The 71,250-nt window shown below is 43.8% G+C and overlaps 2 protein-coding genes across 4 annotated transcripts in view; one reads left to right on the plus strand and one right to left on the minus strand.

Annotated features, from left to right (window-relative positions):
- Positions 1-28,783: 28,783 nt before the first annotated feature.
- Zc3hc1 (zinc finger C3HC-type containing 1) lies at positions 28,784-55,304 on the minus strand. Its single transcript, XM_090333289.1, has 10 exons — positions 55,111-55,304; positions 52,519-52,630; positions 45,702-45,852; positions 44,984-45,067; positions 42,844-42,971; positions 40,640-40,794; positions 39,242-39,485; positions 38,333-38,545; positions 33,654-33,860; positions 28,784-29,183 (listed from the first exon to the last, which is right to left on the minus strand). The coding sequence occupies exons 1-10, from the start codon at positions 55,254-55,256 to the stop codon at positions 29,115-29,117; spliced, it is 1,509 nt and encodes a 502-aa protein (XP_090189415.1). The 5' UTR covers positions 55,257-55,304; the 3' UTR covers positions 28,784-29,114.
- Positions 55,305-64,457: 9,153 nt separating this feature from the next.
- The window catches only part of Klhdc10 (kelch domain containing 10), a 53,084-nt gene continuing 46,291 nt past the window's right edge, over positions 64,458-71,250 (plus strand). For 2 of the 3 annotated variants that reach the window (XM_090333290.1, XM_090333291.1), the window contains exon 1: positions 64,458-64,738. In XM_090333290.1, the coding sequence (XP_090189416.1) occupies positions 64,573-64,738 (166 nt within the window). In that variant the 5' untranslated portion in view covers positions 64,458-64,572. The remainder of the gene's footprint in view (positions 64,739-71,250) is intronic. The other variant, XM_090333292.1, reaches the window with a different exon arrangement.

Raw genomic sequence — 71,250 nt, forward strand, 5'->3', positions numbered from 1 at the left:
TAGTGTTGAGCAAAAGAAGCTCAGAGACAGTGCCCATGCCCTGAATTCAAGGCCCATGACTGGAAGAAAATAAGTAAATAAATAAAAAGAGAAATGTAGCTTGGCATTATGGCTTATGCCTACAATCCTAACTAGTCAGGAGGCTGAGATCTGAAGATTGTGGCTCTAACAGTGGGAGTAGACTAACATAGAAATCCCTATCTCAGTTAAGCACCAAATGGCCAGAAATAGAGTTGTGTCTCAAGTGATAGAACTCCACCCTTAGGTAAGAAAGCTAAGAGGACAGTGCCAGGCCCTGAGTTTAATCCCCAGTACCAGCACTACCACTACCACCACCACCACAAAAAAAACAAAAAAGGAAGGATGTGGCTAGAAATATGGCTCAGCAGTGCAGTGTTGGCCTAGCAAGTGGAAGGTACTGAATTAAAATACCCAGAACTCCAAAGCCATCTGGTTTTTGGTTTTGTTGTTGTTGTTTGTTTTGTTTTGTTTTGGTACTGGGGATTGAACCCAGGACATTACACTTGCTAGGCAAGTGCTTTGACACTGAACTCTTACAGTTCAGCCCCATCGATTTTAAAGAGGGGAAATGTAAGGCCAATCACAGTGGCTCAAGCCTATTTACTTGGGAGGGAGCCTGGAGGATCACAAATGAGATTAGCTGGGGCTTTAAAGTTCAAGAGAGTATCTGAACCAACGGCTGGGCACAATGGCACATACCTGTCAACCCTAGTGATAGAGGGAAGAACAAACAGGACCAAAACCCAGGCTGAAAATAACTACCCCAAAGAATAGAGTTAGAGGCACGGCTCAAGTGGGAGGTTGCCTGCCTAGTATGTGTGAGTCTCTAAATTCAGTCCATGGCACTGAAATGTGAGCCCAGCTGTGTGGTGGCTTGCACCTAGAATCCCAGTTACTTGGGATTATAGGAAGGGAGACTGGGAAGTTTAAGGTCACCCTGTGCAAAAGTTATCCCCTCTCTCCTTCTCCAGGGCCTCACTATGGAGCCACATCCCAAGTATAGGCCAGCTATTCAACTTTCCAGTTTACATCTCAAACTCAGCCTCTTCCTGGACCTTCAGACTCATGTATTGAACTAATTTCCTTCCTTCCCATATTGTGTTGTGTTAACAGATTCAGTGGGTGGTGAGTTCAGACAGATTCTAGTGGGAATGGCTTGTTTCTGCTACACAATGCCTTGGGACTAAGCCTAAAAATAGCTGTTAATGGACAGCTAGGGGCAGGAATGTGGGCCGAGGCTTTGGCTAAGATGACTTAGGAGTACAACTGTCCACTGGAGTGCCAACACATAACCTCTTCATTTGGTTTCTCTTTGTGCTTCAAGAGTTACCATCAACCATGACATGAGAAAGGGTATCAATGTACGTGAAGTAATGCACCTTGTATCTGGTGAATATAATGTAACCCTTCTATTAATTACAATAAAAATATATGAAAAAAAAGAGTCACCATCAGAAGCTGGGTGGGTACCAATGACTCACACCTTTAATTCTAGTTGCTCGGAGGCTGAGATCCAGAGGATCATGGTTGGAAGCCAGCCTAGAAAGAATAACCACTACCCTTACCTCAAAGAAAATCAGCTGGGAATGTGGCTTAGTGGTAGAGTACTTGCCTCTCCTGCATGAAGCCCTGGGTTCAATTCCTTAGTACCACATAAACAGAATAAGTCGGAGGTGGTGCTATGGCTCAAATCTGCCTACATCTGCCATCCCAGTGACTTAGAAAGCAGAGATCATCTGACACTGGAAAAAGCTGAAGACTGAGTAACTCAGCCGAACAAAAAAATAACTGCAGGTACTGGGGCAGGGTTAAAGATGAAAGAACAGATTGGGAGAGACAGAGATACCAGGAGATTTGGAGGAAAAAAGAAGAGTTTTTTGTTCAGCTTCGGACCTACTTAAGACCCAGTTGGTCTCTCGTGGCTTCTCTTTTAGCAACATTCTTCCTCTTTTCTTCTCTTGAAGGAATCACTCCCTTGAAATCAAAGAGCCTAAGTACATTCAAATGGCTCCTTAGTGAAGTAGGGAGTAATAAACTGTAAGCAGTTTGGTTTCTTTGGCTATATTTTGTTGGGGTAGAAGCAATTGTGTAAAAATTTTGTCTTCCGGGGCCGAGAGTTTGGCCTAGTGGTTAAAGTGCTTGCCTAGCATGCATGAAGACCCGGGTTCGATTCCTCGGTACCACATACATAGAAAAAAGCCAGAAGTGGTGCTGAGGCTCAAGTGGTAGAGCTCTAGCCTTGAGAAAGTCCAAGGACAGTGCTCAGGCCCTGAGCTCAAGCCCAGGACTGGCAAAAAAAAAAAAAAAAAATTTGTCTTCCTAGGCCATCCTTTCCTGATCCTGTAAGCTGGAGAGAGCACGCTTTTCCTGGGACTCGTTTGGACTATGTCCATTTCTTGGTTGCTGGCTTCTCCAGCTCTACCTCTGGGATAAAAGGGGAAAAAGAAAATCCAGGGATCTCAGCATTGGGGCCCTGACCTGGCTCACCTTCTTGCATGGCTCAGTCTTATCGATTGATTGCTGGTCCTGGGATGTCCCGTCCAACGGGACGTCAACTAGGGCCAAGAACCTAGAGGGAGGAATGAAGGACAGGAGACCCGAAGAAGGCAGCAAGACAAGCGTCCTGATCAAGCTGCGAATTTTATTTTCCATACAGGGGTTTATATGCCTCTTCAGGAGAGGCAGGAGAGGGTTGGGGTATAGGAACTGCTGGGGGTAGGGGGTCCAGTAGTAGGATGTTTGCTCGGGGTAGAGGTCAGGTGGTAGGATATTTGCATATCAACGCAAGCAGGCATGTGTTGCTTAGTGACCTAATTACAAGATGCAGGCACATTCTTACACTAAGAATTCAGGGAGGGGGAGAATGTCCCCGACACTGGGGCTTAAACTACTCTTCTTCTTCTTCTTCTTCTTCTTCTTCTTCTTCTTCTTCTTCTTCTTCTTCTTCTTCTTCTTCTTTCTTCTTCTCCTTCTCCTTCTCCTCCTTCTTCTTTTTCTTTCCTCTTTCTTCTTCTTGCCAGTCCTAGGGCTTGAACTCAGAGGCTAGGTGTTGGGGGATGAGTAACACCATGTCTAATAACTTTGCTGAGACAAGGCAAGGCGCAAGAGGCAGGGTGCAAGACTTGATTACGATTGGTTACAGATGTGTTATTGTTTATCACTCTCTGCTGGGACCTAGAGTGAGGGTCTATTAGCTGGAGGGACTTCCTCAGGAGGGGGGTTTTTGGAGAGAGAGATTTTCCTGCCTTGATGAAGCTGCGTGGCGTCTCTGTTCGTGCTCGGGGGGGGGGGGGGGGAAGGCTGAGTGCGGGAGGACAGTGGGTCTCTCCTCTCGCGGCTAGGACTGGTCGGGGTGTGTTTTTCCCCATCCCTCCTACCAGTCGAGAGGGACCGGGGATGAAGGACCCCGACAACTAGGCACTGCCCTTGAGCTTCTTTTGCTCCAGGCTAGCACTCTACCACTAGAGCCACAGTGCCACTTCTGCCTTTTTCTGTGTATGTGGTACTAAGGCATCAAACCCAGGGCTTCGTGCATGCTAGGTAAGCACTCTATCACTAAGACACATTCCCAGCCCCATCCAGCTTCTGATTTTATCTTTGTCATATGTACACGTCCAGGGCTTTAATATACTAACAGGGAATAGGGAAAAGTACGTCTACTCCATCTTCCCAGAAGTGGGTTTTGTTAGGTTTGATTTTGGTTCATTAACACAAGATCTTGCCATATAGCCTGGGCTGACCGCAGACTCTTAATCTTCCTGCTTCTACTTCCCAAGTCCTGGGATTGCTGGCTTGAGCAACTACACACAGCAGAAGCAGTTCTTTTTGGGTGGGGGTGAGGTCAGTCCTAGAGCTTGAACTCAGGCCTTAGTGCTGTCCCTGGGCTATTTTGCTCAAGGCTAGCCCTCTATCACTTTGAGCCACAGTCCCACTTCCAGTTTTTGAGTAATTAATTGGATGAGTCGCACAGAGCCTTTTCAGCCAGAGCTGGCTTCCAATCACAACCCTCAGATCCCAGCCTCAGTAGCTAGGATTACGGAAGACTCCTCCTATGCCTGGCTAGAGGCATTTCTTTAAGGAATAATTGCACATACTGACCTGTGTTATGGTTTGAATGTTTTCTTCCCTCCAAAATTCATGTTGAAACTTCATCTTCCAGGGAAGTATGTTGGACAGAGGGCTTGCTGGGAGGCATTTAGGTCACAAGGGATTCACACTCATAAATGGATTAATGACACAAGGTAAAAAAGGGCTTGTGGAAGAAAGTCAGTTCTCTTTTACTCTTCTTTCTCCATGAGATAATACAGCAGGAAAGCTTTCAGTAGACACCAGAAGTCATCTGACTTCTTGGCCTGGAACAGGAAGTTCATCTGACTTTATCTAGAACAGGTTTGTTTGTTTTTGTGGAGGTCAGAAGCTAGGACCTCACACGTGCAAGCACTCTGTCACTTGAGCCATATCCCCAGTCCTGGCCTCCAGAACAGTAAGAAATAAATTTTGTTACTTACAAAACATTCAGACTATGGTAGTCTAGTTTTTTCTTATAGCAGCAGGAAACAGGCTAAGACAACATCAATGCGACTTGTATTGGGATGAAGAGAAGGCACAGTTGTGAGATCTCGGGTCCCCCTGGTGTCCCCTCCTAGGTACATTAGGTACATCCTTCTCTTCTTCCATCCCATGGGAATGTGTTCTCCACTTTATAGTTTCCTACAGATGCATGGATCTCTAGATAGCATTTGATTGTTTTTTAACTTTAGTGGAGCCATATTGTATTTTTCTGGCTAGTTTCTTTCTTTCTTTCTTTCTTTTTTTTTTTTTCCAGTCCTGTGCTTGAGCTCAGAGCCTGAGCACTGTCCTTGGACTTTCCTCAAGGCTAGTGTTCTACCCTGAGCCACCGCACCACTTCTGGCTTTTTCTATGTATGTGGTACCAAGGAATCGAACCTGGGTCTTTGTGCATGCTAGGCAGGTACTCTACCACTAGGCCAAACTCCCGGCCCCAGTCTGTGAGACTCTTATCTCCAATTAACTACCAGAAAACCGGAAGTGGCGCTGTGGCTCAAGGGGGGGTAGGGTGGTAGTCTTGAGCTGAAGAGCTCAAGGACAGTGCCCAGGCACAGAGTTCAAGACACACGACCAACAGAAAAAAAATATTATTATAAAAGTGATGTAGAGGGGTTACCATTTCATAAGTCAAATAACAGTATATTTCTCTGTGTGTGTGTTTGTGTGTTTGTGTATCTATGTGTCCGTGTCAGTTGTGGGGCTTGAACTTGGCCTGGGCGCTGCCTCTGAGCTCTTCAGCTCAAGGTTAGTGCTCTACCACTTTGAGCCACAGCACCATTTCCAGTTTTCTAGTTGTTAACTGGAGATAAGAGTTCCATGACTTTTGTACTGAGGCTGGCTTTGAATAGTGATCCTCAGATCTCAGCCTCTTAAGTAACTAAGATTACAGGTGTGAGCCACCAGTTCCCAGTTAAGGAATTCTAGTTTTTATGGAATTGGGATCATTGCCAATTCTGTGCTCTGAGAGCAACAGCATCATGACTGATACATACCTAGGACTAGAATTATTGGGCCACAAAATATAAACTCATCTTCCAAAATTTGTTTTTGGCAGTCTCTGTTGTCTACTTATGGTCAACTGTGGTCCAAAATTATTCAACAGACTGGCTCATGCCTGTAATCCTAGCTACTCAGGAGGCTGAGATCTAAAGATCACATTTCAAAGCCAGGCTGGGCAGAAAAGTCAGTGAGACTTTATACCTGTAATAAACTACTCAGAACAAGTTAGAAGTGGTGCTGTGGTTCAAGTGGTAGAGCACTAGCTTTGAGCAAAAGACACTCAGGGACAGCATCCAGGTCCTGAGTTCAAGCCCTAGGACCAGTGCATACATAAAGAAAATTCAACAGAAAATCCCCAAACAATTGATAAGTTTTAAACTGTGTACTGTTAAGAGTTCCGTGATGGAATCATGTTCCATCCTGCTTCCTGCTGCCTGGGGTGAGAACCTTCCCTTTGCCTAGAGTATCCACACTGTATAGGCTACCTAAGTACCGGTCACTTAGGAGACACCTACTCGCTGTGCTTACATTACCTCGTAATTCTTCTGAAGCACAAGAATAGTGGTTTTGACAATTTGGATGCAAAAAGAAGGTATAATGGTGTGCTGGTGGCTCACACGTGTAATTCTAATTACTCAGGAGACTGAGATCTGAGGAGGCAGTGCCCAGCCCAGTCCAGGCAGGAAAGTCTATAAGACTCATCCCCATGGACCACTCAGAAAAGGCTGGAAGTGGGGCTGTGGCTCAAGTGGTAGAGAGAGCACTAGCCTTGAGCAGAAGCTCAGGAACAGTGCCTAGACCCAGAGTTAAAGCCGTAGGTTGGGCAAAGGAAAAAAAAAAGAAGGTGGTATAAAATAATGCCTTTATTGGGCCGGGAGTTTGGCCTAGTGGTTAAAGTGCTTGCCTAGCATGCATGAAGACCTGGGTTCAATTCCTCGGTACCACATATAGAAAAAAGCCAGAAGTGGTGCTGAGGCTCAAGTGGTAGAGCTCTAGCCTTCAGAAAGTTCAAGGACAGTGCTCAGGCCCTGAGCTCAAGCCCAGGACTGGCAAAAAAAAAAATACTCCTTTATAGCAGTATATTATCATAAAAATTATGTGCTGATGGTCTTGCAAGGTACTTTTACCTTCTCTCTTTTTTTTTTTTTTTTTTTTGCCAGTCCTGGGCTTGAGCTCAGGGCCTGAGCACTGTCCTTGTACTTTCTCAAGGCTAGAGCTCTACCACTTGAGCCTCAGCACCATTTCCGGCTTTTTTTCTATGTATGTGGGTACTGAGGAATCGAACCTGAGTCTTCGTGCATGCTAGGTAAGCACTCTACCACTAGGCCAAACTCCCGGCATAAATTATTATTCTTTTTTTTTCTTGCCAGTCCTGGGTTTGAGCTCAGGGTCTGAGCACTGTCCTTGGACTTTCTCAAGGCTAGAGCTGTACCACTTGAGCCTCAGCACCACTTCCAGCTTTTTTCTATGTATGTGGTACCAAGGAATCGAACCCGGGTCTTCATGCATGCTAGGCAAGCACTTTAACCACTAGGCCAAACTCCCGGCCCCTACTTTTACCTTCTCAATAAAGGCATTATTTTTTCTTTCTTTTTTTTTTTTTTTTTTGCCAGTCCTGGGCTTGAGCTCAGGGCCTGAGCACTGTCCTTGGACTTTCTCAAGGCTAGAACTCTACCACTTGAGCCTCAGCACCACTTCCGGCTTTTTCTATATATGTGGTATGAAGGAATCGAACCCGGGTCTTCGTATATGCTAGGCAAGCACTTTAACCACTAGGCCAAACTCCCGGCCCCTAAAGGAGTATTTTTTATTAGTTATTAATCTCTTACTGGGCCTAACTTTTTTTTTTTTTTTTTTGCCAGTCCTGGGGCTTGAACTCGGCCTGAGCACTGTCCTTGGGCTTTTTTTTCAAGGCTAGCACTGCCACTTGAGCCACAGAACCATTTCTGGCTTTTTCTATGCATGTGGTACCGAGGAATCAAATCCGAGTCTTCGTACAAGCACTCTACCACTAGGCCAAACTCCTGACCCCCTTTTGATTTATTTTTTTTAAGAATTTATTAACAAAGGGCTGGGAGTTTGGCCTAGTGGTTAAAGTGCTTGCCTAGCATGCACAAAGACCCGGGTTCGATTCCTTGGTACTACATACATACAAAAAAGCTGGAAGTGGTGCTGAGGCTCAAGTGGTAGAGCTCTAGCCTTGAGAAAGTCCAAGGACAGTGCTCAGGCCCTGAGCTCAAGCCCAGGACTGGCAAAAAAAAAGAATTTATTAACATTGATTTTTACATCATATTTCAAATGACATATTTAACAAACAAGTATTCAAGAAGGGAATCTCTATATAGAAACACTAGCACTTAGATTTTAGAACATAATTAAAATTAGGCTGAGGGTTTGTATGTCATAGATACATATCAATCTATGTAATAAAACATTATGTCTATAGAGTCATAAATTTTTATGTCTATATAGTTGTGTTTATATTTCCAATACCATGTCCATAGCATTGGGCATGCAAATATTGAGTACCCATTCTTGTACTATTTGGATGTAATAGCCACATATTAAAGATACCATGCACCTTTTGTTCCTTTGATCTTTACTTGTCTCGGCCAACATGATTCGCTCTAATTTCATCCACTTCCCTGTGAATGCCATTATTTTATCTTGTCTGTTGGCTATGTAGAAGTCCATTGTGTGTATATATGTGTGTGTGTGTGTGTGTGTGAGTGTGTGTGTGTATCACATTTTCTGTATCCATTCATCTGCAGTAGGGCATCTGGATTGTTTCCATCGCCTGGCTATTGTAAATAGTGCAGAGATGAACATGGCTGAGCAGGCGTCCTTATGATGGGTTATGATGTTCAGGATAGATGCTCAGGAGTGGTATGGCGGGATCGTAGGGAAGGTCTATTTTCAGTTCTTTAAGGAACCTCCACACTGCTTCCCAAAGTGGCCTTTTATCTTTTTGTATGCCAGTTTTGGAGCTGGAATTCAGGACCTCCGTTGTCACTTGGCTTGCTATATCATAGATGGCTCTGTACCAGTAGAGCATTTTGCTGGTTAATTAGAGGTGGAGTTTCCTAGACTTTTATATGTGAGCTGGCTTTGAACCTCAATATTATGGCTTTTGTCCTCCTAGGATTATGGGTATGAGGCACAGGGGCCTGGAGTTCCTCATTTATAAATTCAGTTAAACTTTATCTCAACCTGGAGTAGATCATTAATAAAGCCTTGGCCAACATGTACAAGTTCCTAGGTTTAATTTACAGTACTGCCAAAAAACAAAACCCCAAAGGATGTGCTCGTGCGCGCATACGCGCGCGCGCATACACACACACACACACACACACACACACACACACACACACACACAGGGTCTAGTTGTGTAGCCCAAGCTGCCTTATCCTTGTAGATCCTCCAGCCTCAGCCTCACAAATGCTGGGATTATATATGTGTACTACCATGCCTGGTTTTTGTTTTTGTTTTTGTTTTTTGGCCAGTTTTGGGGTTTGAATTCAAGGACTGGGCATTGTCCCTGAGCTTTTTTTGCTCAAGGCTAGCACTCTACAACTTTAGCCAGTGTCACTTCTGCCTTTTTCTGTTTATGTGGTACAAATTGAACCTATGGCTTCATACATGCTAGGCAAGCACTCTATCACTAAGCCACATTCTATCTTGGATTTTTTTTTTTTTTGCCAGTCGTGGGTTTGGGCTCAGGGCCTGAGCACTGTCCTTGGGTTTTCTCAAGGCTAGAGCTCTACCACTTGAGCCACAGCACCACTTCTGGCTTTTTCCTATGTATGTGGTACCAAGGAATTGAGCCCAGGTCTTTGTGCATGCTAGGCAAGCACTCTACCACCAGGCCAAACTCCTGGTCCCTGGGATTTTTTAATTTGTGCCATGTCCCAGCCCTTTTTGCATTTTAGTTATTTTTCAGATGAGATCTTGTGCTGGTCCTTCTACTCCTATCTCCCAAGTAGTTGGGATTATAGAGTGAGGCACTGCATTTGGCCAGTCTATATTATAAAGATACCAGTTGTATTGGATTAGGCCTACTCTTAAAACTTCATTTTATCTTTATTTTTTGGTAGGCTCTGTATCCAAATATAATTACATCAATGTTGCAGGAGCTAAGACTTAAACATCTGACTATTGAGGAAATACAATGCAGTCTGTAATAGTCAAATGGATGAAAATTACCCTTGGTAGGTGCCAGTGGCACATACCTTATAGTCTTAGCTACTCATAAGGCTGGAATCTAAGGATCAAGCTTTGAACTCAGCTCAGAAAGACAAACCAGAACCATGCCTCCAACTTTTTTCTTTCTTTCTTTCTTTCTCTCTCTCTCTCTTTCTTTCTTTTCCTTCCTCCCTCTTTTCCTCCCTCCCTCCCCTTGCCCTTCTCCCCTCCCCCTCTCCCTTTCTCTCTTTGGTGCCAGCCTAGGATTTGAACTTGGAGCTGCGTACTGCTCCTGAGCTTTTTGTTTGTTTGTTTGTTTTTTGCTCAAGGCTAGGGTTCTGCCACTTGAGCCATAGTTCCATTTCCAGCTTTGTGGTATTTAACTGGAGGTAAGAGTTTCATGGACTCAGCTGTCTTTGCTGGATTCAACATGATCCTCAGATCTCAGACTCCTGAGTAGCTACCAGCTCCTGGTTGTCTGGTCTTCTGGTCTGCCTGCCTTCCTGCCTTCCTTGCTTCCTTGCTTCTCTCTCCCTCCCTTTCTTTCCTTTTCCTTTTCTTTCTTTTTGCTATATAACCCATTATGGCTTCAAACTTGTAATCCACTTACATCAGTTTGATGCTGGAATTACAGGTATGTGCCACCGTGCCCCCAAATTGGGATTTTTCTGTTACTTGTGATTGAGTAGTCCTGGTTCAGCTACTTTGTGAAATGATCTTATTTGCTTACTGATTTAATCACCAGATTATCAGATTGTCCGTGAGGTAAGGACCCAGACTGGCTTGTACCTTGCCCCACCTCAGATGCCTAGTCCTGTGTCTAAGAATAGACACTCCTTATGTAAACAAACAATGCCTAGTCACAGCTCCTGACCCTGTTACACTTGTTAATCCTGCTCATGGTTTGTATTTAAAAACCAGCTGGTGGCTCACACCTGTAACCCCAGCTACTCTGGAGGATGGGATCTGAGGATTGCAGTTCAAAGTCAACCCAGGCAAGAAAGTCCACGAGATTTATCTCCAACTAACCACCAGAAAACTGGAAGTGGTGTTGTGGCTCAAAGTGCTATCCTTGAGCAAAAAAGCTCAGGGAGAGCACCCAGTCCCATGACTAACAAAAAAAATAAAGTAAAAATAAAACCAGACAATTAAGATTTCCTTTAGATCCTTTTGGAGATTTAGTGTCAGCATAGCTGACAATTGTTTTTGCCAATTATTTAAGTCTTAACCCCGTAACTAGGGCCTACTGGAAGTCTGACATGCAAGTATTGTCAGTCGTGGGACTATGAGGAGGGCTAGAAGGTTGGGAGGATTATGACCAATTTTTTTGTGCAGACACAGTGGTGGAGCCAGATTACATATGAAGAGCAAGCCGTCACCTCAGACCTAGGTCTGGACCTTGGACTCCTGCCGTGTGTGTGTGTGTGCGCGCGCGTGTGTGTGTGTGTGTGTGTGTGTGTGTGTAGGGGAGGTGGGGAACTTGAACTCAGGTCCTGGGTGTTGTCCCCTAGCTTTTTTGTTCAAGGCTGGAATTCTATCACTTAAGCCATAGCTTCACATCTGGCTTTTTGGTGATCCGTTGCAGATAAAGATCTTATGGATTTTCCTGCTCTGGTTGGCTTAGAACTGAGTTGCTCAGATCTTAGATATCAGCCTCTGGAGTAGCTATGGTTGAGCAACTGGTTCCCAGTATAGCCTTCTATCCTTTATTTGGATCTCTATGTTTTCTGCTTTTCAGTCAGCTCTGAGGTGACAGGCATGACTTGAGTTGCTGAAAGTTCTGCTAGTGACTTGGAAGTATGTTCAGGACTAGAGATAATCCAACCTATCACAAGGTCTAAAAATAGAACCAAGCCAGGAAGAAGCTAGTTGATTAGAGTTCCCCCACAATGGCAAGGCCTCTGTCCTCAGCTCTGCTCCCTAGTAGCTCCTACATGCAAGCAGCTCCCACCTGACCCCAAAACAAAACATTCAAATAGACAGGCTCAACCAGATTCAACCCTTTGTTGTATTGTGTTAGCTGAGCCTCTATCAACATTGTTGTCAGCTTTGCTAGCTTGCTCTGGCCACCAGGAAGCCTGTCTATTTTAAATCCTGAAAGAACAATCCCAACGGAACAGCTGAAACAAGTACTTAAAATAGAGGGTCCTGTTTCCTGTGTCCACCCCTCTCTTCCCTCATTCTGCTGTCTGCCAAGCAGAATAGTAAGAAGACTCCTCTTCTATTGTGGGGACCAGGAGGAAGAACAGACCCGATCACAGGAAATGTACCCACTAGGAGGGGTGGACAAGGGGCTTTCATCTGTTTGGGCAGATGTGTTTATTGGAACACAAAGCTAGTATGTGTGCATGTGGGCTTGATTCTGGATTTATTTATTCCTACTATTATTTAGTGCATATCACCTGTTTTGAGCTTTCTGCCAGGTACCAAGAAAAACAGAAGTACATCTATGGTCCTTGTTCTCGGAAAACCTTAACTGTAATTGGAAAATTACTAAGTGTTCCTGTGTGCCAGGCTCTGTTCTCCATACTCATGTCCCAATGCACGAATTTGCTTAAGCTGACAGAATGGTTTCCAGAAAGTCATCGTGGCTATTGTTCCTATTTTAGCGACAGAGCTGAATCTAGCCCCCGGCCCCTGAAGGTGGGCTGGTCACTGTGGTACTACACTCACATTCATATGGTGAGCACCCACCGGGGGCTGCAAAGATGCTGCCTGAAGCCCCTTCCTCCTCAGGAAGCTCATCATGAGGAAGGAATGCGATGAAAATAGAGCCATAGGCTCTTAAAAGGAACTGCAGGGTTATGCCACTCTGCTGTGGGTTCTGGAGCCTTCTATCCCAGTCGCTGGAGGGCTGCACTGTGGTGCCAGGGGTATTTAGTGCTGCAATAGCAAACTCCAGGTGCGTGTGTGTGTGTGCATGCGTGCACGTGCACATGCATCAGTACTGGGGCTTGAACTCAGGACTTGCCCACTGTCCCTTAGCTTTTTTGATCAAGGCTAGTACTCTATCACTTGACTCACAAGCTCCACTTCTGACTTTTTTTGGTTAACTGGAGATAAAAGTCTCATGGACTTTTGTTCCTGGGCTGACTTTGAACCTCGATTCTCAGATATTATTAGCCTTTTGCATAGCTAGGATTACGTGTGAGTCACCAACGCCCAGCTCAGAGACTGTTTTTGTGTAAGACAAGAATCAGCCCGCAGAGAGGCTGGCAATTCACTTACTTGCCTACAATGTTATTACCTAGCTTTCTCTCACAATTTGCAAGACTTATTGCCTTTTGGCTATTTCTAGAAGTCAAACCTGAGGTAACCCATTCCTGGCTTTGCCACCTCTGAGGTTACTCCAAGAATGTGCCAGAGGCCCTTGAAATTATTTCAGGAGAAGAGCTATAAAACAAATAAAATCGGGCCGGGAGTTTGGCCTAGTGGTTAAAGTGCTTGCCTAGCATGCATGAAGACCCGGGTTCGATTCCTCGGTACCACATACATAGAAAAAAGCCGGAAGTGGTGCTGAGGCTCAAGTGGTAGAGCTCTAGCCTTGAGAAAACCCAAGGACAGTGCTCAGGCCCTGAGCTCAAGCCGAGGACTGGCAAAAAAAAAAACAAACAAATAAAACCTTCTAAACAAGGGCAGCTTGTGACAGGAGTTGGTCAGGTTATCTCTCTTCCCCTCCCCCAACCCCCATTGTGGTACTGGAGATTCAATTCAGGGACTACTTTCCTAGCAAGTGCTTTACTATCTGTGCTATGCATACAGCCCTAGGTCCCATCTCTTGTGTTATTACTGGGACTAGAACTCAAGGCTTGCTTAGCTTTTTTCAAGGCTCCTACCACTTGAACCACAATACTACTGGGTTTTTGCTGGTTAGAGCTAAGAGTCTCTTGAATTTATCTGGGATCTTCAGATCTCAGCCTTCTAAATAGCTGGAATTACAGGTGTGAACTAACAGTGCCCAGTTTCTTTTCACTTTAGAGCGGAGCATTCCTTTGTATGTTTCGATTCTTTGAGGGTCATCTTTGCCCCACTCTGGAAAGCAGATGTCTGTTCTGCGCATTGTGGTATCTCTAGTATGTAGCACAAGCTTGGCCCAGAGCAGTGCTAATGAAATGCTTTTTAAGCAAACAAGCAGGAACTTTCCTACTTGGGCTGGCTTTGAGCTACAATCCTCTGATCTCAGCCTTCTGAGTAGCTAGGCTTCTGGATATGAGCCATCAGCACCTTGAATCACAATTGTGTATGTGTGTGTGTGTGTGTGTGTGTGTGTGTGTGTGTGTGTGTGTGTGTGTGTGTGAACTGTATCCCAAAACATGTTCTCAATGTCATACAGCAGAATTTCAATTTTTTTTGGGGGGGGGCAGTTCTGGGGCTTGCTGGGTCTGGGTGCTGTCCCTGAGCCCTTCAACTCAAGGCCAGTGCTCTACTACTTTGAGCCACAGTGCCACTTCCAGTTTTCTGGTGGTTTAGAGATAAGAGTCTTTTGGACTTTTGCATCCAGGCTGGCTTTGAATCATGATCCTCAGATCTCAGCCTCCTGAGTAGCTAGGATTATAGGTGTGAGCCACTGGAGCTCAGCTTTAATTCCTTTTAAAGCTTTAAAGTACCTACTATGGTATTTATATACATTTTGATCATTCATTTGTGGATCTCTGGGTTGTTTCTACCTTTGGCTCTTGTAATTGGGGCTGTTTTGTATGTGGGGCATAAAAGCAGTGATCTTCTGGTACTGCAGTGGGGATATGATTCAGATAGAGGGCCACAGGAGGGCATGAAACATGAGAAAGGCATGGGATGAAGGCTCAACTGGAGGCAGCTCGAGGCTCCCACCCTACCCCTGGGCCTGCGCGCTGTCCAGGAGCTCTTCACCTCAAGGTTACCATCCTACCCCTTGAGACTCAGCCCCACTTCCCATTTTCTAGGGGTTAATTGGAGATAACAGTCTCATAGAGACTTTTCTGCCCAGGCTGGCTTTGAACTGTGATCCTCAGATCTCAGCCTCCCAAGTAGTTAGGATTACAGGTGTGAGCCACTGCACCCAGCTGGAGGTGATTTGTTTGGGATATACAGACTCTTTTCAGAAAGGAGAAAAATGAGTGTGATAGTGCACAGCTATAACCCCAATACTCAGGGGCAGGAGGACCTCGAATTCTAGGGCAGCCTGAGCTACCTAATTGGACCTTACAGAAGAGGAGGGAGGGAGAGAAAGGGAGGAGTGAGGTAGAGGAGGAGGAAGGAATTGACTGAAGGACTTGGGGATGGAAGTAGCTTGGTAAAAAGCAGCATTCTGGATGATCCATCTGACAGAACAGGGTGTAGAATGGCTTAGTGGTTCAAGGAGTGAAGGCGGTGCCATCTTGGGCAGCAGTCTGAACAGGAGATGCAGAGGGCCTGGCCGGAGTGGGGCAGCACAAGTGGGGAAGGAAGCCTCCATGCTGGAGACCCTCAGGAGGGATGGAAAACAGGGTCTGGAGTCCCGCGACAGTACTGAAGGAGAGGAGAGATCAAACATCTAAACATCAGGGGCTTCCAGGTGAGTGCTGGGCAACTGACTGAACATCGAGGGAGACCTTTGGTTGAGCTTGAGGTGACAAGAGGACAGACATTTGGATAGAAGCATCCAGAAAGTTGTTAGTGACGCACATGGAGAACTGGGTGACAAGTTGGGGCTAGAGAGAAAAAAATATAAAAGGAAAGGAAGTTTTTAAATGAAGAAAACAAAGAAGAGATTGTTAGAGGGTAGCACCAGAGTTTCACTCCCAGCTCTGGGCCCTCAGCCAGAGAGAAACCCACACACTTGGGCTGCCACTCAGGTAAAGGGCTGGGCGCCTCCCAGCTCCGGTTATGATGCAAAGATAGCCTTTTCATTTTTCTTTCTTCTTCTTTTATTATTATTGTTATTATTATTATTGTGTGTGTGTGTACTGGTCCTGGGGCTTGAACTCAAGGCCTTATGTATGCTCTTGCTTAGATATTTTGCTCTCCTTTTGAGACTTCAGCCATACCTCTACTTCCAGCTTTTTGCTGAATAATTGGAGACTCAAGTCTCATGGACTTTCTAGCTAGAATGGCTTCGTACCTTGATCTTTTCAGATCTTAGCCTCCTGAGTGGCTAATATAGATATGAACCACCAGAGCCAGGCCTCTTTTTCTCTACAGCTTAAAAAGACAAAGTTGAGCCAGGCACTGGTGGCTCATGACTGTAATCCTAACTATTGAGGAGGCTGAGATCTGAGGATCGAAGTTCAAAGCCAGTCTGGGCACGGAAGTCCATGAGACTTTTATCTCCAGTTAACCACCAGAAAACCATGGTTCAAAGTGGTAAAGCACTAGCCTTGAGTTGAAGAACTCAAGGACAGCACTCAGACCTAGAGTTCAAGGCCCTACAACTGACAAAAAAAGTCAGCTTGCTTGTCTGAACTACTTTCCATGCTCCATTCCTCTACCCTCATAACATTATGCTCCATGGAAACTCAGCCTTAAGGGCCAAGAGTTTGGCCTAGTGGTAGAGTACTTGCCTAGCATGCATGAAAACCTGGGTTTGATTCCTCAGTACCACATACATCAAAAAAGCCGCAGCTGGAAGTAGTCCTGTGGCTGAAGGGGTAGGGCAATAGCCTTGAGCTGACGAGCTCAGGGACAATGGCCAGGCCCAGAGTTCAAGCCCCACAAGTGACCCGCCACAGGACTCAAAAAAAAAAAAAAAGACAAAGATTCGAAAAAGCCAGAAGTGGTGCTGTGGCTCAAGTGGTAGAGTGCTACTCTTGAGAAAGCCCCAGAACAGTGCTTAGGCCCTGAGTTCAAGCCCCAGGACAGGCAAAAACAAAAACAGCCTTAAGGGCTGGGAATGTGTTGTAATGGTAGAGTGCATGCATGAAGCCCTGGTTTCAATTCCTTGCAACTACATAAACAGAAAAGGCCAGAGTGGTACTGTAACTCAAGTGGCACTTTTGCTCAAGGCTATCACCCAGGCACTGAGTTCGAGCCCCAGGACTGGTGAGAAGAGGGGCAAGAGGGCCGGGGGGGGGGGGGGGGAGAGAGAGGGGGGGAGGGGGAGGGGGAGGGGGGGAGAGGGAGAGGGACAGGGAGAGGGAGAGGGAGAAGGAGAGGAGAAAGAAAGAAAAAAGAAACTCAACCTTGGGGCTGGGAGTTTGGCCTAGTGGTTAAAGTGCTTGCCTAGCATGCATGAAGACCCGGGTTCGATTCCTTGGGACCACATACGTAGAAAAAAGCTGGAAGTGGTGCTGAGGCTCAAGTGGTAGAGTTCTAGCCTTGAGAAAGTCCAAGGACAGTGCTCAGGCCCTGAGCTCAAGCCCAGGACTGGCAAAAAAAGAAAAAAAAAAGAAAGAAACTCAACCTTAAGACTTTCAGTGAGTCCCAGGGCACAATCAAAATCAGCTTCTCAATGGAATGCTGTTCCCATACCAACTTCTCTTTCCAATACCTGGTACTTTTGTGTGGGAGTGGGGGAAAACACTAAAACTGATCTTGCTTCTTCAGAGATATATGGCATGTGTCCTGTTCCAAGGACTGAGAAGACAGGTGTCCCCTCCTTTTCCTGACCCTCAGTCTCAGTTCCAGCTCCCCAGGTCTGATCACAAACATTTAAAGCTGACTGGACAGTTTGCCAATGGTGGTGGATGGGAATAATGCACTAAAACTTTGAGGCACAATAACAAAGCTCGGCACTGAATGGCTATGTTGATTCCTTCAAGTAACTTAGGGGTAAGAGGCCAGAAAATAGAGTAAAAGCCAGAGACAGAGAAGTTGCTGACACAACCGTGGTGACCTAAAACAGCGGCCAAGAGTAAGGATTTTCCCCATCTGGGTCCCCAGTTCTCTGCTTTCTTTCACCCACAGACAAAATGTGTCTCAGTCTGATTCCTTAGGTCTTTCTTCCCAAGGCCTTGTTTTTTCATGTCTTTTTTTATCTCCCACTATTTTCCTAATTTTGTTTTGGGGGATCAAATTCAGAGCCACTGAAGTACATCCCAGCTTTTTTTTTTTTTTTTTTTTTTTTTAGGTTTTTGTTTTCTGTGGCTCAGGCTAGCCTCAAACTTAGGCTATTCCTGCCTCAGCCTCCTGAGGGCTAGGATTACAGGTGCACCATGCCTGGCTTCTTGCCCTGACTTTGACTCATTTGCTAGTCATGGTTAATTTCTTTGTTAAAGCCGCCCATCTCCAAATCAAGTCCTCATGTAGCCTGTCATACTTCTTGTGGGCTGGGTACGCTTGTGTGATAGTTTCCATCTTTTTATGCAAATTTTAGATATGTTCTGAACATCAGTTAGTTGTTCTGAACATCCTTAGATAGTCATGAGAAACTTTTGGGCAGATAGAGAGAACGAAACACAGACTGTCTTTCTCCACATCACCAGGATGACAGCCAAGGCTGGGCACCAGGACAGCCTGGCAGGCCTCCCCCATACCATGCTATCTTCTGCATACTGACCACCTGACAAATTTTCTAGGACAGTCCTCCTCCCCATACTTTGACACAGAGTCTTACTTTGTGGCTCAGACTGGTCTCAATTTCTTAAATTCAAGGTCATTTTCCTTCATCTTATCTCCCCAATGGCTAGGAATATAGTGTACATCACCACACTCGGCTGGGTAGTCTTATTTTTTTTCTTTTTGGTGCAAGTATTGGGGCATCTTGGAACTTGGAACTTTCTCTCCCTCCCTCCTTCTCTTCTCTCCCTCGCTCCCCCTCCCCCTCTGACAATCCTGGGGCGTGAATTCAGGGCCTGGGCACTATCCTTGAGTTTTCTCAAGGCTAATATTCTACCACTTTTGAGCCACAGCACCACTTCCATTTTTTTTTTTTTCCTGTGTATGTGGTACCCAAGAATCAAGCCCAGGGCTTAATGCATGCTAGGCAAGCACTCTACCACTAGGCCACACACACTCCAGGCCCCCGAGCTTCTTTTGCTGAAAACTAGCACTCTATCATTTAAACTACAATGCCAATTCTGGCTTTTTCTGTTTATGTGGTACTGAGGCATCAAACCCAGGGCTTCATGCATGCTAGGTGAGCACTCTACCAGTAAGCCATATTCTCAGCCCCTCTTGCTTGGCTTTTTTTGTTCAAGGCTGGCACTCTACCACTTGAGCCATATCTCTACTTCTGGCTTTTTGGTGGTTAGAGATGAGTCTAACAGACTTTTCTGCTGGCTTTGACCTTGATCGTCAGATCTCAGCCTCCTAAGTATCTAAGATTACCGGTGTGAGTTACTGGCACTTGACTATAGATAGCCTCATTTTTTTTTTTTTAATTTTATTTTTTTGGTCAGTTGTGGGACTTAAACTCTGGGCCTAAGTACCTAGGATTACAGGTGTGAGTTACTGGCACCTGACAACAGACAGCCTCATTTTGGTTGTATTTATTTATTTTTTGGTCAGTTGTGGAACTTGAACTCTGGGCCTGGGCATTGTCCCTGAGCTCTTCAGCTCAAGGCTACCGCCCTACCCCTGGGGCCACAGCACCACTTCCAGTTTTCTGATGGTTAATTGGAAATTAGAGTCTCACAGACTTTAAGTACTATGGCTGGCTTTGAACTGCAATCCTCAGATGTCAGCCTCATTAGGATTACAGGTGTGAGCCACCGCCCCTGGCTTATTATTTTTGAGACAGAAATTTGCTATATTATCTAGGCTGAGTTTGAACTTGCTATCTATTCCACACTGTCCTAGAACTTTTCATTTTCCTGCTTCAGCCTCTTGAGTGTGGGGATTATAGAAGTACATTATTACCATGTTCAATCAGTCCATTTTTTTTTTTTTTTTGCCAGTTCTGGGGCTTAAACTCAGGGCATGGGCAATGCCTGGGACTCCTTTTGCTCAAGGCTAATGCTCTGCCACTGGAGCCTAAGCACCATTTCTGGCTTTTTTTTTTCTGTGTATGTGGTATGGAGGAATTGAACCCAGGGCTTTGTGCATGTTAGGTGAGCACTCTACCACTAGGCTACACTCCCGGCCCCCATCAGTCCATTTTTAGAGGATTATGTTTTTATGAATTCAGTCTCTGTTTCCTAATTTTTCTCTGAGAATATGTGGTGCTGAAAGTCTTAAGCCACAGGCCCAAGTTCTGTCCTGGGAGTCATATTATGATGTACTGTTTAGCACATGGTGAACGCTGGCGCCACCCTGACTGAAGGCTGATTGCTCCCTTCCTACCAAGTCACAATACCCCAGATGAGGCCATTTTGAAGGCTAGGGTGGGTAGCACCCCAGGTTAGCAGGTTAACCTGAACACTAGTCATTATGATACTGAGGTCATGTTTTAGTCACTAGGCCTCCCTCCGCCCTCCTGCCCCTCCCTTCCCTCAGGCTCACTTCGTGACCAACTAGGTAGCACAAGGGGCTCTGGGTGGCAATGATGAAGGCTGAGGCAGAGGGTGCCACCCACCCCTCCAATGATGTGGTTGGTGTAAGGGAAGATGGGAAGGAAGAAGTACCACAACTCAGGGGAGGCAGACCTGCCTTATGCATCCTCCCTCCCTCCTGCCCTGTTTTTCATATATGGCCTGTGGCCTTCTAATCTCTCTTCCTATGAGCTCATTGCCTTACAACACTGCTTTCTTGCCTCCTGTGGCTCTGTATCACCCACCGGTGTGCCCACTGGAGCCTGGTCAGGTCCTCTGAAATGGGCTCTCTGTGGAAATCCCCTTAGAGAGTAAATGTTTTGCTCCCAGATTCCTCCCCCCCTACCCCCTCCCCCTACCTGCCAAAGCTTCCCTTTGGCCAAGTTCTTGCTTCCTTAACCAGTAAGTCAGAAGCAGCAGGGGATTTTTTTTTTTTTGTCTGTCCTGGGGCTTGAACTCTGGGCCTGGGCGCTGTCCCTGAGCTCTTCAGCTCACTTGGGCCACAGCACCACTTCCAGTTTTCTTTTTTTTTTTTTTTGTCAGTCCTGGGCTTGGGCTCAGGGCTTGAGCACTGTCCTTGGACTTTCTCAAGTCTAGCACTCTACCACTTGAGCCTCAGCACCACTTCTGGCGTTTTTTGCTATGTATGTGGTACCGAGGAAACGAACCCGGGTCTTTGTGCATGCTAGGCAAGCACTTTACCACTAGGCCAAACTCCCAGCCCCCACTTCCAGTTTTCTAGTGGTTAATTGGAGATAAGAGTCTCAAGGTCTTTAGTAGCCGGGCTGACTTTGAACTGGGATCCTCAGACCTCAGCCTCCTGATTAGTTAGGATTACAGGCACTGCACCCCACTAGGGGATTTTTTTTTTTAATACCTTTTCGAGAAAGCCTTTTCTAGGGCTGGGGGTTTGAGATACGGGTTTGATTCCTCAGTACTCATACAATAGAAAAAGATGGAAGTGGTGCTGTGGCTCAAGTGGTAGAACACTAGCCTTGAAAGAACCCAAGGACAGTGCTCAGGCCCAGAGTTCAAGCTCCAGGACTGGCAAAAAAAAAAAAAAAAAAAAAAAAGTAGCAGAAAGTATTTCCTATTATGATTTTTAGAATTTGTGAGAAGTATAGTATCTATTTTCTTCCCTTTATACTCTGGAAAACCCCTGAAGTGAGCTCATGGTAGATGAGTCCAGATCACAGTTGAATGGCAAGTTGGGCTAAGACTTGGCCCTTGAGCCAGGAGTCACCTGAGGTCCAGTAGGATGGAAGGAAGGAAGGATCTGGTGGCATGGAGTTTGCAGAAGTGACGTGAAGCCACTGTTCTGTCCATTCTCTACTTCCCATTTTAAACTTTATAATCTGTAAGGTGATGGTCCAAAGACCTGGAAGCCTTGGCATTCATTCTGCTGAAAGGGCCTTTGGCTGCCATCAGGCCTTGGCCAGACTCTTTGCTCCATTTAGAGCTACATCTGTGGAGCTAAACTGCCTCAACTGGCTGAGGGGAAGGAAAACAGGCAGGAAGTGCAGGCATCTGCCAGGTTTACCATGCAGAAGGCTTCGCAAACTCCCTGCTCTTGGCAGCCTGCTGGTCCAGCTCCAGGCCCAGGTGGCTGCAAGCTCCAGGATAGATGACTCAGGTAAACTGTGCTGGACAAACAAGCTCGTGTTCTCAACCCACCAGAGTGATCCTGTAATTAGCTCTTAGTTCAATACCATCACCCCCTAAGGGTGACCTTACCAGGCCAGGAGCCAGGGCCAGAGGAGACTGGCAGGAATGTGGGTTATCGTGCTGTGTTTTGTTGCCCCAGGTGCTTCCAGATGCTTCTAAAACTGGGCTTGGAGCTGAACTACCAGCACCTGCATGATCTGATAAAGGCATGAAAGCTGTTATACTGAAGGAGTCCTATCTACAGCAAGGACAACCACTGAGGAAGTTATGGGATGTCTTTCCCTTAATTCCAGGCCTATTGTTACAGTAGTTCCTACCACCTGGAAACTGATTGCTGGACAGGGTAGCTGGGTAGCTGGGTGTAGCTTAGGATTGCCAAACAGCTAACGCTGAGCACTATTACATTGTAGAAACTTCTAAACACAACATCTAATCTCCAAACATCCCTAGGATATAGCTATTGGTATTGTCTTCATATTAAAGATGAAGAAGCTGAAGCTCTGAAGCGCATGGCTGACGCACAGTGAAACCAGAACTGAAGCCAGACAAACAAATCTAGTGTGCTAGCTCTTTCTTCTAGGCTTTGATCTCTCATAGACACTGCTTCTTTTCATTACTGTGACTAAGGGGATCTGGAGTATGGAACCTCAGGCTAGGTACACCCACTATGTGATCTTCTGTCCCCTACTCTGGCCTTCAGCTTCCTCATCTCTGAACTCAGAACTCAGGGGAGTTTGGCCATTGCAGTCTTTGCAACTGTGTTTCTATTTCTACCGGTCTACTAGCTTCCAGAAGGCTCTGGGCCCAGGTCCTTCTCTGCCATTGTTCAACCTCACAGGAAACATTTACTCTTCTGATTACCAAGGACAGCTTCCTCAACATTAGGGTGGAATGCTGAAAAACAGCCCCACGTGCTACTGACTAATGGAGCAAAACTGCTTCCCCACTCCAGTCCTCAGTTTCCCCACTTGATCCAGTAAAGATAATGGCATCTTTGTGTTCAAAGGCTGCTGTGAGTCAGGGTTAATTAGCATTAGTCACAGACTTTGGAATCCTCACAAGCAGAGGGGTCGTTGGCTGGGTCTGCACTGCACTGTACCCGGGATGACACGCTGCTCTGGCCTGTGGCCCTGTGAACACGCAATCCAAGCTTCACAATTGGCTTGCCTCACTCTATGTGTTGGCCTTGGGGTGACCTAGCCTGAGTGTTGTGTGGTGGCCAGACATGAAAATGACACCTTGGGATGGCTGCCTCAGCACTGTCCTGCCTGCCCAGTGCTGCCAATGACTTATCTCTCCTGGTTTCCTTTTTCAGCTGCCTTCCTAGTCAGCCAGGCTTTTTTTTTTTTTTTTTTTTTTTTGGGACAGTCCTGGAGTTGAACTCAGGGACTGGACACTATCCTTGGGCTTTCTCAAGGAACTCTACCACTTTTGAGCCACAGCACCACTTCTGGCTTTTTCTCTGTGTGTGGTATCGAGGAATCAAACCCAGGGCTTCCTGCATGCTAGGTGCGCACCTTACCACCCACCCTTCTGCCAGGTTTTTATTTTACCTTTGCAATTTGTACCTCAATCCTAAGATGTCAAGTCTTAGTCTGATCTCTTAGGAAGGTTATTTTCCTTCTCTGGCTCTTTAATAAATATCCATTCTCTCCATTCCTCCCTATTCTGACTCCCTCAATGCTTTTGGTTTCTTTTCCTATAATAGACAGGGCAAACCAGGCAGCTTATGCCTTAAGCAGCTGAATTTAACTTGGGCTAGGAAGCAAGACCCCCCCCCCCCCAAAATAAGGATAAGCAGGGCACAGATAGCTCACATATAGCTCAGGCGGCTGAGATATGAGAATCAAAGTTTAATGAAAGCTTTTTTTTGGTGGGTCATGGAGGGGGGGGGACTTGAACTTGTCTTGAGTGCTGTCTCTGAGCTCTTCAGCTCAAGACTACGTCCCTACCTTTGAGCCAAGCCCCACTTCTCATTTTCTGGAGGTTAAAGAGTTTAAGGTCCTTTTGTGCCTGAGCTGGCTTTGAACCTTGATCCTCATATCTCAGCCTCCTGAGTGGCTAGGATTATAGGCGTGAGCCACTGTGCCCGGCTTTTTTTTTTCTTTCTTTTTTGCCACTCCTGGTTTTGAACTCAGGGCTTGGGCTTGAGTACTGTTGTTGGGCTTTTTCCTCAAGGCTAACACTCTACCACTTGAGTCACAGCACAACTTCCGCTTTTCTATGTATATGGTACAGAGGAATCAAACTGGAGTCTTTGTACATGCTATGCACTCTACCCCTAAGTCAAACTCCCAGCCCACAAATGAGATTCTTATCTTCAATTAACTAGTAAAAGTGAAAGTAGATAACTGGAGGTGAGTAGGTGGACAATCACTTCATTTGGAAGCGGAAGTTCTGTAGGGCCACAGCAGTACTGAAGCTGACACATCTCAAGTTATAAGGTAGCTGGCTGCCTGGATGGTCTGGGATAGAAAATGAAAATTATGCCATTTATTAAATAAATATGTGTGAATCACTTTGAAAAAAAAAAAAGTGAAAGTAGCACTTAGCTCAAGTGGCAGAACCACAGCCTGGAGCAGAAAAGCCAAGCCAGCCAGAGTGTAAAGCCTTGAGTTTAAGCCCCAGTATTGGGTGGGTGGGGGGGAGACAAAGTAACAATGATGCTAAAGTGAGGAGACATTTGTTCTATTTATTTTTTTGCCAGTTCTGGGGCTTGAACTCAGGACCTGGGCATTGTCCTTGGACACTTTTTGCTCAAGGGTGGAGCTCTGCCACTTAGGCCACAGCACCACTTTCCACCTTTTATGAGTATGTGGTATCGAGGACTTTGTGCATGCTAGGGGAACACTCTACCACTAGGCCACTTTCTCAGCATGAGAAATAATTTGAAAAAGGGAGTTATGTGCTACTCACCATTGTTGATTTGCTGGTGTTTGGTAAGAAAGTCCAGAGGTAAGGTTTGTTTTCCTTCTGCAATCCATGGGAAGTCAGTATGGGGCACTGGCGGCATCTAGTGTCTGTGATAGGTATTGCTAACAATAATACTGGGTTCTCCCTCCACGCCCCCTCTCCTGGTCCTGGGGTTTGAACTCTGAAACTGGGAATGAGCTATTCCTGATTCATTTTGCTCAAGGCTAGAGCCTCATGGCTTTCCTTCCCAGCCTGGCTTTGATCACAGCTTTGTAAGTAGTTAGCATCACAGGTGTGAACCACCTGTGTGCAGATAACTGGATCCTTTTACCTTCAAGTAACTTACAATGGACTTGGTCTCCAGGGTTTAGAGACTTGAGAGATGGCATAGTCCTCAAGGAAAGGAGATTTTCTAGACACTTGACATTTAGCAAGTCACATTTCCTTTAATAACACAGAAAGATCTCACTTCTAGTTTTACATCTGTTTTCTTTCCATATTAAAAAAGAAGAAACTTTAAAGGGTAATCTTAGCTAATCAAGAGGCTGAGTGAGCTCTGAGGATCACAGTTAAAAGCCAGCACAGGGGCTGAGAGTTTGGCCTAATGGTAGAGTGCCTGTCTAGAAAGCATGAAGACCCAGGTTTGATTCCTTGGTACCACATACCCAGAAAAAACAGAAATGGTGCTGTGGCTCAAGTGGTAGAGCTCTAGCCTTGAGAAACCCCAAGGACAGTGCTCAGGCCCTGAGTTCAAACCCCCGGACTGGCAAAAAAAAAAAAAAAAAAGGGTAGGGGGGAGTTTGGTCTAGTGGTAGAGTCCTTGCCTAGCATGCACAAAGACCCGGTTTCGATTCATCAGTACCACATACATAGAAAAAAAGCTGGAAGTGGTGCTCTGGCTCAACTGGCAGGGCTCTAGCCTTAAGAAAGCCCAAGGATAGTGTTCAGGCCCTGAGTTCAAGCCCCAGGACTGCCCCCCACCAAAAAAAGCAAGCATAGGTAGGTAAGTCTATCCTCAGCATAGGTAGATAAGTCTCATCCTCAATTAGCCACCAAAAAGCCAGAAGTGAAACTGTGGTTCAAGTGGTAATGCCAGCTTTGAGTGAAAAAGCTAAGGGATTACATCCAGGCTCTGAGGTCAAGCCCCAGCACTGGCACAAAAAACAACCAAAAACTTATTTTATCACTTTTGTTTTTCAACTGTCTTCTATCAAAGACATAGAAACAACAAAAGAAACAGTGTAAAAGTGAAATACTGGGAAAGGAGAGAGCATAAAGTTATGAGAATCCTTCGCTAGGTTACAGATTCTACTATCTGTTGAACTGGAAAGATAAGGAAATATTCCTGGGTCCTGCCCTACCACTTGTCTTAACCCAGCCTGGCTTTGTTGATTAGTGATGGAGTCTAAAATGTTTCTGCTCAAGATGGCCTCAACCATGATTTGCAGATCTAAGTCTCTTGACTATCAAGAATTATGTGAACTCTGGTTCCTGGCTTGAAAAGGACTTTCAGTCTTTGTGATCCTAGTTTTCTTCCTTGGAGGGGTGTCTTCAGTTCCTTCTACACCCCACATGTAAGGTTCCTATCTTCAATCTTCAGAGGATTTCTTCTGCCCCATGGTGAGAACAGTCCGTTCCCACACATTTGATACCTGGATAGTGCTGGAGGGCTGGAAAGAAGTAAGTCCAGAAAGTTGGCACTGTAGTAGTTTACAGTGCTCTGAGTCGTCTGATAAATGACCTAGAGGCCTTTCCTTCCACTGTCTTCAGCTACATAACCGTCAACTGAATGGGAGAGGGTGTGGAGGAAGCAATGTCCACCATAACTGCAAGAAGGGCAGTGAGGAAGGATTAAAGGCTGAAGATGGAAAAACAGGTCCCCCTTTAAAGGGCCCATGTTGAGCATTTTTGTCTTAGGGCATGGGTAAACTGGCCAGATAATGGCTATATAAAGCCACAGAGAATCCAGAATAGGAACACAGCTAAAAATAGAGAGGAAAGCTGAGGAGGAGGTAGTAGCTGAACTTTTCTTGTTGGGCAGGCTATCCATGCAGCTGTTTTGGTGCTAAGTGGGATGTGGTAGAAGGGATTTAAGAGCAAAGAGGAGACTTGGAGGTAGCTGCCACTGTCCCAGGGTACAGGGAGGAAAGCACTCAGAGAAAATGTTCCATTTACTCAGTCTAGGAAAGTTAGCTAATATCTAAAAAGAGCCAGGAGGGGCTGGGAATGTGCCTTAGTGCTAAAGTGCTTCCCTAGCATGCATGAAGCCCTGATTTTGAGTGCCAGAAGTGATGCTATGGCTCAAGTGGTAGAATGCTAGCCTTGAGCAAAAAGAAACTCAGGGACAATGCCTAGGCCCTGAGTTCAAGCCCCAAGACTGGCAAAAAAATAATCAAAAGAGCAAGCCAGGTGCTGATGGCCATACAAGTAATCCTACTCAGGAAGATGAGCTCTGAGGATCGTGGTTCAAAGCTATCCCAGGCAGTAAAGTCCATGACTTTTTTTTTTGTGGGTCATAGGGCTTGAACTCAGTCTGAGTGCTGTCCCTGAACTCTTCAGCTCAAGGCTACCATCCTACCTTAGAGCCAAGCCCCACTTCCCATTTTTTAGAGGTAAATTGGAGATAGTCTCAGGATCTTTTTTGTGCCCAAGCTGGCTTTGAACCTTGATCCTCAGATCTCAGCCTCCTGAGTAGCTAGGATTACAGGCGTGAACTACCGAGCCCAGCAAGTCCGTGTTAACCAGTTAATCACCAGAAAACGAGAAATGGTGCTGTGGCTCAAAGTGGTAGAACACTTCAGCTCAAGGACAGCACCCAGGGCCAGAGTTGAAGCCCCATGACTGACATAAAAAAGTAAATAAGGGGGCTGGGAGTTTGGCCTAGTGGTTAAAGTGCTTGCCTAGCATGCATGAAGACCCGGGTTCGATTCCTCGGGAAAGATCCCCTTCTGGACACTAGTATCCCATGAGCCATTTTAACAAATTTTTTCTATTATAAGAGACAGGGCTCAAGTTTTTGAGTGAGGGGAAGAAAAATCATAGAATCATTGTGCTTGAAAGATACTTCCAGCTGGTGAGAGCAATAGAGGTCAATCTGACTGAACCATAATATATGTGCATGTAAATTACCATAGTGATACCTGTTTTGGTCAGGCATTGGTGGCTCACGCCTGTAATCCTAGCTACTCAAGAGGCTGAGATCTGAGGATGGTGGTTCAAAGCCAGCCTGGGCAGAAAAGTCCCCTTGAGACTATGGTAGAGTGCTTGCCTAGCATGCACAAAGCACTGGGTTTGATTCCTCAGTAAATATACACAGAAAAAGTCAGAAGTGGTGCTGTGGCTCAAGTGGTAGAGTGCTAGTCTTGAGAAAGCCCAAGGATAGTGCCCAGGCCCTGAGTTCAAGGCCCAGGAAAAAAAAAAAAACTAAACAAAAACCAAGGCTAAGGAGGCACCAGTGGCTCATGCCTATAATCATAGCTGCTCAAGAGGCTGACAGCTGAAGATAAGAGTTTGAACCTCTTACTTCTAATTAAGCACCACCACCACCACCACTACCACCACCAACAATAACAACAAATACAGAAGTAGAGCTGTGGCTCAAGTGGTAGAACCCTAATCTTGACAACAAAAACTCATGGACAACCCCTAAGCCCCGAGTTCAAGCTCCAGGACCAAACAAACAAAAACAACAAAAAAAAAATCCTATCCTACTGAGCCTTAAAAAAAAAATGTAGGGGCTGGGAGTTTGGCCTAGTGGTTAAAGTGCTTGCCTAGCATGCATGAAGACCCGGGTTTGATTCCTTGGTACCACATACCTAGAAAAAAGCCGGAAGCGGTGCTGAGGCTCAAGTGGTAGAGCTCTAGCCTTGAGAAAGTCCAAGGACAGCGCTCAGGCCCTGAGCTCAAGCCCAGGACTGGCAAAAAAAAAAAAAAAAGTAACTCTTTGGCAAGAATTAGAAGTAAGTCTTCATTTTTTGTGGCCACTTGGAAAACCTAAAGTTTGACTCTTCACTGATCCTCTGCAGTTACAACTCAGTAGATGACAGGAAAACAATACTCTAGCAGGAAGAATTATAGGAAACCTTTTATTAACACACTCATATTCCTGGGATATAAGAGTCCTCATAACACTGCTGCACTACAGTGCAGACTGGATGTTGCCATCTGTGTCTTCTATCTGCTTTTCTAAGGCCAATCTTTCCATAGAATGCAGCTTGCTTACCTTCCTGTTCACATCCTTATGGGGCAACTCACTTCTTGTGTAGGCAACTACTGACATGCACTGTCTTTGTGAATGCAGGAGCTCCTTGTGGTTAAACCAGAATGGAGACAAACAGTATGGGAATTCTGCTCTGCTTTAAAGTCCCTCTCATCCAGTTTTCTTGCAAGGGTTGGTATGTCTTCAGGATGAAGATAAAGATTCCCACTGTCGGAATATTCGGAATACTTTCCTTGATTTTTCCGAGAGACTCTATAGGTAAAAAAGCGGATTAGGGTTACATTCTTTTGTAGAGACAAAAGCAGAGCTTTAGAGCTCTGTCAAAACATTTCTCCTACAATGATCTAGCTATACCTAGGATTAAATAAAAACTATTTATTATGTCAGTATTGGGACCTAAGCACTGTACCTCAGCTTATTTTGCTCAAGAGTAGAGCTCTACCACTTGAGCCACAGATCTACTTTTAGCTTTAAAAAAAATAATAGTTGGTGGAGATGAGAATTCTCACGGATTTTCCTGCCTGGGCTGGCTTCCAAATCCTGACCGCAGCCTCATTTTTGTTGTTGTTGGTTATTGGGCTTGAACTCAGAGCCTAGGTCCCTGAGCTCTTTTGCTCAAGGACAGTGCTCTACCACTTCGTGCCACAATGCAATTTCCAGTTTTCTGGTGGTCAACTGGGGATAAGAGCCTAACAGACTTTCCTGAGCAGGCTGGTTTGATCCTCAGATCTCAGCCTCCTAAGTAGCTAGGATTTCAGGCATGAGCTGCCAGTGCCCAGCAAACTCATTTTTGCAATTGCTAGGACAAGCAGCAGTCCCTTTTGCTTTAGGTATTTTTAGAAAAGGATCACATGTTTTTGACCAGGCTATCCTGAACCACAGTCCTCCTATTTATGCCTTTGTAGTTGGGATAACTGGTAACATACCACTATGTCCAGCTTATTAGTCAAGATGGGGACCGGGTGCTGGTGGCTCACACCTATAATCCTAGCTACTCAGGAGACTGAGATCTGAGGATCACGGTTCAAATCCAGGCCAGGTATGAAAGTCCATGGGACTCTTATCTCCAATTAACCACCAGAAAACCTGAAGTGGTATTGTGGCTCAATGTGGCAGAGTGCTGGCTTTGAGCTGAAGAGCTCAGGAACAAAGCCCAGCCCCCCAACCCCCTAAAAAAAAAAGGTAGGGATACTGGATCATGACATTCTCAGACTCTTGAGTAATGGGGATGGTTTGTTTTTGTTTTGTTTAAATCCAAAATGCTTAAATTGTCCTAGTATTTCTTGCAAACAAGGATTCAATTTATGTGACACCTAGTTGAGGTTAACAGTATCATCCAAAGCTAAGAAACAAAACAAAGTTGAATGACCCCTCAATGTTTCAACTGTGATCTTGGCTTTCTCAGCTCAGGTTATAGCCAGCAGAGCTAAAACTAAGACTATGACTGCAACTTGATTATACTTAGGAACTGCTCTGTGGCCATAGAAATGATATTACACAGGAAAACAAGGCAATTCATTAGAAATAGAAGTTCTTATTTTTGGCCAGTCCTGGGCTTGAACTCAGAGCCTGAGCACTCTCCTTGTACTTTTTCAAGGCTAGAGTTCTACGACTTGAGCCTCAGCACCACTTCTCACTTTTTTTTTTCCTGTGTGTACCAAGGAATCAAACCTTGGTCTTTGTGCATGCTAGGCAAACACTCTTACCACTAGGCCAAACTCCTGGTCAGAAATTGAAGTTCTTAATAAGTGTGAACATGGGCTCCTCAGCCTCTAAGAACAACAAGAATAACAAAAGAGCATATATTTCTCACGCAGCTAGTCTTAGGGAGAGGACAATGGACATTTAGGGAGACATCTACAAGCCACGACCAGTTTCTAACATAAGATGGTATTTCTATTGTTCCCTTATTCTCTTGTGGACAGGATTTTAATAAAATAAAGTCCCAGAAGCCAGCACCGATGGCTCACGCCTGTAATCCTAGCTACTCGGAAGGCTAAGATTCAAGGAAGATCACAGTTTGAAGCCAGCCCCCGGGAGACTAGAGCTCTACCACTTGAGCCACAGCATCACTTCTGGCTTTTTCTATGTATGTGGTACTGAGGAATTGAACCCCAGTCTTCGTGCATGCTAGGCAAGCACTCTACCACTAGGACCATAGGTCACATTCTTTTTTTTTTCCAGTCCTGGAGCTTGAACTCAGGCCCTAGGCACTGTCCTTGGACATATTTTGCTAAAGGCTAGCACTCTGTCACTTGGCTTTTTTGGCGGGTGTGTGTGTGTGTGTGTGTGTGTGTGTGTGTGTGTGTGTGTGTGTGTGTGTGTGTGTGTGTGTGTGTGTGTGTCATTTGTGGGGCTTGAACTCTGGGCCTGGGCACAGTCCCTGAGGTATTCAGCTCAAGGCTACCCCTCTACCACTTGAGCCACAGTATCACTTCCAGTTTTCTGATGTTTAAATGGGGATAAGAGTCTCATGGACTTTTGTACCAGGGCAGGCTTTGAACTATTATCCTCAGATCTCAGCCTCCTGAGTAGCTACGATTATAGGCGTGAGTCACTGGCATCCAACATAGTTTTCTTTTTCTGCCAGTCCTGGGACATGAACTCAGGGACTGAGTACTGTCCGTGGGCTTTTCTCAAGGTTAGTGTTCTACCACTTAAGCCATAGCACTACTTCTTTTTTTTTTTGCCAGTCATGGGCCTTGAGCTCAGGGCCTGAGCACTGCTTTCTCGAGGCTAGAACTCTACCACTTGAGCCACAGCACCACTTCTGGTTTTTTTCTGTGTATGTGGGACCAAGGAATCAAACCCAGGTCTTTGTGCATGCTAGGCAAGCACTCTACCACTAGGTCAAACTCCCAGCCCATTTCTGGCTTTTTCTGTGTATGTGGTAGCAAGGAATCGAATTGAGCCACCAGTGCCCAGTGTTTTTTTGTTGTTTTTTAAAAATTTTTAAAATTTGACAGAACCAAAGCAGAGTCTTAATATCTCCTGAAGACTTAGGCAGAGAATAGATTCAATACCTCCAAGTTGAGTGGCAGGTCAAATATTTGTCTTAAAAATAACAATGTGGGATGGGTGAGGGGTGGGGGAGGAGGGAAATGGGTACCAAGACATGTGAAAGGGTATCAATGTATGTGAATTAATGCACCTTCTATCTGGCAAATATCATGTAACCCTTTTACTAATTACAATAAAAAAAATTAAAAAAAAAAATAACAATGTGGGGCCGGGAGTTTGGCCTAGTGGTAGAGTGCCTGCCTAGCATGCACGAAGACCTGGGTTCGATTCCTTGGTACCACATACATAGAAAAAAGCCGAAGCTGGTGCTGAGACTCAAGTGGTAGAGCTCTGGCCTTGAGAAAGTCCAAGGACAGTGCTCAAGCCCTGAGTTCAAGCCCAGGACTGGCAAAAAACCAACAAAACAACAACAAAAAAACCCAATGTATTGGGGCCAGGAGTTTGGCTTAGTGGTAGAGGGCTTACCTAGCATGTAGGAAGACCAGGGTTAGATTCCTTGGTACTACATATATAGAAAAGCAGGAAATGGTGCCGTGGCTCAAGTGGTAGAGTGCTAGCCTTGAGGAAAAGCCCATGGATGGTGCTCAGGCCCTGAGTTCAAGACCTAGGACTAGGGAAAAAAATAACTATGTATTGCTAAAAGATTTTTTAAGGAAATGCAGATTTTTCTTCCGTTAAAAACTTGGAAGCTGGCACAGTAGCTCATGCCTGTAATCCTCGCTATTCAGAAGGCTTAGATCTGAGAATCACAATTCAAAGCCAGCTCAGGCACTATAAAGCCTAGAGGCTCTTATCTCCAATTAATCACTAGAAAACAGGAAGTGGAGTTGTGGCTCGAGAGTAGAGTGGTAACCTTGAGCTGAGGAGCTCAGGGACAGTGACTAGGCCCAGGGTTCAAGCCCCATGACATGCCCCTCTTCCAAAAACAAAAAACAAAAAACAAAAAAACAACCCTTGGAAACCTTCATGTGGTATTTACTGAGGGCCTTCATGTACACCACTGAGCTTTTAACTAGTCCTTCAGCTCCCTCTGGTGGAAGTCTGTGGTCCCACAAGATCACGAGAGACCATGAATGAAGTTATAAGCTGGCCAAATGTTCTTGTTATTTACTTGGGAGGGCGTGGAGGTCAGTAAGTGTTATATTTACAGTAGGCTATAAGACAAATGTGGAGGCAACCTACAAAGGAAAAAAGATTCCCCGGTGGTGACTCTTTTATGTCTGTGAGCTTCATTCTTGACCCAGAGCCAACATGTTTTCTCAGTTGTTACATGACCACAGCAGTCTGATAAGGCTGGCTAAGGATGGACTGGCCCATATGCCCAGGATGTGGAAAGGAGCAAGGTGATATGTCCTAAATGGGGAATGGACCCATCTGTTGTTCAAATGCAAAGATGTCAACTGATAGAGAATGTAGCTGCTCTGCATCCTGCTGATCCAACTAATTCCCTTTTTTGCATTCTTTCTTTCTTTTAGGCTTTTAAGTTGAGAGCACAAAGAATTTAGCAGAATATAAAGGAATGACATATGATAAATCACAGAAAGAACTGACATACTCTCTTACATTTCTCTGAAATATAAGCAGTATGAGTGCAACCACTTAGGAAAGCTGTGGGCAGGTAGGGACGAAGTACAGGACAAGTCTCTACGCCCATCTCATGGACAACAATGATCACACACATGTAGGGCAACCTTAGCTCACCATGGAGTCTGGTTCAGATGGCTGCTTAGACTGTCTGTAGGCCAACAGGATGGACAGGACTGCCCTCCAGCCTGGCTCTGATGAAATGCTGGCATCCACCTCTGTTTCATCTTTCTCTCTGATTTCTTTACCAAATGTGATATTCACCCAAGGGCACCAGTCTCGATGCTGAGAGGTGGGATCGAAGAAACTTCGGGAAGATGTGTCCTGAGGGCAGAAGAGGAGACATAGGGTTAATAAAGGACACATGCTAGGTCTATTTAGAGAAGCAATTGCCTCAAAATCTCTCAACTGCTTTTATTCCTAGTTTTATATTCTTATTTGTGCCAGTACTGAGCCTGAACTAAGGAACTTAGTTCAGTTTAGATTTTTCACTCAAGGCTGGTACTCTACCACTTGAGCTACAGTTCCACTTCTGACTTTTTGGTGGTTAATTGGAGGTAAGTCTCCTGGGACTTCAAACCATGATCCATATAAATCTCAGCATCCTGGGCTGGGAGTTTTGCCTAGTGGTAGAGTGCTTGCCTAGCATGCACAAAGACCTGGGTTTGATTCCTCAGTACCACATACATAGAAAAAAGCCAGAAGTGGTACTGAGGCTCAAGTGGTAAAGCTCTAGCCTTGAGAAAGTCCAAGGACAGTGCTCAGGCAGGCCCAAAGATCAAGCCCAGGACTGGCAAATAAATAAATAAATTTCAGCTTCCTGAAAAGCTAAGATTAGAGAAGTGAGCTACCAGTGGCTGTCTTACATTCTCCTTATTTTTATTTATTTTTAACTTAATTTTGATTAATAGTTACTGTGACATACATAGGTGTTAAGAGTTTCATGTATCAGGTAATGAGTACATTTCTTTTTAGAGAACGTTCCACTTATTCAGGTGCTGGTGGCTCACACCCATATTCCTAACTACACAGGAGGCTGAGATCTGAGAATCACAGTTCAAAGCCAGCCTCTGCATGAAAGGCAGTGAATATCCTCCCCCCCCCCCCCCCCCCGTTGGTCATGAGACTTAAACTCTGGGCCTGGGCACTGTCCCTGAGCTTTTCAACTTAAGGCTACCGCCCTACCCCAGGAGCCACAGCATCACTTCCAGTCTTCTAGTGATTAATTGGAGGTAAGAGTCGCTCTTAGTGGGCATGGTGGCTCATGCCTATAATCCTAGCTCCTCAGGAGGCTGAGATCTGAGGATCAAGGTTCAAAGCCAGTCCGGGCACAAAAGGACCTGAGCCTCTTATCTTCAATTAACCTCTTGGCTGAAGAGCTCAGGGACAGCATCCAGGCCGAGATCAAGCCCCATGACCCACAAAAAAAAAAGGCTCTTTCTTTAGTGCCCAGGCTGGCTCTGAACTCTCGATCCTCAGATCTTAGCCTCCTGAGTAGCTAGGTGTGAGCCACCTCTTCAAGCAAGCCACCTCTTCAAGCAAGATAGTGAGACTCTTATCTCCAATTAACCATCAAAAGCTGGTAATAAAGATGTAGCTCAAAGTGATAGAACACTAGCCTAGCCTTGGGCAAAAAAGCTCAAGGAAAACACCCAGGTCCTGTGCTCAAACTGCAGCACTCCCCCTAATTAGCCCCCCCAAAAAGGCTCATAGATTTTTTATTTGCCTGGGCTGGATTTGAATTAGGATCTTCAGATCTCAACCTCCTGAGTAGTGAGGATTACAGGTGTGAGCCATCAGTGCTTAGCTTTATTTTTATTTTTGAGACAGGACCTTGCTAAATATAGCTCAGGTTGGCCTCAATTTCATGATTGTCCTTTGACATTCCTGAGTATATTCTCATTTAACCTTATTTTCTTCCTAGTTCTTCCCTTTTTCTTTCTCTCCCTCCCATTTTCTTCTTTCTTTGCTGTCCTTTCTTTTGCAGTACCAGTTTTAAAACTCAGTACTTCCTAGACTTGAGCTATGCCTCCATCCCAGACTTTTGGTGATTAGAGATGAGAGTTTCACAGACTTTATAGCCTAGGCTACCTTCAAATTTCCTTCAAATTTTAGTCTCCTGAGTAGCTAGGATAACAGGCAAGAGCCACTGAACCTGGCTTGCCTTTTCTTTTTTTTTTTTGGTGGGTCATGGGCTTGAACTTGGCCTGGGAGCTCTTCAGCTCAAAGCTACCACCCTAACCCTGGGCCTGGATATTGTCCCTGAGCTCTTCAGCTAAAGGCTAGCTCCCTATCCTCAAGCCAAGCCCCACTTCTAGTTTTCTAGAGGTTGACTGGAGATAAGGGTCTCAGGTTCTTTTGTGCCCGGGCTGGCTTTGAACCTTGATCCTCAGATCTCAGCCTCCTGAGTAGCTAGGATTATAGGCATGACTCATTCACCGGCCCTGCCCTTTTCTTCCTTCTTTCCTTCCTTTCCCTCCCTCCCTCCCTCTCTCCCTTCCTCCTTCCTTCTTTTTTTCCTTCCTTGCTTCCTTCCTTCTCTCCAGTCCTGAGGTTTGAACTCCAGGCCCTGAGCTTCTTTTTATTATTATATTATTATTATTTATTTATTTATTTTTGCCAGTCCTGGGCCTTGAGCTCAGGGCCTGAGCACGGTCCTTGGGCTTTCTCACGGGTAGCACTCTAGCACTTGAGCCACAGCACCACTTCCGGCCTTTTCTATGTATGTGGTACCGAGGAATTGAACCCGGGTCTTCATGCATGCTAGGCAAGCACTCTACTATTAGGCCAAATTCCTGGCCCCAATTATTATTATTATTATAAGATTTTAGGGGCCGTGAGTTTGGCCTATTGGTTAAAGTGCTTGCCTAGCATCCATGAGGACCCGGGTTCAATTCCTCGGTACCACATACATAGAAAAAGCCGGAAGTGGTGCTGAGGCTCAAGTGGTAGAGCTCTAGCCTTGAGAAAGTCCAAGGACAGTGCTCAGGCCCTGAGCTGAAGCCCAGGACTGGCAAAAAAAAAAAAAAAAAGATTTTATTAACATTGATTTTTACATATTTCAAATGTCATGTTTAACAGGTATTCAAGAAGGGACTCTATACAATCACTGGCACATAGATTTTAGAACATAATTAAATTAAGCTGAGTCTTTGTATGTCATAGATACATATTAATCTATGTAATAAAACATTATGTCTATAGAGTATATATCCCATCATATATTATGTCTATGTAGTTATATTTATATCTCCAAGACCATGTCCATAACCTTGGGTACCCAAATATTGAGTCATTGCTCTTGTACTGCTTGGATCTAATACTCACATATTAAGGATACCATGTGCCTTTTGTTCCTTTGGTCTTGACTTATCTCACTCAACATGATTCACTCTAATTTCATCCACTTCCCAGTGAATGCCATTATTTTATCTTGTCTGTTGGCTATGTAGAATTCCATTGTATGTATGTATGTATGTATGTATGTATGTATGTATGTATGTATATGTGTGTATATATATATACATATACATATATATCACATTTTTTGTATCTATTCACCTGCAGTAGGGTATCTGGGTTGTTTCCATCGCTTGGTTATTGTAAATACTGCAGAGATGAACATAGCTGACCAGGTGTCCTTATCATATTCTGGGTTACGATGTTCAGGGTAGATGCCCAGGAATGGTATGGCGGGATCGTAAGGAAGGTCTATTTTCAGTTTTTTTAAGAAACTTCCAAACTGCCTTCCAGAGTGGCTGAACTAGTTTACATTCCCACCAGCAGTGCAGTAGGGTTCCTCTTTCTTCACATCCCTGCCAGCATTTGTCCTTATCTGAGTCCTGAGCTTCTTTTTGTTTAAGGTTAACACTATACTCCGTGAGCCACAGCGCCACTTCCAGGTATTTCTATTTATGTGATGCTGAGGAATCAAACTCAGGGCAAGCATACTAAGCAAGCACTCTACCACTAAGCTATATTCCCAGCTCCATTCCTTTTGTTTGTTTGTTTTTTTCCTTTGGTTTTTCCCCTTTTGTCTCAGTTTTTTGTTGTTGTTGTTGTTGTTGTTTTTTTTGCCAGACCTGGGCTTGGGCTCAGGGCCTGAGCACTGTCCTTGGACTTTCTCAAGGCTAAAGCTCTACCAATTGAGCCTCAGCACCACTTCTGGCTTTTTGCTATGTATGTGGTACCGAGGAATCGAACCCGGGTCTTCGTGCATGCTAGGCAAGCACTCTACTACTAGGCCAAACTCCCGGCCCTTTGTCTCAGTTTTTTATTTTGGTACCCACAGCCTTATAGATAAGTTTATCTGGCTTGGGAGGGGAAGGGGAAGCACAGAAACTGTGGGACAAAGGGTGACCTAATTTAGCAGTGATACTAGACACTATGTTGGAAATGAACTGTAAAACTTGGTGGAGAGGGGCATGGGGGGAATGAGGGAGGGACACTTCAAAAGGAAATGGACTGACTTAAGTAACTCTAACCCCTGTGTAACTGTAGCCCCTTTTCAATAATTTTTTTAAAAAAAGTCAAATTGGACCTTAGTAAATTTATTTCCTACCTCACTGTTGTCCTATTAGTTTAAAATATTTACTATCTTTCCAGAATCTAAGAGGAATAGATGATAAACTCTTTCATTGCTTTCCCCTTGGCCACCCACCTGTCCCATCTTTAAGCTTAGCACAGTGTACTTTCGGGCACAGAAGCAGCGAGGGCTCATGCCTTCGTCTCTGTGCTCACATGAAGGCATGGCCTGCTGTTGTGCCCAGCGAAGGCTACCGCACCAGTGGACTCACCGAGCTGCTGGAAGAGCAAAGGCGAGCTCGTTTGGCTTTCCGGAGAGGGCTGGAGGGTATGTCAAGGCCACTGTTGTCTCCTGTTCCCATGCTTCGAGTCACCGGGCGGCTTCTGGTGGTAGGGCTGGCTGCCTCTGGCTCAGACCGCTCAACAGGACTGGAAGAGTCCCAACTTCGGGTTCTAGAGACAATGAGACCTGGGCTCTTTTCAGTCTGAAAGAAAAAGGGAAGACAGGGAAATATGTAAGCGATGTTGATGGTTATGACTGGAAGTTCTTTCAAAAGGAGGTGAAGGCTAATATTTTAGTTTAAATGATAAAAATTTAGTTTCTGAATTGTCCACATAGCCACTATCTTCATAGGCTATTCTATTTTGATGCTAAATTTCTAAAACATATTTAGCTTTTCTACTAGCGAAGGGAAACAGGATCTACATGGTACAAGTCAAGCCTACTGCTGTGAGTGGTGGCACATGCCTGTATTCTCAGCTAGCCAGGTAGGCAAAGAAAGCCAAACTCAATCTTAAAGACAAAATAAAAGCAAAAAGACTAGGGGGCATAGCTCAAGTGGTAGGATAGCATGGGTAAGGCCCCAGGTTCAATTTCCAGTACCATAAAAGTAAACAAAACAAAACATGGATATGATGACTCACATCAGTAATTCAACTACTCAGGAGCTGGGGATTGGAGAGATCGTAGTCTGATGCTGGACCTAGGCAAACACTTGAGACCCTACCTGAAAAACTAAAATCAAGAGAGGCTGGGGATGTGGCTCAAGTAGGAGAGTGCCTACCTAATTAAGCAAGTGTGAGACCCTGACTCTGAAAAACAACAACAAAAAGATGAAGTCAATTTCCAACTTTCTACCATTAACACTTTCAGCAAGAATACTGGTAAGCTATGTTAATACCTGATCTGAACCTGGGAAAAATGTGGCATCCTGGCTCCGGGTCATCATCCTCCTAGGAGATTCAGGCACTAGAGGGAAGCGATCTGGCCGACCCTCGGAGCCTGAAACAGGGGAGCTGGAGAGGCTGAAGGATACATCCAGGTCAGTCACAGATGACTCGATCTGCTGGAAGCCCCAGAGTCCCACCTTCCGCATACACTGTGAGCATGTCATCAGGGAGAGCTGTATTGGCTTCAAAGAAGAACTAGGAAGAAGTGAAAAGAAAGTGTATGTTTCCAAAGGAGCCAGTTCCACACTAAGTGCAATGCTTTATAGGTTACCTCACCAAACCAATCTCAACTGGTCTCACGGATGAGAAACACGTCCTCCTAGAGACCTGTCCCCTCAGGAACTTGGCCCTATCATCACCTACATATTTTCTATGCATTTTGATGTACTTTCTTCCATGGCTTGAATTTTTGGAGGGGTTATGGCTTTTTAACCTTCAAAAGGTTGTATGAGAGGGTTACAATTTTAAATTTCTATTTATGTCCACTGCATTTCGATCAGTCACCCTTTCCATTGTTCTCTACCATCTCTCCCACCTCTTTCCCTGGAGTCCTATCAAGCCCCCCTTTCCTTTTCCTCATATCTACACTGAGTAATTAGGACTGTATTTGTCCTCTATTTCCTTACCCATTCATCTACCATCTATCAACTAGCCCCCACTAGCTGAAACTATGCTTCAGTTTCCTGATAATCATTTTGTTAAACTGTTGGTTAGAACTTCCATGGAGTTTCACAGCTGCATATACTATACTTTTTAGTCAATGTCATAGTGATCTTGTATATATACATATGCCCCTGTGTACATGTACCCTGAGTGTCTAATGGGAGTTTATATATTGAGTCTAAGATCCCCAAGGCTATGTTGAAGTTTATTTCATAAAACTGTCCTATCCTCTTAAACCCCTTCCTTAATCTCTAGTACAAGCATGTTTGGGGTAAACCAAGGTCAGTTCTGAGGCCAACCTGGTAGCTGGGATGGAAACACCAACAAAGAGCAAGCTGGGGACTCCAGCTGGTGACTCCTTTGCTAGGGCTAGCTCTCATTAAACTTATTTTCCTTCTTTCTCACAATAGAAAGGAGCTTATTTTCTTTCTATTTTTAGACAATACCTTCACTGCTTAAAGGGACAAAAAAGTTCCCAGATGGGAATTGGGAGTACAAGACAGAAAACGGAGGTGTAAACACCACAGCCTTTCCAAGTTTGGATTCTCCCCTCCTTCTAACACCAATGTTTTCTTTGTTTCTTTTCTCACAGAAAGTATCACCTGATTTCCAGATACAATGAATGACTAGAATATATAAGTACCTATTGTTGTCATGGTTCACACTTTCAGAATTAGTTGACTAACCTCCACGCCCAGCCACACAGAGCGAGAACACAGGCAGTGACTTGGACTTGGATGTCTGAGCCTAATTTGCTTGCTGTTTTTCTCTCCTCAGTTATAGGGTCAAGTTCATCTTCAAGCAAATGTAGCAGGTGACTGATCTTGTCTTCTGTCAAACACTGAAGAGAACCATGGTAAAAAACTTAAAAGTTTCAACCACCATAAAAAAAGAACGTATTCAAAATAATGCATGTCAAAGGAAAAAGGCAGAATCCATAGGGCACACATGAAGGCAGCATTTCCGTAGAGAAGTCTTAATCTAGGATAAGGCTAAGGTGTCACATAGCAGCTTTTGGAGCTGCTGACCTGCTGACCTAGAAAGAGGGTGGTTTTCCTGGAATTATCAAACTAAACTGCTTTCAACTTACAAACTGCAGTTCTTCTATAAAGCCTATGAAACTCAAACCCAAACAATGAAAATAGTTCTATTTATGTCATAGCTTGACACTAAATTTACTTTCTGACAGAACAGTTTGCCAGCCTTAATTTTTTGATAAGAATAATAAAGAACTACTGTAGAGGGTTGCCTTGACCAACAGAAGTTAACAGTTGACTGCTCAAAGCTACAGCACAGTGTTAACTTAAAGAAGCAAAGGCTGGGAATGTGGCTTAGTGGTAGAGTACTTGCCTAGCATTCATGAAGCCCTAGGTTTGATTCCTTAGTACTATATAATCAGAAAAGGCTAAAGTGATTCTGTGACTCAAGAGAGAACAGTGCCAGCCTTGAGCAAAAGAAGCTCAGAAATAGTGCACAGGCCCTGAGTTCAAACCCCAGGACTGGCAATAAATAAATAAATAAGAATAAAAGAAAAAGAAGAAACAAAATAATCAGCTTTTACTTCCTAAAATACACTATCTTCACAGATGATTCACAGGCTGATAATATGAGTCATTTGACTTCAAAGAACAGAGAGACCAGAGTATTTCAATGTTTCTGTTGCCAGGGGAAAAAAAAGGAGTTTCTGGTCCCCTAGTCATTGGAAAAATTGTATGTAATAAACCATTTGCAAGCTGTATTTTGGTGGCTCTTGCCTATAGTCCTAGCTATTCAAGTGCCTGAGATCTGAGGACTGAGGTTGAAGCCAACTCAGGCAAAAAAAAAAAAAAATTGGGGAGACTTTTTTGTTAGTTGTTGGGCTTGAACTGGACCTGAGTGCTGTCCCCAAGATCTTAGGCTCAAGGCCAGTGCTCTATCATTTTGAGCCACACTGTCATTTCTAGTTTTCTGGTGATTAATTGGAGAGAAGATTCCCACTGACTTTCATGCTGGGACTGGCTTTGAAATGTGATCCTTAGATCTCAGCCTCCTCAGTAGTTGGGTTTTCAGGCATAACCCACTATGTCCAGCTTCTGTGAGACTCTTATCTCCAAACAACCAGTAAAAAGCCAGAAGTAGGTCTGTGGCTCTAGTGGTAGAGCATTAGCCTTCAGCAAAAAAAAAAAAAAAAAAAGCCAACTGAGAATGTGAGGCTAGTAGTTCCAGCTCCAGTACAGGCATAAAAATAAATAAATAAATAAATAGGCCAGGAGTTTGGCCTAGTGGTAGAGTGCATGCCTGCCAGCATGCACAAAGACCTGAGGGTTCGATTCCTTGGTACCACATATACAGAAAAAGCCAGAAGTGGTGCTGAGGCTCAAGTGGTAGAGCTCTAGCCTTGAGAAAGCCCAAGGACAGTACTTTGCTCCAGGACTGGCAATAAATAAATAAAATGAACAAACCACTTTTAGTCACATTTCAGTTTTTTTTGTTGTTGTTGTTGTTGATTGTGGGACCTGAACTCTGGGCCTGGGCGTTGTTCCTGAGCTTTTCAGGTCAAGAATACTGCCCTACTCCTTGAGCCACATTGCCACTTCCAGTTTTTCTGGTGGTGAATTGCCTGGGCTGGCTTTGAACATCGAGATTCATAGCTTAGCCTCCTGAGTGGCTAGGATTATAGGATTATTCAGTAATTTTTTCTTAATAGTCAAATCAAGATAGAACCTAATCTATGCCACTGTAAGAACCATTTCAAATGCTGAAATGGAATTTATTTACTCAAATTTTTCACAGCTGTCCCTCTGGTAGGTCTTCTCCTGACAATCTGCATCCTCTTGGCATGAAGAGAAATGCTTTGTTACTGACACTGGTGACACTTGGAAGCCACTAAAACCCTGCCAAAAAAACTCACCATGGTCTTCAAATCCTCTGTCCTCAAGGAAGGAAGCTGTAGGTCCAAGTGACAAAGGCTTTGAAAACGATCCAGGAATTCATTAACAAGGACAGAAGGCTCATCAAATGGCAATGTCCCAAATCGATCTATGGACAAAGTAAACCAGAAGATCACACTGGTGTTAACAAGTAAACGTGAAATAGAACATCTAGACAAATGTGAAATGGAGAAGATACTAAGTACTGTGCTGCTGTTCATAAAAACCAAAAAACAGGGGTTGGGAGTTTGGCCTAGTGGTAGGAGTGCTTGCCTAGCATGCATAAAGTGGTAGAGTACAAAAGTTCAGAGGCAGCACCCCAGATCTTGAGTTCAAGCTGTAAAAGTAGCACAAAAAAAATAAAATAAAACAAAATAAAAAATAGCCAAGTATTGGTGCTCATGCCTATAATCCTAGCTGCTCAGGATCTGAGGATTACGGTTTGAAGCCAGTCCAGACAGGAAAGTCTGTGAGACTCTTATTTCCAATCAACTACTTAGAAAAAGCTGGAAGTGACACTGAGGCTTATATGGTAGAGTACTAGCCTTGTGCACAAAGAAACTAAGGGCATCGCTCAGCCTCTGATTTCAAATCCCAGGCCCTATGGGGGGAAGGGGAAGAGGAGAAGGGAGAGAAGCCCATGAGACTCTTATTTCCAATTAACCAGCAAAAAATGATGGACTGGGAGCCGGGAGTTTGGCCTAGTGGTAGAGTACTTGCCTAGCATGCACGGATTTGATTCCTCGGTACCACATACATAGAAAAAAGCCAGAAGTGGCGTCAAGGCTCAAGTGTTAGAGCTCTAGCCTTGAGAAAGTCCAAGGACAGTGCTCAGGCCCTGAGCTCAAGCCCAGGGCTGGCAAAAAAAAATGATGGACTGGAGGCATGGCTCAAGTGTAGAGCACTAGTTGAATGAGCAAGCTGAGCAAACTTAAGACCCTGAGTTCAATCTTTGGTAGTGCTAAAACAAAATAAAACAAGAAGGGCATATGAATCGCCCTAAAAGTGAGTCCTGGAAAGAAATCAGATATCCCCAAGAAAGCTAAAGCTGTGAATGGGGTCAAGAAAGAAAAGCATATAGCAATAAGAGCTGGGGACCAGTGGCAGAGCCCTGGGCAAAACCTAACCTGCACTGAGTACACTAAGCAGGGATAGATTAAAGTGCTCACAAGATTGAGCTGTGAGAAACATAAGCCAATGGTAGCAAATCCTAGTTCTATGATCATTTTCACTCAATTTCATCAGAGGTCACCTCCAATCATTTTCTTTTCCTCCTCTTAGTGGTACTCATAGGGCATTCCTAGCTATCACTAACCCTGGAATTGAAATAAAAACTATACCTACTCTACGCTAAACCCTGATCAAGGTATGAAAGGTATAAATGAATTTTGTAACACGGAGGAACATGCTTTGTAACATGGAGGAAATTTGTTCTTGGTGAGATTTCCCCACCAGAGGGCTCTGCTGTTGAAGGTCTCAGCAGAAATATGCCTGCATGACCAACAAAATATTTTAATATCCCAGGGGATACTAGCATGTGTGCTCTTTTACTGAAAACTCTTCAGCATACATACCAGTGTTTCCTATTTCAGTGGAAACTGTCCTGACACCCTTGGTGCTGGGAGGAAACTTAAGAGTATAGATCTGGCCCTTCCTTGGGCTGGGATTACATCTTACCTCAGTGCTGTTGTTAAAGTGTACTGTTTTGTCATACTAAGTTGGGAGTCTCCTATAGCCCATCAATGCAACTTGTGAAACCAAGGTAGAATAGGAGCTGCTCAATTGTTAGGAGCAAAATTTCGAACCAGAGAAAACATGGCATTTCTCTAGTTCATTTTAGAACCTCTGATTCTTAGTTTCCTCACCCCGAACAACTAGCTGATGATAGTTGTCTCCAGGGCTCCTGTGAGGATTCTACTGGACAAGGTCCACATTATGAAGCCCTCTGTATAACACAAGCACTTGATAAAGTTAAAATATATAAAATGAAAATGTAAATTAATGCAAGATCTTGAAAAGTACAAGTAGAGGAAAAACAAACTTCAAATACTAGGTTTTTCATAACATAATACACATTAGAGGAAAGATATAGGAGAGATAAGTGGAAATTGTCACCAGTACCTGGAGAGGGGCTGTCTGGCCAGAAACAGAACTTTTCATGGGCAGTGCACAAGGATTTTGTCAGCTCAACACAACGTTCCTTATCTGAAATCCACACAGGTAACATGACTTAACCAAAGTGTGTAAAACACTACAAATGTAACTACAGATAAAATGCGAGATTTAAAAAATATATGAAAACAGTAGCAATATCATCTTTTTTTTTTTTTTTTTGCCAGTCCTGGGCTTGAGCTCAGGACCTGAGCACTGTCCTTGGACTTTCTCAAGGCTAGAGCTCTACCACTTGAGCTTCAGTACCACTTCCAGCGTTTTTCTATGTATGTGGTACCGAGGAATCGAACCTGGGTCTTTGTGCATGCTAGGCAAGCACTCTACCACTAGGCCAAACTCCCGGCCCAGCAGTATCATCTTAAAATTGCACACAAAACAAGTTAAACTGAGATCCTAAGTCTGAGTCGTCTGAAAGTCCTGTTTATCTAAAATTATAAATTTAAAATAAATATTCCATTATCAATTACATAGAATATATAAAGTCAATATTTTAAGTCAACTCAGGAGCTTCCTGAAACTACATAGCCCAGGCTGGTCTTAACTCCACCATCCTCCTCCTGCTTCATTATCCTGAATGTTAATATATCAGATGTGTCCTACATGTACAGCTTTAAAACTACTCAATCTTTGATTGTGGAGAAAAATGTAGTCTAAATTTTATACTTACATCTGTCAAAGTCAAAAGCTGGCTGTAAACTGGCACAGAGAAAAGCTTGGCAGCTAGAACATTTGAGCATGTCACATTCAACTGTGACCCAGCCATATTTTGCACAGACAAGTGGAGATAGCTCAGGGGGCTTCCCTGCCCATTTCAAAGAGTATTCATGTTAAGAAAAGCAGGAATGTAGGCAAAGAACAGTGAATAAAACAGAATGAAAACTTTAATACATGAGATAAGCAAAAAAAAAAATATAGACCAATTTCAAAGTAGATACATATTTTGTAAAATGATGGTCATTTGAACATCAAGCAGCATTATATATGAACTTTTACCTCTAGGAAACTTTCTCTCCATCTATATATCTCTATATACAATATACATATATACATCCATAGGTATACACACATATATGTGCACTGTATATATACACATATATAATATTACTGGATTTTGGGGGTTCTGTTGTTTGAGGGTCTTCATGCATGCTAGCTAGGCAAGCAGTTTACCACTAGGTCAAACTCCCAGCCCTATTATTACTGTTTTTGTGTGCCAGTACTGGGGATTGAACTTAAGTCTTGCACTCTTTCATTTGGCTTTTTGGACATGACTGGCACTCTACACGTGGACCATGCCCCCAGTTCAGGCTACTTTTTTTTTTGCCAGTCCTGGGGCTTGAACTTATGGAGCAAGCTGTCCTGGGGCTTTCTGAAGACTAGAGCTCTACCACTTGAGCCACAGTACAACTTCTGCCTTTTCTATATATATGGTACCAAGGAATCAAACCCAGGTCTTCATGCACGCTAGGCAAGTACTCTACCACTAAGCCAAACTCCAGGACCCTGGTCTTTTTTTTAAAAAAAATCTTGTTAGTTGTGAGGCTTGAACTCTGGGCCTGGGGATGGCCCCTGAGCTCTTTTTGCTCCAGGCTAGTGTTCTACCACTTTGAGCCACAGTTCCAGTTCCAGTTTTTGAGTGGTTAATTGGAGATAAGAGCCTCATGGGGTCTTTTCTGCCTCAGATGGTTTCAAATCATGATCCTCTGATTTTTAGCTTTCTGAGAAACAAGGATTACAGGCCTGAGCCCCTTGCGCCCAGCCAGTTCAGGCTTTCTTTTGCAAGTTATATAGATACCAGTCTCTTTCATTTGTTTGCCCAAGTTGGCATCCAACTTCGATGATGATGATGATTACATCTCAGCTTTTAAGTAGCTAGGATTAGAGGCATGAGCCACCAGTGCCTGGCTAGTGCTCTGTATTTCATATGATTCAAATGTTTATTTTATAGCATATGAGTAGCTCTAGGTACTTAAGAGGCTGAGACAGGAGGATTACTTGAGCCCATGGAGATTAGACTATCCAGAACAACATATAAAATCCCATTAAAAAAAAAAAAAACCCTTTGTTTTATTACTGATTATGGAATGGAACAGAGGCTAATCAGTTTCATTTAATCAGAAATTATAGGAATTTTAAAACACTAGTGAGCCTGTGTGGTATAATCCTAGCTACTTAGGAGGCTGAGATCTGAGGATTGCAGTTTAAAGCCAGCTAGGGCACTAAAATCTGTGAGACTCTTATCTCCAATTAACCACCAGAAAACTGGAAGTGACACTGGGGCTCAAGGGGCAAGGTTTTAGTTTTGAGCTGAAGAGCTCAGGGACAGCACCCAGGCCAGAGTTCAAGCCCCACAACTGACCGAAAAAAAAAAAAAAAATAAAGAGCTGGGAGTTTGGCCTAGTGGTAGAATGCTTGCCCAGCATACATGAAGACCAGGGTTCCGTTCTTCAGTACTACATACATAGAAAAGCCAGAAGTGGTGCTGTGGCTCAAATGGTAGAATACTAGCCTTGGGGAAAGCCCAAGGACAGTGCTCAGGCCCTCAGTTCAAGCCCCCAGACTGGCAAAAAAGAAAGTAAAAAACAAAACACAAAACAAAAAGCACTAGTGAAGGCAGTAAGAATTGCCTAAGCAATAAAGCATAATCAAAGTAAACAATGCAGATATGACTGTTAACACTGATCTATGTTGTCCTATTGCACCACATTCACCATAACTTCCAAAAAATAAATAAGCTTATCAGCTGAGCACTGGCAGCTCATGCCTAAAATCCTAGCTACAGAGGATCCAGCCCGAAGCCAGTCTGAGTAGAAAAGTCCATGAGACTCTTATCTCCAATTAAATTAACCATTAAGAAGCCATAAGTAGAGCTGTGACTCACGTCACAGAGGCTAGTATTAAGCAAAACTGCTAAGGGAAAGCACTCAGGACCTTAGTTAAAGACCAAGGACCAGCACAAAAAAAGAAAAAAAAGCATTTGTCTTAGGGAGGTGGGGAACACAGATATGGAGGGATAAAGGGTAAATACACACAGCAGTAGTACTCACTAGACAATATGTTGAGAATGAACTGTATATAACTTGTAGGTGGGAACAAGAGGGAAAAACTAGGACAGTGAAGGGGTGATACTGTCCAATAGGAAACATACTCATTACCTGACTTGCAAAACAGTAACCTCTCTGAATATTACCTTCATAATAATAAAAAAAAAATCTTAGAGAAAAATAAAAACATTAATTTTCATAGTCAGATACAGTGACTTGTGCCTGTAATCCTAGCTACTCAGAAAGCTGAAATGGGACTGGGAGTTTGGCCTAGTGGTAGAATGCTTGTCTAGCATGCACAAAGACCTGGGTTCCATTCCTTATAACCACATTCACAGAAAAAGCTAGAAGTGGTACTGTGGCTCAAGTGGTAGAGCTTTAGCCTTGAGAAAGTCCAAGGGCAGTGCTCAGGTACTGAGTTCAAGCCAGGACTGGAAAAAAAAAAAAGGAAGACTTGACTAGAAAAAAATAATGTACAAAGAGCTGAGGATGTAGCTCTAGTGGCAGAGTACCTGTCTAGCAAGCACAAAGCCCTGATTTCAAATCCTACAATTGCTACAAAAATTTTTTTCATTATCCTCCCAAGTTTATTATTTATTAATAGGTGGGTAACTAATGTTTTTAAATCGCTGAGAATATCTACAAGTATGTTCTTAGGAAGTGATCCTTAAACATTTATTGATGCTGGGCGGGGGCTATAGTTCTTCGGTACAGCACTTCTCTAGTATGCATAAGGCCCATAGTTCATTTCTCAGTACTGCAAATAACCGAGAAAGCCAGGTGCTGGTGGCTCACACCTGTATTCTTAGCTACTCAGGATACTGGTTCAAAACCTACCCAGGCAAAAAAGTTCATGAAACACTCTTATCTCCAAATAATCACCAAAAAAGCCAGAAGTGGAGCTGTGGCTCAGGTGGTACAGTATTAGCCTTCAGTAAAATAGCTCAGAGCTGGGCATGGTGGCTCACACCTGTAATCCTAGCTACTCAGGTGGCTGAGATCTGAGGATCCAAGGTTCAAAGCCAGCCCAGGCACAAAAGGACCTGAGACTCTTATCTCCAATTAACTTCTAGAAAACAGATGAGTAGCCTTGAGCTAAAGAGCTCAGGGACACTGCCCATGCCCAGGAGTAGGGTGGTAGCCTTGAGCTGAAGAGCTCAGGGACACTGTCCAGGCCAAGTTCAAGCCCCATGACCCACCCCCACCCCCCAAAAAAGAAGCAGAATTGAGTGGTCAGCCACCAGTGGCTCAAGTTTGTAATCCTAGCTACTCAGGAGGCTAAGATCTGAGGACTGTGGTTCAAAGCCAGCCCCAGCAGAAAAGTCTGTGAGACACTTATCTCCATCTAACCACCAGAAAACTGGAAGTGGCGCTATAGCTCAAAGTGGTAAAGTACTAGACTTGAGCTAAAGAGCTTAGGGACAAGGGCCAGGCCCAGAGTTCAAGATCCATGACTGACCAAAAAAAAAAAAGAGCTAGAACTACTGATAGAACAAATATATAAACACACACAAATAATTAGCCCAAGAATTCAAAAGTATCAAGGATCATGAAGATACATATATGCATTTCTTTCTTTCTTTTTTTTTTTTTTTTTTGCCAGTACTGGGGCTTGAACTTGGGGTGTGGGCACTGTTCTTGAGCTTTCTCAAGGCTAGCATTCTACCACTTGAGCCAAAGCACCACTTTCGACTTTTTCTATGTATGTGGAACCAAGGACTCAAACTCAGGCTTCGTCTAGGCTAAATATGCACTCTACCACTAGGCTACACACCTGGCCTAAAACTGAGAAAATATTTCTTTTTTTTTTTTTTTTTGCCGGTCCTGGGCTTGAGCTCAGGGCCTGAGCACTGTCCTTGGACTTTCTCAAGGCTAGAGCTCTACCACTTGAGCTTCAGCACCACTTCCGGCTTTTATCTATGTATGTGGTACCGAGGAATCGAACCCGGGTCTTCATGCATGCTAGGCAAGCACTTTAACCACTAGGCCAAACTCCCGGCCCCTGAGAAAATATTTCTGATTAAAGTAGACTGAAACAAGGTTTAGTGGCTCATGTTTTAAATCCAACTGTTCTAGAGGCAGAGCCTGGGATGATTATGGTTCCAGACCAGTTTAGGCAAAAAGTTAGCAAGATTTCCTATTTTATTCAACAAGTTGGGCATTGTAATACATACTTCTTATCCCAATGACTCAGGAGGATATAAATAGGAGGACCTGATCTAAGGCTGATCCAGATTAAAAAAACAAAAAAAAAAGACTGTCTAAAAAATGAAAAGTGGCAGAGCTTCTGCTTAGCAAGTATGAGGCAATTTAAACCCAAGTACCATCAATAATAACAATAATAATGGAAACTAAACACGTGATAACAAAATATGTAATTCTCAACTGAATCTTTTTGCTACAAGAACATGATTAGTACATTTTTTTTTTTTTTTTGACAGTCCTGGAGCGTGAACTTAGGCCTAGGCACTATCCCTGAGCCTCTTTTGCTCAAGGCTAGCACCCTACCAACTGAGCCATAGCATCACTTCCAGCTTTTTCTGTTTATGTGGTACTAAGGAATCAAAGCCAGGGCTTCCTGCAAGCTAGGCAAGCACTCTACTACTAAATCACATTCCCAGCCTCATACAACTGTTAAAAAAACAAACTGTAGCAGGAAGCTTGGCTCAGGCCTATAATCCTGGCTACCCAGGAAGCTGAGATCTGAGGATCAAGGTTGGACATCAACCTGGGCAAAAAAGTCAGAAACTCTTAGCTCCAATTAGCCAGGTGCCATGCCTCTGATTTAAAACACTATTTATCAAAACAAATTCCAGGATTTTTTTTTTTTTGTCAGTTCTGGAGCTTGAACTCAGGGCCTGGGTACTATCCTTGAGCTTTATCAAGGCTAGCAGTCTACCACTTGAGCCACAGCATCACTTCTGTTTTTTCTGGGTATGTGGTACTGAGGAATACAACCCAGAGCTTCATGCATGTTAGGCAAGCACTCTTCCACTAAGCCACACTCCTGACCCAGGATATGTTTGTTTTTTTTTTTCCTTTTTGTCGGTCATGGGGCTTGAACTCTGGGCCTAGGTGCTGACCCTGAACTCTTCAGCTCAAGACTATCCCTCTACCACTTGAGCCACAGTGCCACTCCAGTTTTCTGGTGGTTAAGTGGAGATAAAAGTCTCTTGGAAGCAAGCTGAGTGGAAGCAAGCCAAGCGGAAGCAAGCTGAGAATGGTGGCTCACGCCTATAGTCCAGGCTACTCAGGAGGCTAAGATCTGAGGATCAAGGTTCAAAACTTGCCCAGGCACACAAAAGGACCTGAGACTCTTTTTGATTAACCTCCAGAAAACAGGAAGTAAGACTTGGCTCTAGAGTAGGGAGGTAGTCTTGAGCTGAAGAACTTAGGGACAGTGCCCAGACCCAGGGGTAGGGCAGTAACCTTGAGCTGAAGAGCTCAGGGACACCGTCCAGGCCAAGTTCAAGCCCCACTGGGCACCAGGCACCAGGCCCCCCTGCCAAAAAAAAAAAGGTCTCTCAGACTTTTTGTGCCTGGGCTGGCTTTGAGTCATGATCCTCAGATCTCAGCTTCCTGAGTAGCTAGGATTAGAGGCTTGAGCCACAGGAATCCATGGTGGTGGTAGTTGTGCTGAAAGTTCTTTGCTTTTGGGGTTCTGTTTCTTCTTTTTTCTATCTTTTGAGAGGAGGGCAAAGGGGGATGTGCAGAAATGCAAGGAGGGAAGATGAACAAAGGCAGACATGGTACTCAGTAGACACTATTTGGAAAATAAACTATGCAATTTGTGGGCAGGGACAGAAGGGGAAAAGTGACGAAGGGGTAAAATTGTCTAAAAAGAAACATACTCATACTCCTGGCTACTCAGGAGGCTGAGATCTGAGGATCAAGGTTCAAAGCCAAGTCCGGGCACAAAAGGACCAGACTCTTATCTCCAGTTAACCTCTAGAAAATGGAGAAGTAGGGCTTGGCTCTAGGGTTGGAGGTAGCCTTGAGCTAAAGAGCTCAGGGACAACACCAAGGCCCAGGGGTAGGGTGTCAGCCTTGAGCTGAAGAGCTCAAGAACAGCACCCAGGCAGAGTTAAGCCCCTCTAAAAGAAAAAAGAAAAAAGAGAGAGAGAGAGAGAGAGAGAGAGAGAGAGAGAGAGAGAGAGAGAGAGAATTATGAAATTGTAACTGCTCTTCACAGCACTTTAATAATAACAATCATCTATATAATAATAATAATTATCTGTAGATATCTACATAGATATATCTACAGAGGGAAAAAAAGGAATGGAAGTATGGCTCAAGAAGAAAACTGCCATCTTTCTTGAGAGTCTGAGTTTAAGCTCTAGTACAAGCACAAAATAAAATAAAACATCAAAGTACTCTGGTATTCTAGAGGAATGACAATTCCAGGATCAGGTAGAACTTGTTAGGTCCACTGAAAAAGGATATAGAAAACGTTTCAACTCTGTTGAAGAAGGCTTCTTTGCTGGTGGATTCCAATGGTGGTTGCTCTGCTTCAGCTGATCCATTAACTGGCTGGCCTGTACAAGATGTGTCCTTCCTAAAATAGAATAGTGGGCAATTTTTCATTGTATCATTGTTTAGTTTCTCTATACATTATAACACCAATCACACCAAAACTATGTTTTATTTATTTATGCAGCATTGGAGTTTTCCCTTGTTTAGTAGGCACTCTACCTCTAGGCCACACCTAATTTTCAGCCCTTTTTGCTTTAGGTTTAGGTACTTTTTTTTTTTGGCTAGTCCTGGGGCTTGAACTCTGGGCCTAAGCACTGTCCCTGAACATTTTTTTTTTTTTGGCCAGTCCTGGGGTTTGAGCTCAGGGTCTGAGCACTGACCTTGGACTTTCTCAAGGCTAGAGCTCTACCACTTGAGCCTCAGAACCACTTCCGGCTTTTTTTCTATATATGTGGTACCAAGGAATTGAACCTGGGTCTCCATGCATGCTAGCCAAGCACTTTACCACTAGGCCAAACTTCTGCCCCAACTTTCCTGGGGCTTGAGCTCAGAATCTGGGCACTGTCCTTGGACACTTTTTGCTCAAGGTTAGCACTCTGCCACTTGAGCCGCAGCACGACTTCTGGTCTTTTCTGAGTATGTGGTACTAAGGAATTGAACCCAGGCCTTCCTGCATGCTAGATGAGCACTCTACCACCAGGCTATGCTCCCTGCCTGTCCCTGAACTTTTGTACTCAATAGTTAGAGCTCTACCACTTAAGCCACAGCTCTGCTTTTGGTTTGTGGTGATTAAATGAAGACGAAAGTCTCATGAAATCTTCTCTGTTTCAATCTCCATTTTTTGCACCTCCTGAATAGTTAGGAATACTGGTATTAGCCACTGGTGCCCAAATGCTTTAGGTACTTTTTTTTTCTTTTTGGTCAGTTATGGGACTTGAGCTCTGGGCCTGGACGTTGTCCTTGAGCTCTTCAGCTCAAGGCTACCACCCTACCCCTAGGGCCACAGTGCCACTTCCAGTTTTCTGGTGATTAATTGGAGATAAGAGTGTCACAGTTTTAATGCCCGTGCTGGCTTTGAACCAGGATCCTCAGATCTCAGCCTCTTGAGTAGCTAGGGTTACAGGTATGAGTCACCACACTTTAGGTACTTTTTTTATTCAGGACTCCAACTTATTGTACAGGGACACCCTGGACCTCCATCTTATTTAACCTTCCAGCTCTAGTTGGGATGAAAGGCACAGCCACAGCTCCTTGCTTTTTCTGTTAAGATTGGGGACGGGGTGCCTCCCAAATGTTTTGCATGGGCAGGCCTGGAACTAAGATCCTCTTGATCTCAGTTTCCAAACAGCTGAGATGACAAGTGTGTACTATCTCATTTAGCTATTGGCTGAGATGAAGGTGCACAAACTTTTTGCCAGGATGTTTTTGAACCTGCAATGGTCTTTGCCTCTGGAGTAGTTAAGATTAGAGGCTAGAGTCATAGGTGCCCTGGTCTAGGAATAAATTCTTTTTTGATTGTTTGCAAGTCCTGGGGCTTGAACTCGGGGCTTGGGAACTATACTTGAGCTTCTTTTGACTCAAAGTTAGTACTCTACCACTTGAACCAGTGTGCCACTTTGGTCTTTTCTGTTTAGGCAGTACTGAGGAATCAAACCCAGGGCTTCATCATGCTACCACTAAGCCTCATTCCCAGTCTGGAATAGTTTGTTTTTGTTTATTATTATATTTTTTGTTGTTGTTGTTAATTCTGGGGCTTGAACTCAGGGCCTGGGCACTGTCCCTAAGCTGCTTTTACTCAAGGCTAGCACTCCGATATTGAGCCACTGCCCACTTTTGCTGTTTTGTTTATGTGATGCTGAGGAATGGAACCCGGGGCATTATCGGTAAGAAAGCACTATACTGCTAAGCCAGCCCCGGAATAATTTTTTTTTTTTTTTTTGTGGGTCCTGGGACTTGAACTGGGCCTGGGCGCTGTCCCTTTAGCCAGCCCTACTTCCCGTTTTCTAGAGGTTAACTGGAGATGAGTCTCAGGTCCTTTTGTGCCCTGGCTGGTTTTGCACCTTGATCCTCAGATCTCAGCCTCCTGAGTAGCTAGGATTACAGGCGTGAGCCACCGCGCCGGCAGGAATAAATTCTTGATAATTACATTCTAACATAAGCTAGTTTAATTTGATCTCAAGTTATCTATTTTGATAGTGTGAAAGGTTTTTTTTTTCCTGTAAAAGAAGTTCCTAAGCTTCATCAACCGAGTGTTAAGGAGGTTCCACAGAAACGTTCTTTAGAACACCAACTAAGAGTAATCGGGTGCGCTCACTCAGTTAATGGTATCCCTTCTTTTTCCCCTTCCACAAGTCTGACAAGACACTGAAATCGACCAATTATGGTAAACCCAGTCTCCACAATTAGTCTCCACAGACTGAACTCGCGGATGAAGAGAGGACCCCGCCGCCCCGCCGCCCCGCCGCCCCGCCGCCCCGCCGCCCCGCCGCCCCGCCGCCCCGCCGCCCCGCCCGGCTTCCCCACTTCAGGCCGGACCCAGGGTGGGGGGATTGAAAAACTCACGCTTCTCCGCTTCCATCTTCCGGGGCAATCCCCTCGTCTATGAGCTGCCGGACTTTTTGGGGGGTCCCTTCTGGGGAACGAACGACTGTACCCCAATTCTTTTCAATCCCGGCGGCAAACGGCTGCTCCTCGCTGGGCGCCGCCATCTTGGTGCGTTGAAGAATTGCTTCCCCGAGGGTTGGAAGACTCGGGAACTTCCGTTCTGTCAGGTGAAGGTCCGCCTCCTGGGGCGGGGCCGGGCGGCGGGGCGGGGCCGGGCGGCGGGGCGGGGCCGGGCGGCGGGGCGGGGCCGGGCGGCGGGGCGGGGCCGGGCGGCGGGGCGGGGCCGGGCGGCGGGGCGGCTGCCGCCTTCCTTTCCTGGGCCAGACAGCCCTTAAGGGTGGGTGTACCGGTTAGGACTAAATCCAGCTAGTATATTTAAGTTTCGAAGGGGCCTTTAGAGCGCTGTGTTCAAATTCAGTCCAGTGTAATTTTCAAGGAATTAACTCACTTTGTAAATTATCATTAAACAAGGACATAGCCACCTTCGTTGTTACAATTGATTTGCAAGAATCGTGGATGGTATAAGTCCGTGGTATTTGACACTACTTAGCATTCCCTTCTTTGTCTAACAAATATTTTTTTCTATGTGTCCAACTGACATAGTACTAGGCACTGACAATCACAATAGTGAACAGGAGAGATGTAGGTAATTTGTTTGAGTGCTGGGGATCAAATCCACAATGCTGGACAAGCATTACATCACCGAACTACATCCCTAACTAGACATAGTGAATTTCAAGGATGTTAGACATCGAGGTATGTTTAAATACCTTTTTATTTTTTGTTTTGTAGCTGTTCAGGGTTAAACCCAGGGCTTCACACTAGCATTGTGCCACTGAGCTGTCTCTCTGCTATAGTGATGAAATTGTGAGTATAAATGCTCCAAAGGCTTACCACCAAGGAAGACCAAAGGTTTGCAGAATCTCCTGAGAAAGTCAACACTCAAGTTGAGATGGATGAGATTGTAAGGAAGAAATCTGAACAGAATCTTCTAACAGTGATGTGATTGAGCAATGGGCAAAAAACTGTAACAGCAGGCTATAAAATGTTCTTTCCTTGGGCAGGGAGTTTGTCCTAGTGGTAGAGTGCTTGCCTAGCATGCACAAAGACCCAGGTTCGATTCCTCAGTACCACATACATAGAAAAAAGCCGAAAGTGGTGCAGAGTCTCAAGTGGTAGAGCCCTAGCCTTGAGAAAGTCCAAGGACAATGCTCAGACCCTGAGCTCAAGGCCAGGACTGGCACAAAAAAAAAAAATTCCTCTCTTTCTCTTTTGCACACGTGTGTGTGTGTGTGTATGTGTGTGTGTGTGTCCCTCTTGAGGCTTAAACCTAGAGCCTCGGCACTGACCCTCTATCAAGACACTCTAACATTTGAGCCACAGCATCACTTCTAGTTGGGGAATGGGGAGATCATAGTCTGATATTTTTGTGTGTGTGTGCCAGTCCTAGGACTTGATATCAGGGCCTGGTACTTGAGTCACAGCATCGCTTCTGACTTTTTCTGTGTATGTGGTACCAAGGAATCAAACCCAGGGCTTCATGCATGCTAGGCAAGCACTCTACTACTAGGCCACCCTCCCAGCCCCTTGATAATGGCCATTCTGACTGAGGTGAGGTAGAATCTCCATGTTGTCTTGATTTGCATTTCTTTTTCTTTTTTTCTTTTTTTTTTTTTGCCAGTCCTGGGCTTGAGCTCAGGGCCTGAGCACTGTCCTTGGATTTTCTCAAGGCTAGAGCTCTACCACTTGAGCCTCAGCACCACTTCTGGCCTTTTTCTATGTATGTGGTACCAAGGAATCGAACCTGGGTCTTTGTGCATGCTAGGCAAACACTTTAACCACTAGGCCAAACTCCCAGCCCCTTGATTTGCATTTCTTTTATGGCCAGATATGTTGAACATCTCTTCAGGTATCTATTGGCCATTCTTATTTCTTCTTTTGGAGAAATTTTTCTTTAAGTTTTTAGACCATTTATTAATTGGGCTATTGTTTATTATTTGTTTTGGGGAGGTTTAATTTTTTGAGCTCTTGAGTTTTGTTTTAGATACGAGCCCCTTGTCTGATGCATAGCTGGTAACAATCCTATTTATCTTGCTAGCTATGTCAATTTACCATGGTGAAACTCTTCAGTCTGATGCAATCCCATTTATCTATTCTGTGTGTGTGTGTGTGTGTGTGTGTGTGTGTGTGTGTGTGTGTGTGTGTGTTCTGGATTTTTTTTCTTAGGAAGTGTCAACCTGTGCCAAGGAACCTTAGTATTTCCCTTTCTGTAATATTTTCAGGGTATCTGGTCTTACATGAAGGTTTTTGACCCATCTGGAGTTGATTCTGGTGCATGATGATTTTGAAGAATCTGACTTCAATTTTCTGCATGTGTATAGCCAATTCTGCCAGCACTATTCTTTGCAGAGGCTGTCTTTCTTCCATCCTGTGTATTTTATCACATATTGAAGGTGGCTACTATAGGTCTGTAGGTTTGTTTCTGGTCCTTCTAATCCATTGGTCCTTAAGCTTATGCTTATACCAGTACCAAACCATTTTTTTATTACTACACCTTTGAAATATGGTTTTGAAGTTTGGTATTGATATTCCCCCAGTGCAGGTCTTCCTACTGAGGATTTGGGTCTCCTCTTATTTCGTATGAATTTTTGGATTGCCTCGTCTATATTGTTGAAGAATGTTGGGATTTCAATGGGTATTGCATTGAATTTGTAGATAGCTTTGGGCAGTATTGCCATTTTCACAATGTTATTCCTTCCAGTCTAGGAGCATGGGCGATTTTTCAGTCTTTCTTTTTTTCTTTTTGTCCACTCTCCTTTTTTTTCCTTGTTGGTTGTGGGGCTTGAACTCTGGGCCTGGAAATTGTTCCTGAGCTCTAGCTCAAGCCCTAGCCCTTGAACCACAGCACCACTTTCTGTTTTTTAGTGGTCAACTGGCAATAAGCTTCTCATAGACATTTTAGTGCCCAGGCTGGCCTAGAACCATGATCCTCAGATCTCAGCCTCCTAAGTAGCTAGGATTACAGGCATAAGCCACCACACCTGGCTATAATTTACATTTATGACAATATAATTGACTGATGTTGCTTTGCTAAAATACAATCCTGGTAACTGGGTGCCAGTGGCTCATATTTGTAATCCTACCATCTTGTGAGGCTGAGATCTGAGGATCATTGTTCAAAGACAGTCTGGGCACAAAAGTCTGTGAGACGCTTATCTCCATTTAACCACAAAAATGCCAAAAGTGAAGCTGCGGCTTAAGTAGTATAGCACTAGCCTTGAGTAAAGAAGCTCAGAGTCAGTACCCAGGCCCTGAGTGCAAGCCCTAGAACTGGCATACATACACATACACACACACACACAATATCTGAGTGTGTGTGTGTGTATATACATATATATACACACATATATGTATATATATATATATATATATGGAAGAAGTAGAAAACGATACCCCCAGTCTCGATTCTCCATTTAATCTGATTGTATATTTTAGTTTTAAAATTAACACATGTAGAATGTGCCTGTCCAGATAAAGTCATTATACTACAAATACAAAATTAGTATAATTCCGAGGATTTGTTTACTTTTTCAGGATAAGTGGGCTTAATAGTCCACAAAAATGTAGCCAGACAGTGTTCCTGTAATGTCAACTTAATGAGATGTGACTCGGTATCTTCCTAAACTGTCTTGTTCTCATTGTAGTTAAGTTAGTGTTACTGCAATCTGCATTAGATAAGTATCTAAACCAATTATTGCTGAACCTGGAAACAGGAAATAATATCTAGACTTCAAGTTCAATTATTGCAGATATTGAAAAACTGGTCTGGTACTTTCTATTAAGATTGTTAAAGGAAAGAAGGGAAAACAACTGTCTCATTGGCCTCATTTAAAAGTTGATTGACATTAGTCAGATTTCTTTTCAAGCATCTAGTTTTTATTGGACTTGAAATATTAGAACCAACTACTGTGAATCATGTCTTTGGATTGCCTGCTGTGATGTTATGCACGTTTCATTTGTTTTGAGAACATACTTACATGTTACTCAGCAGCCTTTCTTTCTCTTTATTTTTCTCTTTCTTTCTCTCTTTCTTTCTTTCTCTCTTTCTTTCTTTCTTTCTTTCTCTCTCTCTCTTTCTTTCTTTCTCTCTTTCTTTCGAGTCATGGGTCTTGAACTCGGCCTGGGTACTGTTCCTGAGCTGGTCAGCTCAAGGCTACCATCCTACCCTTGAGCCAAGCCCCACTTCTCGTTTTCTAGAAGTTAAGTAGAGATAAGAGTCGCAGATCCTTTTGTGCCCAGGCTGGCTTTGAACCTTGATCCTCAGATCTCAGCCTCTTGAGTAGCTAGGATTACAGGCGTGAGCCACCACACCCAGCTTCAGCAGCCTTTCTTTTATCATTGGCCTGTGACAGCAAAAGTAATAAATTGTTTTAGCATATCATTTTCAGGATGCCCAATGGAAAAAGTGGAACGTATTAAATTAACATTTTTTTCATTTTTTTCCAGTTTTAAAATACTTTAACAAAAGCAGAGTCTTTATTAGTAATGACTGCAAAATCCTAAGACTTAGTGATATTGTACTTAAATCATAGTCTAAACAGGAATTCCAATCTTTAATTATGTTGCTGTTCAAAACTCATATCCATGATTAGCATGGCATGTGGAAGACACTTAGAAACAGAGCTTTTTCCTCCGTTGAGGCTACGGCCTGGAGGTGGCGTCACCCACAGCAGGGAACAGGTCCCAGTACAAGTCCTCAGTTCAGTTCACTAGCTAGTGATCCTTGGACACTTGATTTTACTATTGTTTTTATTTTTTTTTTAATATTTTTTTGGCCAGTCCTGGGGCTTGAGCTCAGCGCCTGGGCACTGTCCCTGAGCTGCTTTTGCTCAAGGCTAGCACTCTACCACTTAAGCCACAGCATCACTTCTGGCTTTCTATGTTTATCTTATACTGAGGAACCAACCCCAGGGCTTCAAGTATGCTAGGCAAGCACCACTAAGCCACTTTCACTCCTTGGCTGGTGCTCCCAAGCTATGATTTTTTTTTTTTTTTTTTTTTGCTAGTCCTGGGCCTGAGCTCAGGACCTGAGCACTGTCCTTGGACTTTCTCAAGGCTAGAGCTCTACCACTTGCACCTCAGCACCACTTCCAGCTTTTTTCTATGTATGTGGTACCAAGGAATCGAACCTGGGTCTTCATGCATGCTAGGCAAGCACTCTACCACTAGGCCAAACTCCTGGCCCCTGAAGTCTTTTTATCTAAACCTCAAAGGCAAGTTCTGGGGAAAGAGGGAGGTCGGATAATGGTACCAAAATACAGCTAGACCGAAGTAATGTCATAATTTCTTGGTCATGGGACTTGAACTCAGGGCCTGGCTGTTGTTTCTGAGATTTTCTACTCAAGGCTAGCACTGTATCACTTTGAATCACAGCTCTACTTCTAGTTTTCTTGTGGTTAATTGGCAGTAAGATGCTCATGGACTTTCATGCTCAGGCTGGTTTTGAACCACGGTCCTGAGTAGCTAGAATTACAGGTATGAACTACAAGCACCCAGCTTATCTTAATATTCTATAGCACAGCAAGATAACTATAGTTCATAACAACTTATATATTTTATAAAGAGGTAGAAGAGAGGAGTTTGAAGCATCGCAGTAGAAAGAAATGACAAATGTTTAAAAAGAGAATGCTGTTTTCCATTATATGACTTATATTATGTACATATAGGCTGGGAGTATGGCCTAGTGGTAGAGTGCTCTCCTAGCATGCTCGAAGCCCTGGGTTCAATTCCTAGGTACCACATATACAGAAAAAGCTGGAAGGCTCAAATGATAGAGTACTAGCCTTGAGAAAGCTCAAGGACAGTGCCCAGACCCTGAGTTCAAGTCCCAGGACTAGCACAAATGAATAAATAATAAAAAATAGAACTTACAGTATGTACATGTATCAAGTGATCACATGGTACTTCATAAATATATACAGTTGCATTATTTATTTATTTAGTGCTTTGAACTTGAACTTGGACTTATGCTTGCTAGTCAGGTGTTCTACTACTGAGCTGTAACCCTTCTTTATTCAAACTTATTAGTCTGAGATAAAGTCTTGCTTTTTGCCTGAGTGTGTGCCTTGATCTCAATACTCCTATTTTACGACTTCCACTGTAGTCTTTACAACAGATACAGGCTACCAGCCCTACCTTTCTTCTATTGAAATGGAGTCTTTTGAAGATTTTTCTCCCAGGCCTGTTGGGAACCTCAGTTCTTGTCTCAGTGTCCCACAGAGCTGGGATAACAGATGTTCACTATTATACCCAACCATAGATTGAGAAGGGACTTTCATGAATTCTTAGCTTGGGGCTGGTCTCAAACTGTAATCCTTCTGATCTCAAACATCTGAGTAACTAAGAGTACCTGACTTCGGCTTTTTTCATAACTTCTAATTTTTTTGTCAGTTGTGGGGCTTGAATTAAGGGTCTGGGAGTTGTCACTGAGCCCTTTTGCTCAAGGCTGGCACTCTACCACTTTGAGCTATAGCTCCACTTCTGATTTTTGAGTGGTTAATTGGAGATAAGAGTCTCTCAGTGACTTTTCTGCCCACATTGGCTTTGAACCACAATCGTCAGATCTCAGCTTCCTGAGTAGCTAGGGTTATAGCTGTGAGTCACCAGCATCTTGCTGTTTTTTGTTTTTTAATAATATTAAAGGTATGATATTGCTTTTGTGTGTAGGTTGACGTGGAACTGAGATCTTCATGATCTATACCTCCTACATAGCGGGTTCCAGTCATGAGCTACAACATGTAGACACTGGTTGACAAGGGGTCTTCCTTTTTTTTTTTTTTGCCAGTCTTGGGGCTTGAACTCAGGGCCTGGGCCCTGTCCCTGGGCTTTCTCAAGGCTAGAGCTCTACCATTTGAGCAACAGTACCATTTCTGCAAATCAAACCCAGGGCTTTGTGCAAGCTAGATGAGCCTTCTACCACTAGGCCACACTCCTGGCCCTTTCTTGACATTTTTGCCTAGGCTGGCCTAGAAATATCAATCCTTCTTTGCTCTTATGTTTGGGTAGGAAGAGACTGGAATTTAAAGGCTCTGAAGTCTATTCTGCCTTCCAACAAGGGCTGTCCAAGTTGAATATATAAAGATGTCTTCTTCCTCCTCCACCTCTTCTTCTCCCTCCTCTCTTCCTCTGCCTCCTCCCCTCCTTCTTTCCCTCCTTCCTCTCTCCTCCTCCTCTTCCTCCTCCTCCTGTTCCCTCTCCTCTTCCTCTTCTTCCTCCTCCTCCTCTTTCTCCTTCCACCTCTCATCTTCATCCTTTTTGAATAGGATTTTATTTTTCAGAGTAGTTTTAGGGTCACAGCAAAACTGAGTGGACACCACAGACAGCACCCACCATTCTTCCCTCTACACAGCCTCTCCCTTCATTATCATCCCCCACCAGTGTGTAGTTCATCTGTTATAATCAATGAACCAGTGTTGCCACATCATTATCAGTCAAAGTCCATGGTCTACAATAGCACAGTCTATAATTGTTCTTACAGGCTAGTTTATTTAAAAAAAGCCGTTTATGAGGGGGAAACTCAGATATATGCAAAAGAAGAGAGAGTCTAAATAACAAATGCCTAATACCCACCATATAGCTACATTAAATGGCAACTCGCTGTTTCATCTGCATTGATAGTCTCTATCTCTCACCCCGTCTTTCCTGCTGTCCTCACTTCCATTATGTTGAGGCCTATTCTAGATGTTTTGCCAATAAGAACTCTTTCAAACAAAACATATCCATAATACCTATTAACTATTCCTCTATCTAATCAAATATTCAAAAATTCTCTATTAAATAGTTGGCTTCAGAAGGTTGAGATCTGAAGATGCAGTCAAAGACAGTCTGGGCAGTAAAGTTTGAGAGATCCATCTTCAATTAACCAGCAAAACTGCTGGGCTAGAGGTGTGGCTTCAGTAGTAGACTATCAACTATGAGAAAGTAAAAGAGTTTAAGGCCCTGAGTTCAAGTCCCCAGTACACACACACACACACACACACAGAGCTGGCTTGTCTAATCAATACTCCAAAACAAAACAGTACTTCTGGCTAATATTTCTGTATCAAAGTTTTAATAAACTGTAGGCCTAAGCTGTTCTCCTTTCCTTATAGAATAATGTTAAAGGAACTAGTTTGTTTTATAGAGTTTTCTATTTCATGTGGGGTTACAGATTATAACATCAACTTTTAACATATTATCTGTCCTGTTGTCTTCCTTTTTTCCCTCTGCAACACGGAAAGTCCCTCTCTATGAAACATCGCAGGAGGAAAAAATTCCAACAAATCTAAAAACCTTGAAAAAAAGTTTGCTTCCCCTTCCCTTACCATTCATAAACATTGGCGAGTACTCTTCATGTTCCCACTTTGCATTTCGTCCTCCAAAGCTCAAAGCCAATTTTTGTTTAATTTTGGAACAACAGATTCTAATCTACACATCTACATTTCATTCAATCTAACCGTCCGTTCCAGTTATTTAATTCTTTTTATTGCACATATTATATGCTGGTCTTTTCTTTTTTTCTGTGAGCAAAAAGGGTTTGATAGAACAAAACCGTTTACCTAGCCATCAGCCATCTATTGACAGTATCTTTTTCTACACATCGTTGGGTGTTTTTAAAAAATTTTTTTAAACGTCTTTACTGGGTTTTCAGTAGAGTTTGAAATTGTATTTATATTGCAACTGGTAAGACTGAACGTTTTTCTATATTTGCTAACCAGGTGTATTCAGAGTCCCACCAGTTCTCCCTGGCAAGACAGGACGAATGACGAAACCCGGGAAGATTTTTGTTTTTATAGTTAGGCTTTGACCCCGCCCCTGTCTCTTCGGGATGGGGTGAGGGGAGGACAAACCCTTTGTGTGTGCTCAGTCGGGGAATGCGACCTGGGTCTGCAAAGCTGGCAGAACACCGTGCTGTCCTGAAATACATTCCCGTGTGCAAGCCCTGCTTTTGATTGCAGCGTTTATGAGGAAGATTTCCTGAGTTCCGACCAAGCCTGGAGTCCCGGCCTGGGCCGAGAGCCTCCTGCAGGCGTGGCTTCACTCGCCTGGGGTTTGATTGACTAGCCTGAACGCGCCAGTTCCGCGAGATAGAGGCGATCTGGGCGTGGCTACTTCTGCCTGGCTCGGCCCCCTACTTTTTTTTTTTTAAGCTATAGCTATGGTTACCACGTCTCTCCCCGCCTCCCTCCGCCTCCTAAGAAGACGACTACCCATTGGCTGTCTGTCACCAAAGTGGTTTGTTATTGGTCGTTGGTGACACCCGGCGCTCCCCCCGCTTCCCTGTCTCTCCGGTCTCTTGAGGAGCCCTGGAAGGAGGCTCGGCTGGTGCAGCCGAGTCAGGGGGCTGTGCCGGGACCGGGCTGCGGCAATCGCTAGCGGGTCATGTCGGCCGCCCAGGGCTGGGACCGGAACCGCCGGCGGGGAGGAGGCGCGGCCGGCGGTGGCGGCGGAGGTAGCGGGGCCGGCGGGGGCAGTGGGGGCAGCGGGGTTCGGGGTTCTGGCCAACTCAACCGCTTCGTGCAACTCTCCGGGCGGCCGCACCTGCCAGGTGAGTCGTGGGCGCGGGTCCCGGGTCCCGGCGGCGTGCGGGGAGGCGGCCGCGGCTCGGTCCTTTCCCCGGGAGGACGACCGGCGAGCCCCCACATGGCACCGGGAGCGGGAGCGAGGGAACTGCAAAACTGTCTTAGAACCCGGGAAAAGTCCTTGGGTGGCGGCGGCGGTTGCGTCCAGAGGTCTGGACCCGGAGTTGGGTTTGCCTTTCCGAGGGAGCGCCTCCCGGCTCCTTGACATTCCCCAAACGTCCCTCGCCCCCCGGAGCCCCCGGTCTCTCTTCCCTACAAGATCACGGTTCGATCTTGTGAAACAGAGACAGTGGCGCCCAACTGTGGAAAATTGTCCCCAAAAGTGTTCAGTTAAGGACAAAAGACACAAGAGCATTTCCAGTCGCGATTTGGGTGTTAAAAAACAAAACCAAAAACCACCCGAGTATGCGGGAGTTAGGCATTCGGAGACGGAAGAAAGCAGGGGGGAGGGGGAGCGGTGGTCGGGGTTAGGCGATGTTTCAGCCCGAGGACCAAGGGAATTAAGGAAAACTAGTTGGATTATTAATATTTTGGAATGTTCAGAGACGGAATGGATAATGGTGCTTAGATTTTAATGGGAGGGGGGAAGAATACGCTGAGAGACAAAATTGTGCGGTGTCTTGAATAAGAAAACAACAGATTGAGAATTCAAAAAATATTTTCCAATGCGATAAATTCACATGTTGGCCTGCTGTTCCCCATCTTTGAAATTCAAATGCCTTAAAAGACGAAACCGAATCAAGCTGATATATGTATGTAGACTATTTTTGAAGAGGTCCATCTATTTGAAAGTGAATATTCGACGTAGCAAAAAGAAGGTAGATAATTAAATACTGCGCCGAAAGCCAAATATTATATTGGACAAGTTCATTTTTTTTTCCATGAAGGAAACTGTCAAGAATGATGTGCTAGTCATTCACCATTTTTTTCCCCCCCCTGAATGGCGTTGAGTTGATCATATCATGGATACATTTGTCTAGCTGATGAGTTTTCAGAAAAGAATGGTTTTTGAATTGTATTTACTATTGTGACTTGTACTTCTAAGTAATCAAAAATTCTTTGTTTAATTTAAAGATAACAAAGGGAATTTTGCACAGAGATAATTGCTAATATCTGTCATGAGGTTATTGACGCATGCTGGAAATGTACACCATCCCATTTATATGTACCTCTGAAACTAAAATGACTATTTGGACATAATCATATATAAAATGTACCATGAGTTGGATTTGAAATGTCAGTATCAGACTGGGTGGATTAGAATTTAGGAATATGTGTGCTTTAATGTGAAAAACAAAAAAAAGGAGAAATCTTTTATCTTGTTCCAAATTACTAACAACCACTTAGATTTTTGCACATTGAGAGATTAAAAGATAAACCTCTTGAAAATAACCAGTTTGCCCTCTGCCACTGCAGTCTAGGTCTTTGGTCATGGATTAATTATTACACCATGGGCTTCTTGTGGGCACATACCCAGCGATTCCTTGAAGCTGGTGGGTGCAGTCCGTCACTGCCACCATATGAGGGCAGTAGAAGCCATGATTTCAGATATGGGCTTTAGGTGTGGACTATTTCTGCATTCTCTTAGCACACAAGGCCAGTAATAGCCATTTGTCCAGTGGTAAAGATAAAACATATCTAAACTGTGAAAATTCATGTAGTGGAGTCTTCAGTCTTCTCTTTCTGCTTCCTTTTCCTCTGGCTGGTGCTTCATTCCTCCTTTTCTGTGTCGGCATCTTCTTTTATTTTCAAAAATTGGGAAATTATCTGATTTTTACATAGTACACTTTGAAATTCTTTCATGCTAATTATTATTATTATTCTCCCAGGTGTTGCATTGTAAATACTACCCCATATCTCTCTATTTTGAGATTTTAAAAGATCTCAGGTGATGAGGAAGAAGAACATCTACATCTATTGTGTGTGGCAGCATGTATTTTTAAGGTCTAACTTTGTCTTTGACCTCTAATCCCATTTCCCATTTTTATTTCTTCTCTAAATGTCCACGTATTGGAAGATCCCTTTCTCTTCCTTTCTGCATCTCTAGTTTCCCATGAAACAAAATGAATCTACCAAGTCTTCCTGATATGTTCTCCCTTTCCCGCAGTGATGGCAACATTAGCCTTGCAGTTACGCAGCCTGAAATTTGGGTGTCCCCCTCCTTTGCAGTTTTCCTTGTCCTTCAGGTGTAATCAATCGTCAGGTTTTCTTTATTTCCTTTGTAACTCTAGTCCCTGCTGCCATCACCTCTCAATCTATAGTAGCTACTGCTCTTGCCTTCAATTCATATAGCATACAAATCTTTTGCATCACAGATCTGTCCTCATCCTTGTTTATAATTCCTGGCTTATTTGTGTGTGCGTGGGTGCGTATTTTCAGTGCTGGTCTCATTATGTAGCTCAGGCTTGCCTTAAACTCATGATCCTGCTGCATTTTAGCATCACATGTGGTGACATTACAGGTATAAAACACTATGCCTAGCCTCTCTTAGCTTTTCAGTGATCTTAAAAATAAGGCAAGAATCCTTAACATGATGTAAATGATACCATATAGTCTGCCTCTGTTCACCTCCAGGTTATTCTTCCATTATATTCTCTTGCATTTTGATTTTTCTTCCGTCTCTGTGATTCCCTCTTACCACAGAGCCCATTGCACATACTCATTCATCATCCAGAAACCTTCTTATTCTTCATTCCATTTTCTTATTTCTTCTGTTGGAGCCCATCACATTCTTCCCTCCTCCCTCCCATGGGAGCCTTCTCTGACCTTCCCAACTTGATATCTTCTACCTTTGCCTTCTCCTGGCATTATATGGGTCTCCTTGGGCATGCTTAATATTGTATTGTGATGATATTCATCATCCGATAGTCTTTTTTTTTTTTTTTTGGCCAGTCCTAGAGCTTGAACTCAGGGCATGAGCACTGTCCTTGGGTTTTCCTCAAGGCTATCACTCCACCGCTTGAGCTACAGCACCACTTCTGGCTTTTTTCTATGTATGTGGTACCAAGGAATTGAACCCAAGTCTTCATGCATGCTAGGCAAGCAATCTACCATTAGGCCAAACTCCCGGTGTAAATACCAGGTACATATGCATTTATACATTTATGTACATATTCACCTCACATACACACATGTATTTTAAAATTCTAAATTCATACACTGGCATTACATGCAGATCATGTTAGTGTATAGTGGATTTGATTGATTACTGTGATTCCTTCTCCTGGGACCCCACTGAATGGACAGATAAAAATAAAATTCTTAAACATGCAGGTAGTAGATTAGACTGTATTTATTGTTCCAGTGCAAGTGATACTTTGTGAAATCTGGAGTACCTTCTTGCCTTTCTGTTCATCTCTGAAACAATATGGACTTTGTGGTTGCTTTATAGGATATAGAATTCATAACTTCTTACTCTAAGTGATTGGTGATTTCTCTGCACCCAGTAGAGTACAGGGAAAGTGCGTTTTTGTAAAATAGTCTACAGGGCTAGAGATCATAAGAAAGACACTGGGTAATGAGATGCAAGTTACTGTGTGAGTGTGATTAAATGAAATGTGCCCAGCAAACAGTTAAATATCAATACTAACACGGGAACTGAAATATACAATTGGTAAAGCTGGGTAAAAATAATACTGAAGGCTTAATGTATAAAGCATAAAATCAAAATGATACAAAAGAACATACGGTAAAATGTTTTTCCTTTCACGCTTCACCTGAGCTAATTGCCTTCCTTCCTAGAATGGAAAGCAGTGTGTATTTGTTTGAATGAGCATTTAACATTTTTATACTCTTATTATAATTGATGTACAATGCATATCTGTATACATGTAGAAATTCATACACAAAAGTGTCTGGAATCTTTAGGATGATTCCTAGAAGTGAAATTGCTGGATCAGAGGATATATACTGTTTAAACTTTGATTAACTGTCCAATTGTCCTCCTTAGAGGTTGTTCCCGTTCCTGTCCTGCAGACGGTGTCAGAGCGCTTGCTAGCTGCTTGCTCGTTCTCTTGGTAATGAATGGAATGGGTTTTTAAATCCTTTTTAAAATTGTCTGCTTAATAGGAATATTTTTCTTAAGCATCTCTTTAGCAATTAAATGAACCATATTTGTTTTCTTTATTAATATTCTTTGAGATGTTAATATTTTTCTAAAGATGTTTTTATATGGTTTATAGAAACTCGGGTTTTAAGGTAATTGGTTTTTTGTCTTTGACGTATGATTGCAGATATTTCTCCACTGTTCTTTCAAATCTTTTGACTATATATATTTTTTCCAGCAAAAATGAAAAGAAAATTGTAGTTAAATTATATCCTTTTCAGATTCTAAAGATTTCTATCATAAGAAAAATCTTCCTTAGTCCAATATGATTTCTAGTTAAAATTAAAAGGAGTAGTCTTGTGTTTTTTTTCTTGGTACTTTTATTTTTATATTAGATGCAGTTATTCATAGAAATGCAATATTGAGATTGGGACCAAGGTTTACTTTTCTCCCAGGTGGCTCCCTAGTCATCACAGTAAAGCATTTTACTGAACAGTCCAGTTTTTTTTCTTCTGAGTTGAAGCCTTAGTAATGTCTTAGCTACTGTCGCATTGTATAATTTGATATTGCTATTGGAAATTCATTTTGCTTCACTGATCACTTTACCTATTTTTTAAGTTTAATTTTGTATTATTATAAAGGTGATGTGCAAAGGTTACCATTATATAAATCAGGTAATGAGTACATTTTTCTGGACGTTATCACTCCTTTTCTCACACTATACCAACTTATATAAAATAGTCTGTCCCCCTTTCCTTTTTTTTGGTTTTAGTTATTGTTCTCCTTTATTCTTCTCAGAGTTCTGAGATGTTTTCCTTATTAGCTAGAATTAGGTAATAAAACTTAGAATTAGCTAATCATACCCACACCAGCATGTTTTATTGATGGTTGTGTTGGTGTTACATATTCAAGATAAGGTCTCATTGCATGGGCTGATACACTGTCCGTCTTAGAACTACAGGTTTGCACCCCTACCATGACCAGCTACCATGCAAATATTTATTAGTAAAGCATTATTTGGAATAGTCAATATGTTTTTGAAGTTCAAGATCTAGCTGTATATTTCTTGTGTTTAGGAATAGGATATATATTAATTTCTTACTGGTAGCCAATAACAATTATTTTTTTTGGAGTTGGAGTTCTTGCTGTGTTGGCAGATTGGTCTGTAACTCCTGGAATTAAGTGATCCTCTTGCTTAAGCTTCCCCAGTACTGAAAGTGTAAACACCACACCACATCTTTGCAAAGTTGTATTTGTACATTTTCTGCTATGTTTATTCGGTAATTTTCCCTTTTTATGCTACTCTAAATGAAGTTTCTATTTCTGTTATATCTTTTATCTGGGTTGTTGAAATATGAGGATATTATTAATTTCTGAGTTTAATTTATGCTTTTGCAATTCTAACATCCTGAGTAGTTTCTCAGATTTTGTTTTTTGTTTTTTTGCTATACTAATTGAACCTAAAGTCTTGTCCTTTTTATAATAGGCAAGTGTTAAATCATTTGAGCCATACTTCCAGTTCTCCTAGTTGTTTCTTTTTTCTTTTTTATGGGGGGGGGGTCATGGGGCTTGAGCTCTGGCCTGGGCACTGTCCCTGAGCTCCTCAGCTCAAGCCTACTGTCCTACCCTTGAGCCACAGCCCCACTTTCCATTTTCTAGTGATTAATTGGAGATAAGAGTCTCTCGGCTTTGTATTGCCTGGGCTGGCTTTTAACCTCGATCCTCAGATCTTAGCCTCCTGAGTAGTTACGATTACAGGTATGAGCCACCATGCCTGGCTTCGAGTTGTTTCTATAGAGAAAAATAATATTTAACAGTGGAGACCATTTTATGTCTTCTAGGGTTTCTGTTTCTTTCTTTCTTTCTTTTTTTTTCTTTTCTGTTGGTTGTAGGGCTTGAAGCTCGAGCCTGGGCACTGTCTCTGGGCTCTTTTGCTCAAGGCTAGTTCTCTACCATTTTGAGCCATACCTCCACTTCCAGTTTTTTTTTTTTTTTGCCAGTCCTGGGCCATGAACTCAGGGCCTGAGCACTGTCCTTGGACTTTCTCAAGGCTAGAGCTCTACCACTTGAGCCTCAGCACCACTTCTGGCTTTTTTTCTATGTATGTGATACCAAGGAATTGAACCCGGGTTCTCGTGCATGCTAGGCAAGCACTCTACCACTAGGCCACTCTTCCTGGCCCCTGCAGTGCATATATTTCTATCATGATAAAATTTTAGCCTTGATGAGGTCATTACTAAATTGATAGATTGCCTGTCTAGCAAGCATTAGGCTCTGAGTTCAAAACTCCAGTACTGGAGAAAAAACAAAAAGAGCTATTACCATTTAAAAGATTTATTATTATTATTACTAGTCCTAGAGCTTGAACTCAGGGCCTGAACACTGTCCTTGGGCTTTCCTCAAGGCTAGCTCTTTACCACTTGAGCCACAGCA

Source organism: Megascapheus bottae, chromosome 5 (genome assembly GCF_031878675.1).
Source record: "Megascapheus bottae isolate mThoBot1 chromosome 5, mThoBot2.hap1, whole genome shotgun sequence".
NCBI lineage: Eukaryota > Metazoa > Chordata > Mammalia > Rodentia > Geomyidae > Megascapheus > Megascapheus bottae.

Coding starts and splice junctions, on each gene's coding strand:
- Zc3hc1 (XM_090333289.1), bottom strand. CDS start 55,256: ATGGCGGCGCCCAGCGAGGAGCAGCCGTTTGCCGCCGGGATTGAAAAG. Junction 45,068..45,701: donor AGCTTTTGACTTTGACAGAT/GTAAGTATAAAA, acceptor TGTGGATTTCAG/ATAAGGAACGTTGTGTTGAG. Junction 42,972..44,983: donor GCCAGACAGCCCCTCTCCAG/GTACTGGTGACA, acceptor CTTTGTCCATAG/ATCGATTTGGGACATTGCCA.